General features: G+C 38.9%; 1 protein-coding gene across 1 annotated transcript; it reads left to right on the plus strand.

Annotated features, from left to right (window-relative positions):
• Window positions 1-24,941: 24,941 nt before the first annotated feature.
• Window positions 24,942-28,124, plus strand: LOC128652414 (uncharacterized). Its single transcript, XM_053705350.1, has 3 exons — window positions 24,942-25,432; window positions 26,497-26,672; window positions 26,823-28,124. The coding sequence occupies exons 1-3, from the start codon at window positions 25,030-25,032 to the stop codon at window positions 28,122-28,124; spliced, it is 1,881 nt and encodes a 626-aa protein (XP_053561325.1). The 5' UTR covers window positions 24,942-25,029.
• Window positions 28,125-72,089: the final 43,965 nt, after the last annotated feature.

Genomic DNA, 72,089 nt, shown 5'->3' on the forward strand with positions numbered 1-72,089 from the left:
TCAGCGATGTGGATGGTGGCGCTGGTTTTAGATAATTTTGTTTCGTCAATTGCCGGCATATTAGCTATGTTAAGTTAAATCGTTTTTTCGGATCCATTCTTTATTCATATGCATTATTCTATTCTAAACATTATTCTATTCTTGCATACTTAAAAAAGTATGCAAGAAGCATACAATAGGGTGCGCTAGAATTATTATAATCAACTAATAAAAAATGATGAATGAAAACAGATGTATGAGAAACAAACTAATCTAGTTAATATTTAGGTGCTGAGAAAGTGTATGTGCAATAATTGAAAAAAGAATATAGTGCTTGATCAAAAATGACGAGAAATATACAAAAAAGATAGAACTAGGAAGTACAAATGGTACTGTACAAGTGCACTAATATCAATTGTGCTATATAAATACAAAATAAAACATATATCCAATGAATATAAAATGTTGTGACAACGGAGTGTTGGCTAAGGCTGTATCTAAATAGAATAATGCATATGAATAAAGAATGGATCCGAAAAAACGAACAGATCCGAAAAAACTATTTTTTTTTTAAACTTAACTAAACTAATTTGCCAAAACGAAATTATTTATTTAACTAATGAAAACAAAACAAAACAAATTTTAGCATTGCACATGATTCAAGGAATCCGGTAAAATCTTGGTGCGTAAAGGGCAAGGCCAAAAACCACTTCTGAATGTGCGTGATCTTCGATCCCTCAGATGTCACTGTCTCAAAAACCGTCATGAATCTGTAATGGCTATCCTGACATGGACTCTGGAATACTTTGGTAAACCTTTGTCAGTCAACACCATTCGCCGCTGCATCCACAGGTGCAAGTTAAAGCTTTACTATGCAAAGCAGAAGCCATACATCAACACTGTCCTTAAGTGCCGCCGACTTCTCTGGGCTCAGTCTCATCTGAGATGGACAGTAGCACAGTGAAATCGTATTTTATGGTCCGAGGAGTCAACATTTCAAATAGTTTTTCTCTGGGCCAAAGAGGAAAAGGACCATCCAAGCTGTTATCAGCGCCAGGTCCAAAAGCCAGTGTCTGTCATAGTATGGGGCTTTATCAGTGCCCATGGCATGGGTAACTTGCACATCTGTGAGGGCACCATTAATACAGAAAGATATGTATACATTTTGGAGAAACATATGCTGCCATCCAGATGTCGTCTTTTACAGGGACGTCCCTGCATTTTCCAGCAGAACAACGCCAAACAACATTTTGCACGGATTACAAGTGCATGGCTGCGTAAGCAGAGAGTGCGGGTGCTAGCATGGCCTGCATGCCGTCCTGACCTGTTTCTGATTGAATATGTGTGGCGCATTATGAAGCACAAAACAAAGGCAACAAAGGCACTTTACAGTTGCGCAGCTGAAGACATGCATAATGGTTGAAAGGGGAAAATTCCACTTGCTAAACTTAACCAACTGGTGTCTTCAGTGCCCAAATGCTTAATAAGTGTTATTAAAAGAAAAGGTGATGTTACACAGTGGTAAACAGTCGACAGTCCCAAATTTTTTGGAATGTGTTGCAGTTATCAGATTTGAAATGAGTGTATATTTTCCAAAATACATTAAATTCACACAAAAAACCATCAAGAAATAACGTGTTAATAATGTGTTTTCAATATAGTACAGGGTGAATTGAATTTTCAAATGACTCTTTTTGTTGTTGTTTTTTTTTGCATTTTCCATTCTGTCCCAACTTTTTCGGAATTTGAGTTGTAGATTAATCGTGAGATTTCAACTCTAGCTAGTCATTTATAATGGAAAGGGTAAGGATAAGGCTTTTAAACTTAGGGATTGCCTTTACATTTTAAATAAAATACTTACTTTTCCCCATATTTCCGAATTTTGATTAGAATAAAGTTGTTACTTGTACCCATGGGCAGCGCTGCAGAATCTGTTGGCGCTTTATAAATAAAGAATAATAATAATAAAATTACAAAAACAGTAATTTCAGCCAGGCATTTAGAGATGGAGCAGTCACGCTATTATGTCAGAGAAACTAACGAGACATAAAAAGCTCCTGTTATGCTGCAACACAAGGAACCATACACAATCTGTATAACAAGTGGAAGGTTAAAGGGACACTGTACCCAAAATTTTTCTTTCGTGATTCAGATTGAGCATGAAATTTTAAGCAACTTTCTAATTTACTCCTATTATCAAATTTTCTTCATTCTCTTGGTATCTTTATTTGAAATGCAAGAATGTAAGTTTAGATGCCGGCCCATTTTTGGTGAACAACCTGGGTTGTCCTTGCTGATTGGTGGATAAATTCATCCACCAATAAGAAAGTGCTGTACAGAGTACTGAAACCAAAAAAAAAGCTTAGATGCCTTCTTTTTCAAATAATGATAGCAAGAGAACAAAGAAAAATTGATAATAGGAGTAAATTAGAAAGTTGCTTAAAATTGCATGCTCTTTCTGAATTGCAAAAGAAAAAATTTGGGTTCAGTGTCCCTTTAAATAGTTTAACCAAAGCAACTTAACACAGCCAAATAATTTTTGAGCATGCTCTATGCTTATGAGGCTTAAATTACAGGGAGTGATTTAAATGTTTTGCTCAAACCCAATTCAAAATTAAATTTAGCGCTTTTTAAGATCTGAAGCAAACCATTATTATTATTAATAGTATAGCGCATACCGACATGAAGAACTCCACTAGTTGCACGCCATCAGCGTAGCGCACCCTTTACTTAGCAATCGGGGAAATATCCAACACAAATTTTATTACAAGAACAGAGACTTTTATTTTGCTACAACCTTTCGTTTACTGTTATGACAGCCTTTAAAACCATAACACATAAAACATGAAGGGCTAGATTACAAGTGGAGCGGTATTTTGCGTTCTTCATATAGTGAAAACTCCGCTAGGATTTAATTTTTTGCGCTAGTTGGATTGCGCTGATATTACAAGTTCAATATAAACAGTTTTTTCTCTATTGGTAACTTGACTAGCGCAAAAATCTGAAGTTAGAATATCGTGTGCACGTATTCCCCCATAGAAGTCAATAGAGAAAAAAATTATGAGAAAAAATACTAACACGCCACTATTGCACAAGCATATTCGCATTCCCTATAGAAGTCAATAGAGAAGAAAATGTTGAAAAAAAACTCACTGCTAAAAAATATTAATAGTCATAGGAATTATTTATAAGAGTAAAGGTTATATGGTATATGGCCATGTATTTGACTGCAAAGGAATATAATATATATATATATATATATAATATATATATATATATATATATATATATATATATATATATATATATATATATATATATATATATATATTACAAATAAAATAATATAAAATTTATATATACGAAATTAAAAGAATCTTAAAAAAACAACACAGAGACTGTGCTATTTCTGCATGCCCCACTAGTGAGGCAATACAGAAATAGCACAATGGAGGCCTCCCCAGGCTAGCGATCACAGGAACAGGGTGCCTGCTTGAGATCTTGATAAAGGGTGCCTCCAAAAATACACGTTGTGATCAGCGTTAAGGATTGGCGAATGTTTTGCAACATTCGAAAAATGAAACGAATTTTAACACATTCGTTTGTTTTGAATTTTGAATGTTTGCACAACATTCTAACATTTGTTTAATGTAATATTATTTCTAATGCTTTCTTTAAATGTAATATTCTATTCGTATTTTTCTAATAATTCATTTCGAATTATGCAATATTCTAATTCAACATTTTTTAATCTTTATATTTGTAATAGTATTTCTAGTACTTTCTTTAAATGTAATATTCGAATGATGAAATATTCCAAATAGAAATATTCAAACTGATATATTTGTATTTATTATGTATCAATTTACTAAATTCCCAACCACATGAACTATTGAACTTTTGAATAGTATTTGTTAACTCGATTGTTACATTCAAAATTTTGAATGTGGATATTCGATTTCATTATGAACATCCAAAAAAGAAAGTAACATTCGATTACCGAATTTAAATGGATTTTCAATCTTATCAACATTCAATTGTCCAAAACAAATGTCCACAGGAAGAATTACATGTAAAAAAGCCAATTTGCCCATCCCTAATCAGCGTGTATCTCATGCTGTTACTGAATTTCCTCAATGTGAGGCTATCCGGTAACAGCTTGGTATCACCCATGTATGACTATAACAGTCACTATAATAATCTTTAGACATGTATATGTATGTATGTCTATGCTAAAGCCCTTTGCCTGCCTTTTTTTTCTAACACCTTAGATATCTTTAAACCCTTATAACTTTTTTGTGCAATATTTTTTTTTAAATAATTTTTATTAGATATTGTTATTATCAGTGTAATTGTACTTTTATATGTACTTTTGATGTGTTTTCACAAAACAGTTAACCAGAGCTCTGAGATCGCACTATCCCAACATGTGTTAACTTCAATTGCACTCAAGCAATCAGGTTTACGTTCAACTTGTAATTTGAGCGCTACATCTGACACACGCAAACAGCTGCAATAAACGCAACATCGCTTGTGTGTAACTGTTAGCATGACACTTCTAATCTAGCCCTTAGTGTTTTTAGGTTTCTTGATAGACAGACAGCCAATTTAAAGCCTTCCTACAGAGAAGAAGACACAGAAAATCAAGAAGGAAATTTCCTTTCTTCTCAACAAATTTTTTTTTCTTTACTCATCAAGTCGGGCCATTTTTCCTGCACCACACCCCCACAAAGCCTTTCAAAGAGAGATAACTTTTTTACTTTCAACTAATACGAGCGCAATTAGTGCTCTAGCGGAAGCGCTAAATAGCGCTCCACTCGTAATCTTGCCCTAAATTGGCTAGTTTACTATGTCTTTTTTATTGTAAAAGAGTGTCTGATGTTAAAGCTATAGATTAAGATTCCAAAATGTTTTAGCCTCAGGGTGTAATTTTTACTCTCTTTCTCGTAGAACTAAATTCTGATTATTCTAATTTCCTGAGTCTTTATTAAAGAGACAGAGATAAGTATTTTTCCACCTGTGTCTGTGTCCAACCTTATCAGTTAACACTTTCTAAATGTATAACAAATGTATTAACTTAATTATAATATAGTGTATATTTTTTATATTTTCAGTCTATGTGTTAAAAATGCAACCCCCCAAGCTACAAAAATAAAAAGTAAAAATACAGAAAAAAATAAACAAAGCTATCAAATATAATAAAATTAAACCTAACCTAATACCCCTATAAAATAAAAAAATCCCCCCAAAATAAAAACACCCCCTAATCTAATACTAAACTACCAATAGCCCTTAAAAGATCTTTTGGGCATGGCCCTAAAGAAATCAGCTCTTTTACAGTAAAAATAAGCAAATTCCCCCCTAACAGTATTCAGGTCTTTTGCAAATTGCCCAATAAATCCTAATCTAAAAAAAAACAAAAAAACCCCAAAAATTTTAAGTCCGGTGGAGAAGGTCTTCTTCCAGATGGGTCCATCATCTTCATCCACAGTAAAGGCAGTGCGGAGTGGGGGTCTGGAGCGGTCATCCCAGATGTGGCGATCCTTGGCAGTGGTCAGGTCATGTGTGGTGGCGTTGGTGGTCCTTGGCAGCGGCTGTGGTCCTCGTGGCATGGAGGCTCCTCTTCATCTGATGTCCGTTGTAAACTGAATATTAATGGCAAGGTGCCGCAATCAATTTGGGGTACCTTGCATTCCTATTGGCTGAATTTTTCAAAACAGCCAATAGGATTAGAGCTACTGAAATCCTATTGGCTGTTCAAATCAGCCAATAAGATTTCAGTAGCTCTCATCCTATTGGCTGATTTTAAACATTTCAGCCAATAGGAATGCAAGGTACCCCAATAAATATGGGGTACCTTGAATTCAATCTTCGCATGAAGAGGAACCTCCATGCCTTTGCCGAGGATCGCCACATCTGGGAAGACCGCTCCAGACCTCTGCTCCGCGCTCCGCCTTCGCTGTGGATGAAGATGATGGACCCGTCTGGAAGAAGACCTCCGCCGGACTTCTGAAACCACGAGTAACTATTTGGGGCTTTAGTGTTTGTTTTTTTTATTTGTTTTTTTTTTAGATTAGGGTTTATTGGGCAATTTGCAAAAGAGCTGAATGCCCTTTTAAGAGCAGTGAAAAAGAGTTGAATGCCCTTTTAAGAGCAATGCCCATACAAATGCCCCTTTAGGGGCAATAGGTAGTTTAGGTTAATTAGTGTTAGGTTTTTTATTTTGGGGGGATTGGTGGGTGGGATGGTTTTACTGTTAGGGGGACTTTGTTTATTTTAAATGTAAAAGAGCTTATTTCTTTAGGGCAATGCCCTACAAAAAGCCCTTTTAAGGGTTATTGGTAGTTTATTCTTAGATTAGGGGGTGTTTTTATTTTGGGGGCTTTTTTATTTTCATAGGGATTAGGTTTAATTTTTTTTATTTTGGATAGTGTTGTTTATTATTTTTTGTAATGTTAGCCTTTTTTATTTTCTGTAATTTTAAATTAATGTAATGTATTTTTTTAATTTTTTTATTTTAATTGTAATGTAGTATTTTTGTAATGTAATTAAGGGGTTAATTTAGGGGGTGTTAGGTTAGGGGGCTCAGTCATTAAATTATTTTTTTGCATTGTGGGGGTTGGCGATTTAGGAGTTAATAGGTAAATTAGGTTTAATTCATTGTGGGGGGTTGGCGGATTAGGGGTTAATAGATGTATTAGGTAGTTTGCAATGTTGTGGTTGGCAGATTTAGGGGTTAATAATTTTATTGTTTTGTTTTTTTTCTTAATACTTCGTGCGGGTGGTTAGTTTATTTTTTTCTTAATAGTTCGTAAGGGTGGTTCGTTTTTTTTTTTAATACTTATTGCGGGCGGTTCGTTTTTTTTTTTATTACTTATTGCAGATGGTTAGGTTTGTTTCATTTAATACTTATTGCGGGCGTTTTTTTGCAATGTTCCGTTTGCCTTCGCTGCATCCCAGTGAATCCCGGAAATGGCAGGGTGGTGAAAGAATCCACCTTTCTTTCACCACCCTGCCATTTTTGGAATCCACCGGGTTTCACCACCCTGCCATTTTCAGAATCATTTTCTTCTGGCTGCCCGCGTAGCCAACAATCTGTTGGCTGCCTCGCGCTGCCAACATTCCTTTGAGCATTAGTGCGCAAGTGCCGACAGCGACGGACGGGTTACAAACACGATTATAGTATAGATAGTTTTTATTGAGTTTGCAAAAATAGACACTCATCGTATAGAAGTGATAAAAAATAGCTTTGGACTTTAAGCACAAAATAATAAGTGCTATTGATTGTGGTCACACTAAGTTAACGCACAACAACGCTAATATGTATGTGCTCCATTTGTAATCTAGGCCTTACTTGTTTATTTGGACTTCTGGGAGATAATGTTCTTATGATGAAGCTTGGAATATTAATAGACAGATTAGCTTAAATTTGACCAACGCTTGAATTAAAAAGGGGTGGCTTTTGTTTATCTAAAAACTAGGAATGTTGCTTGACTTTTCTTTTACCAACCTGCTAAAGGATTCTATATAAACAAATGTTATTCTGGTGTTGGAAGTTGGAACCCGCAAGCTTATTCAAGTAACTTAATACTCTGTGCTTTACATACTCACAAATTTCTGAATTAAATGACTTTGTTGGGGGGAGTAATACTATATGAGCACTGAAATCTCAGATTGTGTTAGTGATAATATCTAATTCTTTGACAGCTATATTAATGACATACTGCAGACATACCTCTGCAGACTGCGGTTTGTGTTTCATAAACATAGCGACCTATGAAAGCCAGTGATACCGGTCTGGTGAGATTTTTGTAATACACATTGTATTAAGGATGCACGTAGCCCTTCATCCATCACCCCCCTCATTTACCTAACATTATAATGTCTTTTAGAAAGGCTTCCCTTAAAGGGACAGTATACACCAATTTTCATATAACTGCATGTAATAGACACTACTATAAAGAAGAATATGCAAAGAGATCCAGTATAAAACCTTTTAAAAACTTGCTTAGAGTCTCCCAGTTTACCACTGTTAATGAGGTTATGCTGGGACACCCATTGAATGGTGGTTGAGAAAGCAGAAAGAGCAGACCCTCCCTGCATATGAAAAGATCCATTACACAAATAGAAGCAAACAGGAGCCTGTAGACTTGAGTCTACATCTGATACTTTGGGGCTTGGATAGGAATCTGGAAATCAGCACAATGTTATTAAAAAAATAACCAAAACTATACATTGTTACAAAAACAATCTCAGATGGGCTATATAAATGGAGCATCTACCAAACATGTATGCAAATAAAAACTTAGGCCTAGATTTAGAGTTCGGCGGTAGCCGTCAAAACCAGCGTTAGAGGCTCCTAACGCTGGTTTTGGCCGCCCGCTGGTATTTGGAGTCAGTGATTAAAGGGTCTAACGCTCACTTTTCAGCCGCGACTTTTCCATACCGCAGATCCCCCTACGCCATTTGCGTAGCCTATCTTTTCAATGGGATCTTTCTAACGCCGGTATTTAGAGTCGTTTCTGCAGTGAGCGTTAGAGCTCTAACGACAAGATTCCAGCCGCCTGAAAATAGCAGGAGTTAAGAGCTTTCTGGCTAACGCCGGTTTATAAAGCTCTTAACTACTGTACCCTAAAGTACACTAACACCCATAAACTACCTATGTACCCCTAAACCGAGGTCCCCCCACACCGCCGCCACTCGATTAAAATTTTTAACCCCTAATCTGCCGACCGCCACCTACGTTATATTTATGTACCCCTAATCTGCTGCCCCTAACCCCGCCGACCCCTGTATTATATTTATTCACCCCTAACCTGCCCCCCACAATGTCGCCGCCAGCTACTTACAATAATTAACCCCTAATCTTCCGACCGCAAATCGCCGCCACCTACGTTATCCCTATGTACCCCTAATCTGCTGCCCCTAACACCGCCGACCCCTATATTATATTTATTAACCCCTAATCTGCCCCCCTCAACGTCGCCGACACCTGCCTACACTTATTAACCCCTAATCTGCCGAGCGGACCTGAGCGCTACTATAATAAAGTTATTAACCCCTAATCCGCCTCACTAACCCTATCATAAATAGTATTAACCCCTAATCTGCCCTCCCTAACATCGCCGACACCTACCTTCAATTATTAACCCCTAAACTTCCGATCGGAGCTCACCGCTATTCTAATAAATGGATTAACCCCTAAAGCTAAGTCTAACCCTAACACTAACACCCCCCTAACTTAAATATAATTTTTATCTAACAAAATAAATTAACTCTTATTAAATAACTTATTCCTATTTAAAGCTAAATACTTACCTGTAAAATAAATCCTAATATAGCTACAATATAAATTATAATTATATTATAGCTATTTTAGGATTAATATTTATTTTACAGGCAACTTTGTAATTATTTTAACCAGGTACAATAGCTATTAAATAGTTAAGAACTATTTAATAGTTACCTAGTTAAAATAATAACAAATTTACCTGTAAAATAAATCCTAACCTAAGTTATAATTAAACCTAACACTACCCTATCAATAAAATAATTAAATAAACTACCTACAATTACCTACAATTAACCTAACACTACACTATCAATAAAATAATTAAATAAACTACCTACAATTACCTACAATTAACCTAACACTACACTATCAATAAATAAATTAAACACAATTGCTACAAATAAATACAATTAAATAAACTAGCTAAAGTACAAAAAATAAAAAAGAACTAAGTTACAGAAAATAAAAAAATATTTACAAACATAAGAAAAATATTACAACAATTTTAAACTAATTACACCTACTCTAAGCCCCCTAATAAAATAACAAAGCCCCCCAAAATAAAAAATTCCCTACCCTATTCTAAATTTAAAAAGTTACAAGCTCTTTTACCTTACCAGCCCTGAACAGGGCCCTTTGCGGGGCATGCCCCAAGAATTTCAGCTCTTTTGCCTGTAAAAGAATAAATACAATACCCCCCCCCCCAACATTACAACCCACCACCCACATACCCCTAATCTAACCCAAACCCCCCCTTAAATAAACCTAACACTAAGCCCCTGAAGATCTTCCTACCTTGTCTTCACCATCCAGGTATCACCGATCCGTCCTGGCTCCAAGATCTTCATCCAACCCAAGCGGGGGTTGGCGATCCATAATCCGGTGCTCCAAAGTCTTCCTCCTATCCGGCAAGAAGAGGACATCCGGACCGGCAAACATCTTCTCCAAGCGGCATCTTCGATCTTCTTCCATCCGGTGCGGAGAGGGTCCATCTTGAAGCAGGCGACGCGGATCCATCCTCTTCTTCCGATGTCTCCCGACTAATGACGGTTCCTTTAAGGGACGTCATCCAAGATGGCGTCCCTCGAATTCCGATTGGCTGATAGGATTCTATCAGCCAATCGGAATTAAGGTAGGAATTTTCTGATTGGCTGATGGAATCAGCCAATCAGAATCAAGTTCAATCCGATTGGCTGATCCAATCAGCCAATCAGATTGAGCTCGCATTCTATTGGCTGTTCCGATCAGCCAATAGAATGCGAGCTCAATCTGATTGGCTGATGGGATCGGCCAATCGGATTGAACTTGATTCTGATTGGCTGATTCCATCAGCCAATCAGAAAATTCCTACCTTAATTCCGATTGGCTGATAGAATCCTATCAGCCAATCGGAATTCGAGGGACGCCATCTTGGATGACGTCCCTTAAAGGAACCGTCATTAGTCGGGAGACATCGGAAGAAGAGGATGGATCCGCGTCGCCTGCTTCAAGATGGACCCTCTCCGCACCGGATGGAAGAAGATCGAAGATGCCGCTTGGAGAAGATGTTTGCCGGTCCGGATGTCCTCTTCTTGCCGGATAGGAGGAAGACTTTGGAGCACCGGATTATGGATCGCCAACCCCCGCTTGGGTTGGATGAAGATCTTGGAGCCAGTACGGATCGGTGATACCTGGATGGTGAAGACAAGGTAGGAAGATCTTCAGGGGCTTAGTGTTAGGTTTATTTAAGGGGGGTTTGGGTTAGATTAGGGGTATGTGGGTGGTGGGTTGTAATGTTGGGGGGGGGGGTATTGTATTTATTCTTTTACAGGCAAAAGAGCTGAAATTCTTGGGGCATGCCCCGCAAAGGGCCCTGTTCAGGGCTGGTAAGGTAAAAGAGCTTGTAACTTTTTTAATTTAGAATAGGGTAGGGAATTTTTTATTTTGGGGGGCTTTGTTATTTTATTAGGGGGCTTAGAGTAGGTGTAATTAGTTTAAAATTGTTGTAATATTTTTCTTATTTTTGTAAATATTTTTTTATTTTCTGTAACTTAGTTCTTTTTTATTTTTTGTACTTTAGCTAGTTTATTTAATTGTATTTATTTGTAGCAATTGTGTTTAATTTATTTATTGATAGTGTAGTGTTAGGTTAATTGTAGGTAATTGTAGGTAGTTTATTTAATTATTTTATTGATAGTGTAGTGTTAGGTTAATTGTAGGTAATTGTAGGTAGTTTATTTAATTATTTTATTGATAGGGTAGTGTTAGGTTTAATTATAACTTAGGTTAGGATTTATTTTACAGGTAAATTTGTTATTATTTTAACTAGGTAACTATTAAATAGTTCTTAACTATTTAATAGCTATTGTACCTGGTTAAAATAATTACAAAGTTGCCTGTAAAATAAATATTAATCCTAAAATAGCTATAATATAATTATAATTTATATTGTAGCTATATTAGGATTTATTTTACAGGTAAGTATTTAGCTTTAAATAGGAATAAGTTATTTAATAAGAGTTAATTTATTTCGTTAGATAAAAATTATATTTAAGTTAGGGGGGTGTTAGTGTTAGGGTTAGACTTAGCTTTAGGGGTTAATCCATTTATTAGAATAGCGGTGAGCTCCGATCGGAAGTTTAGGGGTTAATAATTGAAGGTAGGTGTCGGCGATGTTAGGGAGGGCAGATTAGGGGTTAATACTATTTATGATAGGGTTAGTGAGGCGGATTAGGGGTTAATAACTTTATTATAGTAGCGCTCAGGTCCGCTCGGCAGATTAGGGGTTAATAAGTGTAGGTAGGTGTCGGCGACGTTGTGGGGGGCAGATTAGGGGTTAATAAATATAACATAGGGGTCGGCGATGTTAGGGCAGCAGATTAGGGGTACATAGGGATAACGTAGGTGGCGGCGTTTTACGGAGCGGCAGATTAGGGGTTAAAAGTGTAATGCAGGGGTCAGCGATAGCGTGGGCGGCAGATTAGGGGTTAATAAGTGTAAGGCTAGGGGTGTTTAGACTCGGGGTACATGTTAGAGTGTTAGGTGCAGACGTAGGAAGTGTTTCCCCATAGGAAACAATGGGGCTGCGTTAGGAGCTGAACGCTGCTTTTTTGCAGGTGTTAGGTTTTTTTTCAGCTCAAACAGCCCCATTGTTTCCTATGGGAGAATCGTGCACGAGCACGTTTTTGATGCCGGCCGCGTCCGTAAGCAGCTCTGGTATCGAGAGTTGCATTTGCGGTAAAAATGCTCTACGCTCCTTTTTTGGAGCCTAACGCAGCATTTGTTTGAACTCTCGATACCAGAGTTAAATTTATGGTGCGGCCAGAAAAAAACCCGCGGAGCGTTAACAGCCCTTTTACCGCCGAACTCTAAATCTAGGCCTTAGTGTACAATGTTCTTTAATACTAAGCTCATAATATACACAACTCTAATTCTACAGTACACACTAATTATTTTTATTTTCCACCTTCACTAACACTGCATCATACAGTAACACTAAACATTAAAAGTAAATCACTGACACTACATATTATTAACAAAAATCACATCAATTATCATCAAAATACCACATAACGTTTGGACACTAATTGTAGTGTCAAAACGTGTAGTGTCAAAAATTCAGACCTCGCTGAATACGGCGAGCAATACGCTCGCCGTATTCAGCATTGCACCAGCAGCTCACAAGAGCTGCTGGTGCAACGCCGCCCCCTGCAGACTCGCGGCCGCCAGCAGGGAGGGTGTCAATCAACAACTGTACATCATTCAACCTCCAATATCCAACTCATCACCTACCAATCAATGTAAAGTGCTATTGCAATTACAAGCTGCAGCCAAATCTGGCTTAGATTTCAATACTGTATATATACACCTTTGAGAACTTTGCAGTCCAACACCTTGTCATATACCATCTCACTTTAAAATACTTTTAATACATTTATTTCAAAAATAAATATCCAGTCACGCTAAAAAAATTTTACCACTGCTGTGTGTTGCGCTTACAACTCACAACTTGTAATATGAGCGATATTTAGTAAATTCAAAAACAAAAAGAAAGGGCCTCATGGTGTGGTATTTCCAAACAATGTGAAGCAATGGAAGAAAGCAGGTGAACAATTACTCACAAGTGTGATGGCTCCCTTAGCGGAAAAGGTGCAAATAGGCAGGCTGACCTTTATACAGCAGTCAGCACGCTGAAGCCATGATATCCTTATTACGGCTGATAGACTGATCAAACCTCCACAGCAATCAAAAAACTTTTGGGTCAAAAGGAGGTATGTTATCTCCGATGTAATGCCTGGTCTGATTATCGCTGTCTTGTGGGAGACTTGTGTTACGATGGCAACAGGTGAAATGCTATAATGGCGTCTGGCGTCCCTGTTAATGTTGCTAAATGTAACAGGATGATGTTTTGAAGAAAACCAAAGTACATCCGTGTATGAAAAAGATAAAACAATTTTAATAGGCTTAGCAACGCATTTCTCGGCCATAATGCTCTTGCCGTTTCCTCAGGCTGAATGCAATGTAATTAAAAACATGCCTCCTGAGAGGCTTTAAAAAGCAATAACGGATGTTATTGGATAATTGGCTGACCAATAGTGAAAGAATATATCTATGCAAAACAAATAATATGTAACAACAGAAAAAGCAAAAACTGGTAACATTATAACGACACTATGTGAAAATGTACAGAATAGTTTGTGTATGCATAAATACATTTACACCTAGTTAACACAAAGCATTTTGCCGGAACTGAAAAAAATTTAATAAAAAATATATATTGATAAAAAATAATCCAATGGAAAACCATTTTAGCTTAAAATATAAACACAAAAAAGGATATTATACTGCATTATGGTAGAAAAACTTGATGATATATAACAGATGGAAGTATATGGTTGATATCACTAATAAAAGGTAAAAAACGCCCGACCTGACCATAAAAGATACAGGTATGAAAAATGATGGTTCTTAGAGGGCGCACACATAAAAATGTCAAGTTTGAAAAAGGGGGATGTGCGGTGCTAGCTAAGTGGAATGGGGAACCTAAAAGAAAAGCTGTCTAGACCAAGCTTGATGGGACCGTGAATATGATCTAGAGCAGATGGGGAAAAATGAATAAAAGGGGGGAAAAGGTTGTTTTTTTTTAGACAAAAGATATGATAAAAAATACAGGAAATCGAGGATATAAAGGGGAAATGTGTACATATGGGTATTAATAGAAGAAAGTATGTATATCTCACTGTAAATTCTCTAGTATTTGTAAATAAAAAAAAGAAAGAAAAATAATTTTAATTAAAAGCTGCTAAATCAACATTAGAATTAAGACCCAAAGGAAACAGAGTTTTTAATTTGTGTATACAGAAGGTCTCACGTTATCTGAGTTTAATCGGACGATTGTAATCTGTGGAAGGAGTAACATAATCTATGGGATAAAATTAAAAAATCAAATGGTTGCCATCATGTTTGGTGCGGCTTTGCTGATCAAAAGTTTCTATATGTGTTGAGTTACGTCTTATTCTCTCAAATTGACTGTATGGTTTATTATGTTTCCAACCCATATAATGATTGCTGGTGTAAGTTAAATAGCTGTTACTGTCCACCTTTTTGAAATATGTTTGGGAGATGATTCGGCCCTCTTTGTCCCAACTTAAAGTGAGATCTAAATAGTCAATAGATTTGTTATTTATATTCGCTGTAAAGGATAGGCCCATGTCATTATTAGCCAAGGAAGCAACAAAATCTGCTGCCAATGGAGCATCACCTCTCCAAATGAAAATAAGGTCATCAATGTAGCGGCCATAGTACACCAGATTCGTTCTAGATGGTGAGGAGTAGATGTATTTCTCCTCAAAAATACCCATGTATAAGTTAGCAAAACTGGGAGCGAATCTGGTGCCCATGGCCATACCCTTGATCTGTAAGTAAAACATTTCTTGGTACATAAAATAATTGTGTTGTAAAATGTACTCAATACTGTCTAAAATGTATTGTTTTTGTGCTACTGGCATATATGTGTCTTGATTCAAAAAAGGGATATAGCATTAATCCCCAAATGGTGTGGTATGTTAGAGTATAATGATCCAACATCACATGTTATCCATGTGAGATCTCCTGGGTTATTGAAATCTCGAAGTTGGTGCAATAAGTGTGTACTGTCTCTGATATAAGAGAGTAATCCCAAAACATATTTTTGTAGCAGGAGGTCTATGTAATTTGATAGGTTATATGTAAGGTTGCCAATAGCGGCAATTATGGGATGACCAGGGGGATTTTGTAAATCTTCTCCGAGATAATCGTTAATGTTTTGTATAACGATCCCTCCATCTTTGTCAGCATCGTGTATAATAATGTTAGGGTTATTTGTTAAAGACATAATGGCATTTTGGTCACTTAAATTACTGTAGATTTTTTTTTTCTAATGTTTTTGGATATCTTATCAAGGTCATCAAGGACCAACTTTTAGTAAATTTCAATGTATTGATTGGCTCCCCCCTTTTTTCCCCCTTTTATTAATTTTCCCCATCTGCTCTAGATCATATTCATGCTTGGTCTAGACAGCTTTTCATTTAGGTTCCCCATTCCACTTAGCTAGCACCACACATCCCCCTTTTTCGAACTTGACATTTTTATGTGTGCGCCCTCTAAGAACCATCATTTTTTATACGTGTATCTTTTATAGCCAGGTCGGCGTTTTTTACCTTTTATTATTGATATCAACCATATACTTCCATCTGTTATATATCATCAAGTTATCATCAAGTTTTTCTACCATACTGCAGTATTATATCCTTTTTTTGTGTTTATATTTTAAGCATTTGGTTTTCTATTGTTTAATTTATTATCACTATATATCTTTTATTACATTTTTTCAGTTCCGGCAAAATGCTTTGTGTGAACTAGGTGTAAATGTATTTATGCATATACAAACTATTCTGTACATTTTCACATAGTGTCGTTATAATGTTACCAGTTTTTGCTATTTCTGTTGTTACATATTATTTGTTTTTCATAGATATATTCTTTCACTATTGGTCAGCCAATTATCCAATAACATCCGTTGTATGCATTTTAAAGCCTCTCAGGAGGCATGTTTTTTATTACATTGTATTCAGCCTGAGGAAACGGCCACAGCATTACGGCCAAGAAACGCGTTGCTAAGCTTATTAAAATTGTTTTATCTTTTTCATACACGGATGTACTTTGGTTTTCTTCAAAACATCGTTCTGTTACATTTGGCTACATTAACAGGGACGCCAGATGCTATTATAGCATTTCACCTGTTGCCATCTTAACACAAGACTCCCATTAGACCAAGCATTTCATCGTAGGGTAATGTACCTCCTTTCGGCCCAAAAGGTTTTTGATTGCTGTGGAGGTTTGATCAGTCTATCAGCCATAATAAGGATATTGTGGCTTCAGAGTGCTGACTGCTGTATAAAGGTCAGCCTGCCTGTTTGCACCTTTTTCGCTAAGGGAGCCATCACACTTGTGAGTACCTGTTCACCTGCTTTCTTGCATTGCTTTACATTGTTTGGAAATACCACACTATGAGGCCCTTTCTTTTAGTTTTTTAATTTTAGATGCACTGAATCACCATCGGTTCCAAGAAGAGCTGCCTATTTACTGACTTTGATCACTACTAAGGACTATTTTAGTAATTACTATTTGTTACAGATCACATTTTTACATTTGTTTTTTATATATATCAATTTGTTTTATTCTTTGTTTGATTTACATTTTAGATTTTTAGCCAAATTATTATGTGATACTTCTACAGGAAACATTTCCTTTTTGTCACCTTTACACTTTTTTGTTCACATATTGATTATCATCACTTATTATTATTAGTATATATATTCTTTTATTCATATGCCTCTGAGAACTAAGCGCCCCCTATTTTTTATGTTTATTTTCACAAATTTGAGAATCACATAATTTCGGATATTTAGTAAAGCTGCGCCATTGACTGAAAGTATACTGCATGCTAAAGAGATATCGGATGCACTAAACATTCTCTGTTAATTCTTTTTAACCATTCACTTGTAATATCAGATTGTGTGCTGTTCATGGACTGGACCACAATATTGATAGTGCACCTTGTGCTTTAATTAGTGATCCACTTGCAATCTGGGCCAAAACTTTTAAATTACCTGGTGTATGCTTAGGAGATACTTGAAACTCACGAGGAGGTGATGGCCTCACATTAAAGCCCTTCAGTGAGTAGTGCCCTGCATTTAATTCCACTTATTTTGAATATGTGTTAAATTTCTCACAAACATATTCTGGATATTAGTGGGTAACTGAATATTACTGCATTGGAAATTTTCATCTAGTGGTTCTCAATTATGTATATGTCCTGTTTAAGCTTATAAATATCCTTGAGAAATATCAGTTCCAGTTTCTGGATTCTGTATAGACCAGATTGTAGTGAACAATGTAGACCAAGGGAGGCTTTGGCCTACTCTCACAAGTAGGATTGAGGTGTAGCTCCACTTCAGGTAGATAGCAGGATAAGGGCTTGAGCCTTGGTTGATCCTTATGTGTGGACCATGAAGGACGAACCCAGTTGTCACTTGCTTGTTATTAGGAGTATGGTTTTAATTATTCTTGCCTTCACCCATTTCAGCTGTTCTGGTACACAAAGAGTGCTTTGATTCTGCAGATAAGGGGTTGCTTCCTCTGAATTATATTTACAGTGATGTAATGTTCATGCTCTTGTGTCTGCTAAGGAGCATTCTGGAACTATCTCCTTTCGGAAAGAGTTGAAAAGATTGTTGGTAAGATGGTGTTACTCTCAGGGGAGATAATAGATAGAGATATACATTCTGAGCAGCATTTAATGAAGATAATGAGTTAGTTTTAACCCTGTGGCCTGATTGACCAGTTGTCTTACAACTTATACTAGCCCTCACATAAAATGGATTTTACCAACTTAAGAGCCATTGATTGCCCACAAACACAAACAACTTTATCAGCACAAACAGTGAAGTTAATAATACAATATAGCAATATAATTACAAACATTCTTTAGTAGATAAATTATGTGGGTTAGTCTATAAACAACAACAAACCTTTTGGCACAGCAATGTCCACATTATATATTTTAACTTCATATACAATTGTCATTCTCTCTAAATTGGGTGCTGCTCCTCACAATGAAGACTTCCACAAATTTCAAACAAAATTTTAAAACAAAAAGGAGAAGCACAACTCGGATTCCTACTGCTTCTCCTACTAAAAAGAACAGACACAGAATATAAAACACACATGTACTAGGGATGGGTGAATGTATTGAAAGTACAATTCGCTTGGTAGAACAAATAGTACTGTGGTCATTGGTTTTGGATTAACCAATGTCGATAAGGACAAAAAAACCTTAAAATTAGTTAAACTAATTTGTTTGCCACATTTCGAATGTCACTTCCATTTTCGAATATTCATAATTAGAATGAATATCAACATTTGAAATTTTGAATGTTACATTGATTTAACAAATACTATTTGTAAAGTGACATATAATAGATGCAAATATATTGATTCAAATTTTTGTGTTTCAAATATTGCATAGCTCTAATATTACATTTAAAGAGAGCAATAGAAATCCTATTACATTAAACATATGTTGGAATGTTGTACAAGCATTCTAAATTTGGACAAACGATCAAATGTGTTAAAATCCATTTCGTTTTTTGAATGTTGCAAAACATTACCCATCCCTAACACGTACACATAACCACATAAATCTGAAGTCCAAGCACAAACCATTCTATCATCTATGATGATTCTTCGCTACAAAGAATATTCAGAGGCGCGGGTCCAGTGCTTATTAAGCCCCAGAGATGATGTGAGCAACCAGAGCCTAGGCCTATTTTGTTATCAGATGATGGTTTATTTGCCTGGTGGACCGTTGTAGGATAAAGCTTTCTATTTTCAATCCATCAAAATAATTTATGTATATTTTCCCTGCCGTTCACTCCTTGTAATACCTATTTTGCTTTCAAAAATGTTTTTTTTTTTTTTTTAAATTCTTGAAAAACTGGTGCTACTTATTTTATTAGTAGATTAGCCATCACTTTTCTCCATTGGTAATTAATGAATACAGCAATTAGCTTCACATATATCTGACAACTAGACCAGAGTTGTTTGGTTTGCTGTGACATATGTACTCACAGTTAATGATGGCCAGGTCTCTCCTGTTTTACTGGATTTTGTTTAGCTGTCATGGTCTTTAAATTGATATTGTTACTCTCTTGTTTATTTGAGATGTGTACTTAGTACTTGTACAATAAATTAATGCTGCCTTAATTCATCTGCTCCTGCATTCTCTGTAATATGGACTTTATATAAACTATAATATTACTGTATTATTTTACAAAGTCTCTATCAGGTGTAAAGATCTTAGAATTAAATGTTTTGATAACATTAAAGGCCTAGCTAATATGGATATCTATTCTGTAAATAGCATTTGCCATACAGATCATGTGTCCCTATTTGTTTATATTATGAAGGAGGTATCAGTAAACAGACTTTTCTTAAATTGCCTATGCAATATATTTTTCTACTGTTAGATTACAGTCTATACAATAAGTAAAAATTGAGTTTTTATTGTAATCAATTTTAAGGATATATATATGTGTGTGTGTGTGAACATATATAACATTGCATATAACGTATTCTCCTATGTGAAGAACATTGGAACATTGCATAAATATGATTTACCATCCACATACTAACCGGTCTTTCAAGATTAGACACTCCATAACATGCACTACGACGCACGTAGTGTATCTTCTGTTTTGCCCATGCTCGAGGTTCTATGTTGGCAAGACGTCAGGAACATTACGTGAAAGTATGGCTAATCATCGACATGCCATAAGGACGGCCATCAAGGAAGGAACTTCTGAGCAGCCAGTGGCGCGACATTGCGCGAATGAGGGACATTCGGTCTCCTCGATACGTTATATATTGATAGATCATATACCTCCGCTGGAACGAGGTGGAGACCGCAACAAACAGCTTCTGAAATGTGAAGCACAGTGGATGTTCCGCCTAGGGACTATCATACCTGGTGGCCTGAATACTATGCCAGACTTTAAAAATCTATTGTAGTGTGCTACCGACTTGGGGTACAACCGGGGTGGCATGGTGGCTCTGAGTTGCACTTCGCGGTGTCCCCTCTTTTTGTAGGGGGTTCCCCGCATTGTTCTCTCAGCACTGTGGGTTGGGATCATTTTTGATTCCAATACTTAATGTGGAAGCCTGGCCTACCTGTGTTAATTACTCACATCGGCACCTAAATCTTAATAGTCTAGGCAATATGGAACTTTGTGTGAAATATATGACAATAATTGTTGCATGTAGTCTTTATCTTAAATTCACAATTCTTCGTCATGTTTGAAAAATATTTATCAATCGATAGCAAGTATTAAGTGCGATTAACACTATCTACCATAGATCTGCGATCCTGATGTGGGTTAGACATATATCCTCAAATGAACCCCACAATTTATATCTGTATGGTAGCTACCTAACACCTATTAGATATATTGGATAGGTAACATATCTATCTTCGATCTAACTAATATATCTATTGACTGACATCTGTCCAGTTTCTTAGGTAGCCTATCTGTCGTTAAGTTTATAAATACATTTATTCATTGATACTGTATATATGTATCATCCATCTTACAAAGTATTTATCCTTAGATACAATATTGATATAATGGATGGACGGCGATATCACATTTGGTCTCAAGGTAGACAGAGGTGTGTACTGCACACATAGGTTTAGATCAGTCACATCAGCCCTCCCATTTATCTCAGTGTTTGTAGTTGGTTCAGCCCTATCCCAGCTCATATTCACCACTTGTAATTCTACAACGAAGTTTAGAGTTATTCATTAACACTTTATAAATATTGGGGATGGGCTATTAATGGCACAACAGTGTAATCCAATTTGATTTTGATTTTAATTTCCTTTGATATGTTCCACTTTAGGGATTAGGTATTTATCATATCCCGTCTTAAATTTTTAAATATATATAGTCTGTGTTATTCACTTTAAATGTATGTATGCATTTGAGCAGCTGTCTATTGTTGTCTCCATGGCAACGGTTGTCATAACAATGTACACATACACCACACAGTTTGACACGAGAAATCGAATGTAGTAATAATGTTGATTATTTAAGCACTCATCACTCCACACCAACACAGGGTGTATATAACCTGGAAGCTAATCAGGTTTTTTTGAGATTTGTTGTTTAAATGCATAAAATTTGTAATTTGCACTAACCGGAAGTGACGTTTCAAACTTCCGGTATTAGCCAAGACGGTGGAACGCATTATGCGTTCCACTGCCGATAATCTTGCCGCGAAAGCTGGGGGAGATGTGAGGTTTGTGATTGGTACACTTTGTTTGTAAAACACTATAAAATGTTTGATTATTGTCACTGTTGTATGCTGATGATGGGGTTATAATACCCCGAAAACGTTCCACATTAAAAGTTTGAAAAAAGACCTGTGAGTGCAAACGTCTGTTCCTGTATATATATATATATATATAAGTGCATTGGAACCCTTTGCAGTCAAGTAGCTGAAAACATGAAAAATCATATTTATGCAATGTTCCAATGTTCTTCACATAGGGGAATACGTTATATGCAATGTTAAATAGATATTCCTATATGTATCTGTATATATCTATACCAATATATAATCATACCTATATATAACCTATTCTGCTATGTCCAGAACATGTCAATTATGTCATGTACTGTAAGCTTCTGTATTTGTGCTTTCAGCTTCTTAGGTGTTTGTTTGTTTTTAATCATGGCTCCATTAAAGTCTTTAGGGGAACACAATAATGTGTTTGCAAACTTGTGTAGTCTATCTTTTATTGCGAATATGCGTGTTGTCAAGTGCAAACTTTTTACTTTCAACTCGTAATACGAGCTCAAACCACAGAGTGCAAAAAACGTACTTCTAGCGGTTTTAACGCTTGAACGCAAGCGCAAGATTGTGCTCCACTCTTAAAAGACCAGTCAACACAGTAGATTTGCATAATCAACAAACGCAAGATAACAAGACAATGCAATATCACTTAGTCTGAACTTCAAATGAGTAGTAGATTTTTTTTTCTGACAATTTTAAAAGTTATGTCTTTTTCCACTCCCCCTGTACCATGTGACAGCCATCAGCCAATCACAAATGCATACACTTTCCATGTCACAGCCATCAGCCATTCACAAATGCATACACACTTATTCTTGCACATGCTCAGTAGGAGCTGGTGACTGAAAAAGTTTAAATATAAAAAGACTGTGCACATTTAGTTAATGGAAGTAAATAGGAAAATTGTTTAAAATGGCATGCTCTATCTGAATAATGAAAGTTTAATTTTGATTAAGTGTCCCTTTAATCTAGCCCCATGTGAGAAATTGGCTCACCTTGTTAAATTTTTCTTTTTGTTTGTTATACTATCTTCATAGTAGATGTCTGATTTTATACACCAGTGTAGCCTCCACTCAAATATACAACCACTTTTTATGTGTCCAGATACTGCCATAATTTTCCAACCGAGAAGCGTGTTATGACATAAGTGAAATATAAAAAGAAATGTACTTGTGCTATTTTGTATACATGTCTCACTACATGCTGGAACAATATTCCCATGAGAATGTGTCGTTCATTGTCACGTGAGCAAAAAATAACACCTTCGATAATGCAGACAGTTTAAATCCACTTATCTGCGGCTAGTCTAGCTTCTAATTGACCAATTTTCACACAAATTGACGAAAACACATCCAGCTTTAATTTTGATAAATTGGACATTTTCACATATGCTCACTTCTACTTTTAGAAACTTTGATAAATGGACTGTTACGGTACCATCAGGATACCAAGGGTTAGAATCAGCACTTCACAACCTCGATCAGTTTCCCTGCAAACATGAGACCAAGCTCCACATTTCAGGTTTAAAAAAGAATATATTTATTAAAGGCTGAATGCCTAGTATTTATACAGGTTTTGACCCCAGATGGGGGGGTTGAATATAACCCTGGCTTCAGGTTACAGAGGGCATTGGTTAAACAGTAAAGCAAACATATGAACAATGCATCAAACCTCTAAGAATTGTCTATTCACAGGTAAAACAGATTAACATATTAAGTACTCAGACAATCTGATGTTGGGCAGTCTAGTTAACATAATCACACAAAACCCAATCAGTTTACCTAGACAGACTCCTGAGACACAATCAGATCTTAAACATACATAGAATACATCTTATTACAGAATATAGGAACAGTTCTTATTAGCTATAAAGTCTTTTATGCCCACTTGGCTTATAGAGTCACAATTGCTCCCACAAGGGGCACTCACACCCTGTACCCATCCTGTATTTATGGATACAGGGTGACATAGACATAAGACAGAGTTATGAAAGTACATGGGGTGTCCAGCATATACAATTCCATATTTCCATGCAGTCTCTGGGTATCCTTAAGCCCATGTACCTCCAGCCCAAAGAATGTTCCATAACAGGCCCTCCAATGTACAGTGGCGAGATTGGTTTTGTCACATGGACCCCTTAAGATCTATTAAAATTTCTAAAGTGTGTTCCCCTGATGGTTTATATATATATATATATAATATAATGCTGTTATATAAACCTGCATTGTTTCTACTTATATAGGGCCAGATTACCAATGGGGCGCAAATGTTTGTGCTCTGGTTTTCACTATAGTTTGCACACCGGTTAAATTGCGCTAGTATTACTAGTTGAAAGTAAATTGCGATCGTGTGAGCGCAATCTCGATTTACGTGTCCTCAGGGCTGTGGTAAACTGTTTCGTGGAACAAAAAAGTTTTACAAAACACATCAAAAATACATTACAAAGTACACTTACACTCATAATAACACTATCTAATAAATATTATTAAAAAAAAACATTATAAGAGTTCAAAGATATCAGGTTTTAGGTGTTAGGAATAGAAAAATAGTGAAAAGGAATGGGGAGTATCTTTATGACCTATCAATGTAACATCTGTGTAGGTCCAAACATCCAATACAAAATTTATCAATTCTTAGCATCACCACATCACGAGCCACTGTTGGGCACACTATCAATAATATAATAATAGTAACAATCAGTCCCTCTTGGTATCAAGCTTGCACTGACCCGTAGTATCAATAAACAGCAAATGTTTTCTCACCTAATAACCAGTCCAGGCTGGCCCCCAAATCATCACCCAGCGCGGCTGCTTCAGGTGTATCCGCCGGCCTCAGGGACAGTCACAGCTCTCCAAACTTGTAACCGCTCCCAACGCTTGCACAGCGTAGCCGCTTAGCTGGATAACTCACCACTTCAATCAAGCCGCGCTTTCATCCGACGTAGGCAAATAGCGGGTCAGTATGCAAACATCCAATAGGAACCGGCAAAAGAAAGGTGTGTAGCCCAGCTCCAGATAGGATTGGATGAGAATCCACAGTCTCTCCAAAGTGCTCGTCAAAGTGCAGGGTAAAGCGAAGTCAATACACCTACTCTGTCTATACCTGCTCGTTCCTGCATTTTAAACGCTAATTGCACAATAAAGAAAAGGCCCCGGATGACAGAATGGATGAAGGGCACCTGTGACCCCACTTCACCCCCAGGAGTGGATTATTCCAGAGGGGTGGGGTTGGGGAACTGTTATAAGTCCCAGCACTGGAAGTGAGGTCACAGGTGCCTTTCTGGAGCAGCACGGTAGGAGGTGTGTTGGACACTTACTTACCTGAAGATGGAGGCCTTGTTGCAGGAGTTGCTGTCGGCGGCAAGGAGAAATGGCGAAGGTTGGATCCGGCAGCAGTTGTCCACGGCTGGGGAGGCAGCCACAACAGGTCCGGTGGTGGAGGCGGCAGTCGGGAGCGGAAGACGGCCGGCCAGGAGGTCGAGGCCACCGGAACGCTTGAGCCCGGAGGTCGGCAGGAGGAGATCCGGTCGGGAGAGGAGCCAGCCAGCAGGCCCACAGGAACAGGCGAGGTCGGAGACCGGCAGAGGCCAACGGACTGGAGCGGGAGCTGAGGCCCGGCCGAGGGCGGCGCCGGGGTCTGACGTCATCACGGCACGTCAGCGGGCGGAAACAGGGACATCGAGAGGTCGCGGCAGAGCAGGACGGACCGGGAGAAGCGCTCGGGAGTCAGGTAAGCAGCTGAGTTATCGAAGATTGGGGGCCTGAAGGCTGAGCTATCGAAGAGGTGTTTTAGGGGGTGGCGGGACGGCAAAGGGCAAGGCCAGGAGGACGGCCGGGGGGGGGGGGGGAATTATGTCGGGCAGCAAGTATAAGCCCATAACGCCGGGATAAAGTGGTATTTAGATAAAGTAAAACATGGGACAATTGGCTGGATAGTAGGCCCGGCCGGGAATGGGCTCCCGGGGGGGGGGGGTAACAGCTAACGGGGGCCTATAGGGTTGGCACGGCCAGGCATGAGGCCGGGGGGGGGGGGGGGCCGTTGCTAAGGGAAGGTATATAAAAAAAAAAAAAAAAAAAATAGAGGGCCCGAGATGGCCAGGGATAAGGCCGGGGGGGGGGGGGGGCTAGGTTTTGGCGGCAAAGAGATGGGAAGCCCTAAGTAGGGACAGACACGGGTTAGCAGCCGGGAATAAGGCCTGGTATTGATGCGGGACAGCCGCGGGTGACGGCTGGGAGCAAGGCCGGGGGGGGGGGGGATTTTTTGCTATGTCCTAAATTCCGTAGTGTAGTAGTCAGTCTAGTCTGGGGGGCGGTCCGGAGTGAGACAGGACTCCCTCCTTTGCAGCGTGGGAGAGCTGGTTTTAATGCACTTCCTTTCGAGTCATTACGGATTTTCCCCCATGTTTCTATTGTAATGTTGTTTCTCTCCCCCTCCCCTTTCTCCCCCCCCCTCCCCTCCCTTTCTTTCCTCCCTTTTGCCCCCCCCCTCTCTCCCCTCCCCCCCCTTTCCCCCCTCTCCCCCCTTTCCCCCCCCTTTTTGGTCGGGTCCTTTAGAGGGGAGGGTGGGGTAGTGATGGGACGGGGATACAGGGGCCAGGTACCCAGTTTGGTGGATAGGGACAGGGGGTAACAAGGGCGCGTTAGTATGGGGTTTTCAAAAAAAAAAAAAAAAAAAAAAAAAAAAAGGAGAAGGGGTAAACAGTGACGAATAAAGCAAGGGGTTATATGGTGGATTGTGGAGGGGATGGTGGGGTTTTGTTGGAGGGGCAGGTTTAATGATATGTTGTGTTGCAGGGGTGACCAGGGGAGAGCTGAGAGTGGAGGCTCAGGACGCCTCTGGAAGAGGCACTCCAACGCAGCAGGACCGGTTTACGGAGCCACCGCTTGAGCTCAACGCCAGTGGTGACTTTCCAGATGAAGAGGAGGATCCCTTGGAAGGCACTTCAGCAGGACCGGTAACGGCGAGTCAGGTAGGAGATCTGTCCGCCTTGGCGCAGATTTTACAGTTATTGTCTCCTCAACGGAGTGGAGGGGGGCAGGGAACAGGGCTCCAAGGGGAAGGGACGGGGGGTAGGGGGGTTTCAGAAGGGAGAGAGGTTACGGCTATATCTACATTGCAGGAGCCAGTAGCAGGAGGTAGGACCGGGAGAAGAGACACGCGGCCGGACAGGACGGCGACCTCGGGAGTACGCAGGAGGTCTAGGTCGCCGCGGAGGAGGACAAGAGGAGGAGGATCACCAGCATCACCCACCTGGGCTCGGGTGGACAGGAGCCGCGACCGGAGCAGGTACGGCAGGGGGAGGTCACCTGCCCGAAGGGAAGCGGTACGGAGGAGGCTGGACGTGAGCCGAGGAAGGGAAGAAGTAGACAGGGACAGAGGCCGCGGGGAGGAAGCAAGGCCAGTACGCGAGGAGGGCGCAGGAACGGTGCAGCAGCCAGCAGGTGAGGTGGCTGGTGGGGCACCATGTGTGAATGTGGCTGTGCCTGGTGAGAGGGAAGCTATGGTTTCAGGTTTGAGAGCTTTACTTGCGTCGTTGGAAAACCCGGGTAGGGGGACTTCGGTGGCGGCAGCGTGGACCACGCCAGGGCTTACCCCGGCTGTGGGGGGGCCGCAAGTAGCGGCGGCAAGCTTGGAAACCCCTGCGAGCAATGGGGGAGAGGTGGTTAGGGTGCCAGAAAGCGCATTACGGAGACCATGTCTCTGTTCAGTTGGCCCTTTAGGGATTCACTTAACCGGTGAATTGAGAGAAAAGATTGGAAAACGGGAATTTATAGAGATTTTCTCCCTGTTACCCCTGGAGCATGTTCTAGAGGTTAAGGAGGATGAGAAAGAAAAAGGGAAAAAGGAGGAGGAGGAGCGTAAGAAGCGTTGGCGTAAACTGCCAAAGACATTTATTAATTGGTCGCGTGCCTTCCGCATCTTGGCGAGTGTCATATGCGAGAAGACCCCAGATCAGGGGGCTTCCTTGTTTTGTTATTATGACGAAATCTCCAGTGCATACGGGACCTACGGGGGAATGGCGTGGTGGCGGTACGACGAGGGCTTTAGGCAGCGGTTGGCGGTTCGGCCGGAGATGCGGTGGGACGACAGAGATATGAGCATTTGGCTCGAGATGATGACCCCCTTGAGGGGTGGACATTCCTTTCGGGGCCCTGGGCAAACGCCCGGGGGCGGGGTCCCTGGGGGGTCTGGACCTGCCCTTAGAAAAGGAGTATGTTTCCAGTTCAACGACGGGCAATGTAAGTTTGGGGCCTCGTGCAAATACAAGCACGAGTGTTCCGGTTGCGGGGGTGTGCACCCTTTCGCAAAATGCTTCAAGAAGGGTAAGCAAGGGTCCCGGTCGGGGGATGTGGGTTCATCGGGCGCGGACGCCGGTGAGGGTCGAAAAGATGGCCCCATGGTTAGAGGCTTACGCCAATAAGCGCGGTCGCGCGGTAGATTCGGAGCTACTACTTACGGGTTTTAGCTCGGGCTTTATGATTCCATTTAGAGGGGAGCGGACGGAAGGGGTCCCGAACAATTTAAAGTCTGCTAGGGTACACCCGGGGGTACTAAGAGAGAAAATTGGGAAAGAAGTCCGATTGGGCAGGATGGCGGGTCCATTTTTGGACCCCCCATTGCCGGACCTGAGGGTATCACCATTGGGGGTGGTTCCTAAAAAGGCCCCTGGGCAATTCCGCATGATCCACCACCTGTCGTACCCTAAGGGACTGTCGGTCAATGATGGCATTGATCCGGAATTGGTCGCGGTGAAATATGCGTCGTTCGACAAGGCCGTGGGGTTAGTGAGAGCGGCGGGAAAAGGGGCTTTAATGGCGAAAGCAGACGTTGAGTCTGCTTTTCGGCTGCTCCCGGTGCACCCTCGGTGTCATCATCTGTTGGGATGCATGATGGACGGAGCCTTTTACGTGGATCTTTGCCTCCCGATGGGATGCTCAATTTCATGTTCCTATTTCGAGAGGTTCAGCTCCTTTGTAGAGTGGGTAGTGAAGCAAGCATCGGGGATTTCATCTATGGTGCATTACCTTGATGACTTCCTGTTCGTCGGTCCGGCCGGTTCGGCGGACTGTGATCATTTGGTTCAGGTTTTTGGGCAGGTGGCGGGGGATTTTGGTATCCCTGTGGCCGCAGATAAGTCAGAAGGGCCTACGACGTCATTGAGTTTTTTGGGAATCCAAATGGATTCCATTAAGATGGAGTGCAGGTTACCGGAGGACAAGGTATCTGACCTCAAAATGGTGATCGGCGGGATGCTGGCAAGAACGAAAGCTACCCTAAGGGATATTCAATCTTTATTGGGAAAGTTGAATTTTGCCTGCAGGATAATTCCCATTGGCCGAATATTTTGCAGACGTTTGTCATTGCTGACGGTTGGAGTTTCTGACCCAAGACACCATGTCAGGTTGACGAGAGAGGTCAAAGAGGACTTGAAGGTGTGGCGAACTTTCCTGGAGGAGTTCAATGGGCAGGTGATCATGCAGGAAACAGGCTGGTCGGACGACCAGCTGTGTTTATTTACAGATGCAGCAGGAGCTCACGGTTTTGGGGCCTATTTGAACGGCCAGTGGTGTGCGGGCAGATGGCCCGAGGTATGGGCCGAATGGGGCCTGACCAGGAACTTAACCTTTTTGGAATTATTCCCGCTGGTCGTGGCCCTAAAAATTTGGCCGGAGCAGCTGGGCAACAAAAGGGTTTGTTTCCATTCGGACAACCAGGGAGTGGTGTGGGCAATCAACCGGTTAACGGCGAACTCGCCGGCGGTGATACGGCTCCTGAGGGTGTTTGTTTTGGAGTGCCTGAGATGCAACATATCTTTCAGGGCGGTGCATGTCCCGGGACGGTTTAACGTTATTGCTGACGCTTTGTCACGATTTCAGTGGGACAGGTTCCGAGAAGTGGCCCCAGAAGCGGAGCGGGACGGAATTGCATGTCCAGAGGACTTGTGGTACCTGGGTTGCCAGGAATGGTGAGGTTAATCAGAGGGGCATTGGCTCCTAACACATGGAGGGCTTACGCCCGAGTGTGGAAGCGGTGGGAGCGGGTGCTACTGGATGAGCAGTGCCAAGGATACAGGAGGAGTGATTTCCTGTTATGGATGAGCTGGGTAGGTTCCTGGGAGAGGGAAGGGCTATCGCCCTCTGAAGTTCGGAAGAGGATGGCAGCAATGGCTTTCCTTTTTCGATTGCTGGGTATTGAGGATCTTACAAAAGATTTTGTGACCAGAATGGCAGTCAGGGGGATGTGTAGGAGGGGATTCCGGACGGATGGTCGGAGGCCAATTACTTTTGCAATTTTGCAGGGGTTGGTATCGGAGCTGGATAGGGTGTGTTCCTCAAGGTATGAGGTTCTGTTATTCAAAACTGCGTTTGTACTGGCTTTCTTTGGAGCGTTCAGGGTGTCAGAGCTGGTGGGAAAGAACCGTTGGGATGTGAGCGGAATGGGTAGGCAGGATGTAGCGGTGGCGGAAGGGGCAGTAGAGTTATGGGTCAGGAGGTCCAAGACGGACCAGGAGGGTAGAGGGACAGTAGTGGTTTTGCAGGCAATTGGCGGGGATTGTTGCCCAGTACGGGCGGTGCGAGAATACCTAGAGGTGGCCGGCTCTGGGGCAGGCCCGTTGCTGGTACATGCGGACGGGACGTCACTGTCGCGTTTCCAGTTTGTGGCAATAATGCGAAGGGTCTTGGGTTTGATGGGAATTGGGGGCCCGGAGTTTGGTTCGCATTCATTCAGAATAGGTGCGGCGACGGAGGCGGCTAATTTGGGGTTGGACGCTTCAGTGATTAGGAGGATTGGGAGATGGAGATCAGAGCGTTTTCGGGGGTATGTGAGACCGGGTTTGGTGTCCCAAAGGGGGGGGTACTGATAACTTTTAATTTGTTTGGCAGAGCCGGGGAAGTGTTGGATCGTAGGACATTCCTATGTGTACTGGGCGAGGAAGGCAGCGGCAGTGAAGCCAGATGGGACTCAGTTGGGCTTTGGCAGGGACCATGTTATCATCAGATGGTTCGGGATTCGGGGCATGAAATGGTCCCAAGTGGTGGGCACGGTGGTTGAGCACGCCAGGCTTTTCTCCCCCCCGAAAGTATTAGTGGTGCATTCAGGCGGAAATGACTTGGGATGTATGCCACAAAAAGAACTAATTGAGGACATCAAAAGAAGTTTCGATAGATTGTGTCAGCTGTTTCCAGGTATGGTCCTGGTTTGGTCGGAGATTGAGAGTAGGGTAGTTTGGAGAACGGCGTGGGATGCAAAAAAGCTGGAGGCTTCCAGGCGAAAGGTCAATAGGACTATATCTGGGTACGTAAAGGGGCTGGGGGGCGTTGGCTTACGCCACGTAGAGTTCGAAGGGGAGTCGGGTAAATGTTTTTACCTAAAGGATGGAGTGCACCTCAATGAAGTAGGGCTACATTTATTTAATTTTACTCTTCGGGAGGGAATAGAAAAGGCCTTAGCTTTGGTTGGCGGTACTCGCTAGGGAGCGAGTTGTGGCGGAAGTGCTTGCTAATTTCTGTTGAGGCTTACGCCTAATGGAATATGGTGGCAGTTATGGAGGTGTAAGCTAAGGAATGTGAGGAACGCCCAGCCCTGGAAGGGGTGGGGGCTTATAGGAAAATAAGAGCAAGCACTGAGGTGGATTGTAAATATTGTTGAAAGTTAAGTGAAATGTTAATTTATTGGTTTGTTTAATAAATAAGCTGCGGCCTTTTCTCTCCCAATCAGGTGTTGTGTGTTTATTGAGCAAGTAACGAGTAGTGGGAAAATGTGGGGTCAAGAAAAGGCCCCGGATGACAGAATGGAAGAAGGGCACCTGTGACCCCACTTCACCCCCAGGAGTGGATTATTCCAGAGGGGTGGGGTTGGGGAACTGTTATAAGTCCCAGCACTGGAAGTGAGGTCACAGGTGCCTTTCTGGAGCAGCACGGTAGGAGGTGTGTCCCGCCCTCCCTCCCTGGATGGTGAATTAAGTGATGTCGCAGCGCAGGCGGAAGTGCTTGCTAATTTCTGTTGAGGCTTACGCCTAATGGAATATGGTGGCAGTTATGGAGGTGTAAGCTAAGGAATGTGAGGAACGCCCAGCCCTGGAAGGGGTGGGGGCTTATAGGAAAATAAGAGCAAGCACTGAGGTGGATTGTAAATATTGTTGAAAGTTAAGTGAAATGTTAATTTATTGGTTTGTTTAATAAATAAGCTGCGGCCTTTTCTCTCCCAATCAGGTGTTGTGTGTTTATTGAGCAAGTAACGAGTAGTGGGAAAATGTGGGGTCAAGCTTTTGTTTTTACATACGGACTGTCCGCTCCTCTTGCTTCATTTTAGGAATAGAAAAAACAGACAAAGGGCACACACACACACACACACACACATATATATATATATATATATATATATATATATGAATACAAATATATGTATATGTGTAACAAGTTGTTGTGGGATTAGCACTCTCAGTTCCTCAGAAATAGCCAAGTTGTCAGGAACAGAAGTATCAATAGTGAAGAAATAGATCCGCACTCACTGGACTTTCAAACATCAAACGTGGTTTATTGTGACGTTTCAGGGATCAAACTGTCCCCTTCATCAGACCAAACATAAGTAAGCAATAGTGTGGGCCTATATAGGCCAATAACCCCTCCCCCAGAAGTGACATTATAAGGTATTTATATGAGTATATATGTATTTACAGACATACAGTATTGTGCAAGTCTTAGGTCACCATTTGATTTGTTTTTTTAGCAATGGTATAATGACCATATATAATTATTTCTCAGTCTCTTTATTAGAATACAACCAGAAAATACAGGATATGTGTATGTATTATTAAAAAAAATTGAGCGAAAAATCAGAAAAAACAGCTTCTATAGGCTAAAGTGGCAAGTGTTTAGTGTGACCTCCCCTTACACTTGAGCAATAGCAAGAATTTGGCTCTTGTAAACCTAAATGGAATGGAACCCTAATTAATGTCATAGCTAACACCTTTATTTGTCCTACTATTTCATGTCAAAATGACTGCTGTGAAAAAGGTCTATTACCCCGGATTTGTGAAAGACATGCTTGAGCATTACATAAACATGTGGTATGAGTTTAATTCATTGGAAGCTTGCAAATAAGACACATTTTCAATCACAAAATTCCATTCAAAATGCCAAAGATCACAGAATTTGACAGACATAAAATCATATTTTTGCATCAGTAAGGCCACTCTCAAAGGGAAATCAGCAAACAAACTGGACACTCAAGATGTGGTATTTAAAGGGACACTGAACCCACATTTTGTATTTCATGATTCAGATAGAGCATGCAATTTTAAGCAACTTTCTAATTTACTCCTATTATCAAATTTTCTTCATTCTCTTGCTATCTTTATTTGAAAAGCAAGAATGTAAATTTATAAGCCGGCCCATTTATTGTCCACAACCTGGGTTGTCCTTGCTGATTGGACAGCACCAATAAACAAGTGCTGTCCAGGGTACTGAACAAAAAATGGCTGGCTCCTTTGCTTAGATTGCCTTCTTTTTCAAATAAAGATAGCAAAAGAACAAAGAAGAATTGATAATATGAGTAAATTAGAAAGTTGCTTAAAATTGCATGCTCTATCTGAATCATGAAATAAAAAAATTTGGGTTTAGTATCCCTTTAAGCTGTTATAAAGAAATTTGAAGAATCAGGAGAGTTCTAGGACAAAAAAGGAATTGATGGTTAAGAAAACTTTCAAAATCTGATGAGAAGTTTCTCAAAGTTTCTTCTTTGACAGCCCAGAAGAAGTCAAGCAAGGACCTGGCTCAGCATCTGGCAGCTTCATCGAGATGCCAAGTTGACCCTTCTACAGTCCAAAGAAGCTTGATCAGGAATGGTCTTTGTGGAAGGGTAGCAGCCAAGAAACCACTTTTTTGGAAGGGGGACAGGGTGAAAAAGGCTAAGATATGCTAAAGCTCACACAGATTAGAATGAAGATCAGTGGAAAAGAGTCTTATGGAGTGACAAATCAAAGTGTGACATTTTTGGGTTCAATCGTCGACAATATGTGAGAAGAAGAGTTGTCCTGGTTTGGGGTTGCATTTCTGCCAATGGTGTTGGCGATATTGTCCAAATTGATTAGATCATGAATGCTGAAAAGTACAGATGTTTTAATTCATTATGCCATTTCTTCTGGAACCGCCTGATTGGGACTGGTTTTATTTCTCAGCATGATAACTATCCCAAGCACACTGCTAATGCAGTAAAATCATATTTGGAGAGAAAAACAGCTGATAAAACACTGACAGTTATGGATTGGCCTTCACAGAGTCCAGACCTGAATATTATAGAGGCAAATTGGGATCACCTGGACAGAGAAATAAATAAAAAGTGACCTTAATCTAAAAAATCTTAATCTGGGAATTGCTGAAAGAAGCCTGGTATAATATACCAGAAGATTACTTCAGAACACTTCAGTTCAATATGTGCTTAGTGCCAAGGGAGGTCACACTAAATATTACTTTTGCCTGAAGAAGCCATTTTGATCTGTAAAATTTAGTTTTTTTATGTTTTGTGTACATATTTCCTTATTTTCTGTTTGTATCTTAATAAAGAGACCGAAAAATAAATATGGATGGTCATTAAAACTTTGCTAAAATCTAATGGTGGCCTAAGACTTTTGCACATTACTATATATACACAAATAAACACATAAATACATATGTACACATTGGAGCGTATTGCAGTTAAGTAGATAAATACATGTAAAACATATTTATGCAATATTCATATTTAATAGAGGTTTTAACTATGTATTTACTGTAAATGTTTCATATTCCAATGTTCTGCACATAGCAGAATATGTTCTATGTATTTCTAAATAGATATTCCTATATTTTATATACAACAACATTTAAAAATGCGAAAAATGAGTTTAAAATCCTCCACTAAGCACAAAATATAGAGAAAATAACTCATTGTGTAGTTCATTAACAAATTTAGACAAGTCAGAAGGTTTGTTTTTCCCACAGAAAACCTCTGAATTACATTGTTCCTAATGCAGCAACGGATTCTGGATAAGATATGCAAATTAGGTTCACAATGACTCACTTTTTAACTTCAATCTGCCTTTATGCAGACTCCCTTTACGCCAAAGCATCGGTGTTTATACAGCTTATAAGATAAGCTAGGGTTGATACAGTGATTCAGAACCATCCCAGGGCAGTCTGTTTTGTGGTGTTTGCCACTCACCAGCTGGGAGTAGGTTTGAATCACTGCTGGGTGAAGTTGATTTTGGTTTTCTGTGGGAAAAACAAGCCTTCTGGCTTGTCTAGATTTGTTAATGTACTACACAATAAGGTATTTTCTCTATATTTTGTGCTTAGTGGAGGATTTTAAACTCACTTTTCACCTCCCCATAATTTTAAATGTTGTTGCATTTTGCCCAGAAATCAACTTCATCCTGCAGTGATTCAAACCTACTCCCAGCTGATGAGTGGCAAACACCACGAAACAGGCTGTCCTGGGATGGTTCTGAATCACTGTACTAACTCTAGCTAAACTTATAAGCTGTGTGAACAGGGATGCTTTGGCATAAAGGGAGTCTGCGTAAAAGCAGATTGAAGTAAAAAAGTGAGTCATTTGCATATCTTACCCAGAATCCTTTGCTGCATTGGAAACAATGTAACTCAGAGCTTTTCTGTGGGAAAAAACAAGCCTTCTGGCGTGTCTAGATTTGTTAATGTACTACACAATGAGTTATTTTCTCTATATTATATATATATATATATATATATATATATATATATATATATATAATCATCTATATATATAGGTATAGCTATATATTGTACCAAAACAAATACAATAAAACTGGTATACAATGTTTTCACATTGTATACTCTATTCAGTGCCAGGTTGTACCAACAGGATGCTGGAAAATTTCCCGATGGGCTGCCAGTGTTGCAGGGCCACATCCTGAGCAGAGGGAGCTGTATTGGCTGGGGCAGGGGCCGGGCCATCTTCAGACTTCCCAGTCCGGCCCTGCCTCTATTAAATGTAGCACAATCAGCCTATTCTGTTTTATTGTTGTCAGATGCTCTGGGCTTATTATTGAGAATGTACATAAGGAGATGAATTGGAGGATGGGTTCATAGAAGCTCTTTGCACCAGTCTTTTCAAGTGACTGCTGTCTGTTGGAAAGTAATAAACTCAAATGCATTTTTTTTTTGTTTATTAGAAGAGATTCTCACACTGATTTGAATGTTGAGATGAAATGTTGACGTTTTCAAATTCTGAGCCATTGCAATCCTTCAGCTTTTTAGGACTAAACAAAAGCTACTTCTGGGTGGTGACAGGCCACAGGGATATTATGGACCAGATTATAAAAAAAAACTTGCCAGCATGGAGATAAATTACGTCAAAACAGTAAGGTTCCTCTCACTTTAATTTGTGACAACACATCACTATTAGTTTTGACTATGTATTCGGCTTCAGCATACTTGTAATTCTTTAAAGTAGCAAGGCATAAACTCAAACATTTAGAGTATTTTTAGATTGCTAGAGGGACATGAACCTTATGCAGTTACTGACACATTATTAATTTATGCAGTTACTGACTCCCAACTGTCCCTATTTCAGAGGGACAGTCCCTGATTCTGAACTCCATCCCACTGTCCCTCTGAGACAGCCATATGTTAGCCCCTCCAACTGAGCACCCAGTCACGACCACCAACTGCTCAGACACACCCACGGCCACCCAGACCCACCCATAATACCACCCACTAACCACCAACATCCCAACCCCTCCCAACACAACTTCTCCTACAAAATGGTGACCAGTCCCATGTACATTACAATTTTGAGTTTTATGTCCCTTTGAACACAGCTTTCCACCATCATATATGGAGACCTGCTCTTCACATGACCTGTGCTATTGTGTTTACTTTCAGTAGTTTAATTTTAAAATGTATCATCCTGTAGAGATAAACATTTGGCTAAGCTCTGTTAATGTAATTTTTTTTTAGTGTAATCTCACTAATTGCAATAGCACAATTAATAAACAAAATGGATCTAATATTAAAACAATAGTAATAATGTACAAATGTTATCGGCACCTGTATTCACCAAAGTCTACATGCACATGTGTAGATATAAAGCCACTTTGATAAAGAATATCCAGTATTTGCGAACCGATCTAAGTCCGCTGCTTCACCACTCACCTCAACACCAATAGACAGGTTCCGGATGCAATGCGCCTGAGAAGAGCGACCAGTCGTCCCAAAGGCCACAGAGCTCCTTTACACTATGGGTCAAAACTCCACTGGTACTCTCCAAGGAATTGACCGCAAGCGACTTCATCCGCTCTGTCTTCTCACCAAGTCTCAATCTTTCTCTGCGTCTGACGTCACCAGACCGCACCTCCTGTCATCCCGTCTTCCGGATACCGTGTGAGGTGAGTGGGCTTATGCGTGCAGGAATATCCACAAATATCTCCATGCAAAACCTCAGTTTCAACAAGTAGAAATACACAAATCTTAGGATGCACTGGTAGCCGGTGGAGAAGTCAGAAAACTTTATTTGAATAAAACTTTAAAAAGCACATCATTATGACAATGACATAGCGTATTCCCTAGACAAGGACTGCTTGCTGATGCGTTTCGGCTCCAAAGGCCGTAGTCATAGCTACGACTACGACCTGTGGAGCCTTGCTGGAAAGTAGACATGTGCGTTTCATTTCAGGCAAATTTGGATTTCTGAAGAATTTTGGACAATTCAGAGATTTGGATGCATTCGAATTTCCGAATCGGCACATCCCGAAAATTTTCTAAAATGAATAAAAAAAAAATCGAATTTTCGGATCCATTATTCATATTCAGAATTTTTCATTGCTCTATGTAGTAAACCGTAGTTCCCTGACACTAACTCTAAGTCTCTAAATCATTAAATAAAGCTATTAACCCCTAAATCGCTGTTCCACATCATCTACCGATACTAACTAAACCTATTAACCCCTAAACCGCCGTTACAAAACATCGGCAACACAAACTAAACTTATTAACCGCTAATCCGCCATTCCCAAACATCGCCAACACAAACTAAACCTATTAACCCCTAAACCGCACCCCCCACATCGCCAACACTACCTAACCTATTAACCCCTATACCTCACCCCCACATCGCCAACACTAACTAAACCTATTATCCCCTAATCCGCAGTTCCCCGACATCGCCGACACAACCTAAATCATTAAATAAGCTATTTATCCCTAATCCGCCGTTCCCAAACATCGCCAACACTAACTAAACCTATTAACCCCCAAACCGCCATTCTGAAACATCGCCAACACAAACTAAACCTATTAACCCCTAAACTGCCGTTCCCAAACATCCCCAAAATGAACTAAACCTAATAACCCCTAAACCTTCATTCCCAAACATCGTTAACACTAACTAAACCTATTAACTCCTAAACCGCCAGCCCCCACATTTCAACAACCTAAATTAAACTATATTAACCCCTAAACCTAACACCCCCTAACTTTAACATAATTAAAATACACCTAAATTAAAGTTACAAATTATTAACTAACCACCTATTTAAAAATAAATACAAACTTACCTGTGAAATAAAACTAATAGTTATATTGTAGCTAGCTAAGGTTTTATTTTTATTTCACGGGTAAGTTTGTATTTATTTTAACTAGGTGGACTAGCTAGTAAATAGTTATTAAATATTATTTACTAACTATCTAGTTAAAATAAATACAAACTTACCTGTGAAATAAAAATAAAACATAAGCTGCCTAACATTACAAAACTAAAAAACCTAACCTTACAAAAATAATAAACAGTACACTATCTACAATTACACAAAGTAAAAAAAAACAACCATTACAAAAACAAAACAATGAAAAACACCCCAAAAAAGCCTTAAAAAACCTAACACTAACCCCTCTTTAAGTACTCACAGTTGCTGAAGTCCAGCTTGAATGATCTTCATCCCAGTGGCTCCATCTTCAGCCAGGCGGCTCCATCTTCATTCATCACGGGACCGGCATCTTCTTCATCCCTGCTGAGGCGGAGCGGTCGATGCGTGGAGGTGGAGGTCCAGGCAGAGGTCCATCGATCCGACGTAGAGGTCCCCTGCATGTGATCGTCCGCTGCACACTGAGGATTTAAATGCAAGGTACCCCTTTTATACTGGGTTTATACTGATTTGAACAGCCAATAGGATTTAAACAGCTCTCATTCCTATTGGCTGATTCATGTTTTTCAGCCTATAGCAATGCAATGGTACTCCAGTATAAAAGGGGTAGCTTGCATTTGAATCCTCAGTGTGCGGCGGACGATCACATGAAGAGGACCTCCACGTTTGATCAATGGACCTCTGCCTGGAACTCTGCGCATCGACTGCTCTGCCTCCGCAGGGATGAAGAAGATGCCAGTTCCGCGATGGATGAAGATGGAGCTGCCTGGATGAAGATGGAGCCACTGGGATGAAGATTGTTCAAGCCGGACTTCAGCAATTGTGAGTACCTAAAGAGGGGTTAGTGTTTGATTAGGGCTAATGGGCAATCGCAAAAGAGCTGAATGCCCATACAAGGGCAATGCCCATACAAATGCCCTTTTCAGGGCAATGGGTAGATTAGGTTTTTTATTTTGTGGGTTTGGGGGGTGGGGGTTTGTAATATTAGGGGGGGGTTTGTTTTTATTTTGTAGCAAAAGAGCTGATTTCTTTAGGGCATTGCCCTACAAAAGGCCCTTTTAAGGGCTATTGATAGTTTATTATAGATTAGGGATTTTTTTATTTTGGGGTGGGATTTTTAAAAAAAAGGGGTATTAGAATAGGAATAATTTTTATTGTTTTGGATAATTTTGTTTGTTATTTTTTTGTAATGGTAGTATTTTTATTTTTTGTAATTTTAGTGTTTATTGTTTTTTGTAATGTTAGGTTTTAGAGTAAGGCAGCTTAGGTTTTACTTTTATTTCACAGGTAAGTTTGTATTTATTTTAACTAGGTAGTTAGTAAATAGTTAATAACTATTTACTAACTAGTCTACCTAGTTAAAATAAATACAAACTTATCTGTAAAATATAACTAATAGTTATATTGTAGCTAGCTTAGGTTTTATTTTTATTTCACAGGTAAGTTTTTATTTAGTTTTGAATAGGTATTATTTAGTTAATAATTGTAACTTTAATTTAGGGCTATTTTAATTATGTTAAAGTTAGGGGGTGTTAGGTTTAGGATTAGGTTTAGGGTTAGGGTTAGGTTTAGGGGTTAATATAGTTTTATTTAGGTTGTTGCGATGTTGGGACCAGCGGTTTAGGGGCTAATAGCTTTAGTTAGTGTCGGGGATGTTGTAGAACTGCGGTTTAGGGGTTAATAGGTTTAGTTAGTGTTGGCGATGTGGGGATGTGTGCAGTTTAGGGGTTAATAGGTTTAGGTAGTGTTGCAATGTGGGGCGAGGTGCGGTTTAGGGGTTAATAGGTTTAGTTAGTGTCGGCGATGTCGGGGAACGGCGGTTTAAGGGTTAATAACTTTATTTATTCATTTAGTTAGTGTCGGCGATGTGGGAGGGTGGCGGTTTAGGGGTTAATAGGATTAGGTAGTGTTAGTGATGTGGGGGGTAAGGTGGTTTAGGGGTTAATAGCTTTATTTAGCGGCATTCTGAGTGGCGGCGTCGGTTTTACATAATTTTGTTTTGGCAATTGCCGGCACATTAGTTACGTAAAATGTTTCCTTTTTTTCTGACCCATTCTTTATTCATATGCATTATTCTATAACTTCAGAATAGAATAATGCATTTGAAATAAGAATGGATAAAAAAAAAAACGGATCCAAAAAACAAACGGATCCGAAACCAATTTAACGTAACGTAACAAATTTTCCGAAACATTTTTTTTTTAACTTATTGAAAACGAACCAAAGCGAACCAAATTTTTTAGCGGCGCACAAGTCTACAGGAAAGATGATTAAAAAGGGGGGACACTTTATGATGGTATGCTACATTATTTTTAGGAGGTATGGATTTATTATAGGAATTATATTTATGGTTTTTTTTAAACATAGAGGGAAAGAAAATGTGTCACATATTATATGTTCAAATTGATGTGCTACTTACCACGTGCAAAAAATAAATACATTTCAAAGCTAAAAATAAATAAATAAGTAAAATAAATAAACAAATAAATACATAAATAAAGTAGCACATACTATGGTCTAGATTACACCTGGAGCGCTAATTTATCACGCACCTGTCAACGGGCAATTCGCTCATTTACAAACTCGCGATAAATAACTAGCCAATACAAGTGGCTGGTTATTGCTACTGCGAGCTCACAGTAGCAATTAGCGCTCTAAAAATTAACCTGAGATCAGACCTCTAGTTAATTTTCAAAATATCCCCCAATTGCCCCCATTTGCCCCCAAAATAAAGTATATTAATTAAAGTATAGTCATTTTTAATTGAAAAATAAAGTAGCATTTTTTTTAAATAAAGTTGGCGGGTGTGGGGTGTAAGAAAAAATACGGCACTGAAAAGTGCCTTTACATTTGCGGTCTATGGGGGCTGTGTGTGCTGGAATAACTGAGTGGGGCACAAATATTATGCTCACGTAATCGATATTTTGTGCTTCACTCGTAATCTGTTTTTTACTGAGAATTATTTAGATTTTAGTAAATTAATAGTTTTGCCATGTCCTTAGGCAATATATGAATTCATAAAGACATGGATCAGGTTCCACCCTGAATTGAAAGAGTCAAACAGGCTTATGAATTTGTATTCCCAAATCCTTATTTCCCTTTGGGATCTGAAGTTCCCTTTCAGTATTGTTACTCTCAAATCCTGGAGTTTGTGATGTGGTCCCAGGTCTGTTGAAATCTTTCACTACTGGTGTATCTGTTATTTTTTTGGTGATTGTGAAGTGATGGAGATTCTTTTCCTGAGTTGTTGTCCTGTTTCTCCTATATAGAGTCCCCCATTTTTGCATTTGTTACAGATAATGAGGTACACCACATTTGATGAACAGCAAGTAAAACAGCCCTGGATTTTGTTCTTGTTCATCGCCGGGAGGTGAGATTGTCTCTGTTGTTGTATGAACAGGTTTTGCATCATTTTGAGTTGCTGGTAAATGTGCATTTTTTCTGGGGGTTCCTGGTTGGCTTTTGATTAACATTTTTTTTAAGGTTTGGGGGTGCCTGTATGAGAGGAGGGGTGGGTCTGGGAATAATCCCTATCTATTCAAAATGCTATTAACCCTAAGCATCATGGAACCCTCTAGAGCTATTATAACCAAGCCATACGTTGCAACCACTAAAAGCCAAACCATAATAACCATGACCACCCCAACAGCTAAGAATATTTTTACATAATTTTAACTACTTACCCTAGTAGGAGCCATCTCATATAGGGCCAGATTATGAGTGGAGCACAAGATAACGCTTACGCAAGTTTGATATTTGTACCCCACTCAGTAATACCAGCGCACACAGCAATGTAAAGTCACTTTTCAGAGCCTTTTTTTGTTGCTTGTCGGGCTTATTGATCATATTAAGAGTTGAAAGTAAACGCAATTGCTTGAGCGCAATCACGATTTATGCTAGAATGATTACCCCGACTTCAAAGCTCTGGTTAACTGTTTTACGAAAATAAAAAAGTACAGTTACACTCATAATAACACAATATAATAATAATTGCACACAAAAGTTATAAGGGCTTAACCCGTTCAACCGATATCGTACTGCAAAGTGTATATATACGTCTTCGCTTCAGGAAGCTCCATCACTCTGAGCTGTTAAGTTACAGCCAAGATCTGGAGTTCCTGAAGCTTCAGGTATCGGCAGCATATGGAGTCAGAGCGCGATCGGTGCTTTGGCTCCATATGAGGGCAGATGCCTGATCGTTACAGACGGTGACACTGTGTGTGTCACCGTCTTTAATGATCGTTGTTGGTGCTGGCGGGAGGTGAGGGCGGGAGGCGGTTGATAGGTGGGCGGCCCAGCAGGGGAGGCGGGAGGAAGAGGGAGGGAGTGGGAGGGCCCTACACTAAAAATAAATAAAAATAAAGGGACAGGGAGGGATGGGGAAGCTACACTACAGAAAAAGGGGATGGGGATTATGTGGGGGGCCTTAACTAAGGATCAAGGGACGGAGGGAGCGGGGGCACTAGGCTACAGAAAAAAAAGCTTTAACAGGTACTGCCAATACCAAAGATGGCAGATAATAGGTAGAGGAGGGAGGCTTTTTTGGGGGGATCAGGGATGTTGGGGAGTAAGGGGGATCCTACACTGCAGAAAATATAAAAATAAAAAAACATATATTTTATTTTAAAAAAAAAGCCTTATATTTTCATACTGGCAGTCTGTCTGCCAGTACCTAAGATGGGGGTGACCAGTGGGGGGGGGGGGAGGGAAGAGAGCTGTTTGGGAGGGATCAGGTAGGAGGGATCAGTGGGTGGGAAGTGTCAGGTGGGAGGCTAATCCCTACACTAAAACTAAAATTAACCTTTTAAACTACCTAATTAACCCCATTCACTGCTGGAAATAATATAAATGTGGTGCGCAGCTGCAATTAGCGGCCTTCTAATTACTAAAAAACAGTAGCAAAGCCATATATGTCTTCTATTTCTGAACAAAGGGGATCCCAGAGAAACTTTTACAAACATTTGTGCCATGATTGCACAAGCAGTATTCAAATAATTTCTGTGAGAAAACTAAAGTTTGTGAAAAAGGTAAAAAAAATTTATTTGATTGCATTTGGCGGTGAAAGGGTGGCATAAAAATATGAAATATACCAAAATGGGCCTAGATCAATACCTTGGGTTGTCTATTTAAAATATATATGTATATAGTTTTGACAGGTAAATAAAAAAAAACTAGGCTCTATTTCTGTTAAATGGAGAGATAGCAAAAATGCTAAAAAAATCTCTGGTATTTTGGGCAAGTTTTTGTCTGAAAGTCCAGGTAGTGAAGGGGTTAAAGATATGAGATCAATCTCAGGTGTTAGACAATATACACATCTAACGATATATATATACTGTGTGTATATATATATATATATATATATATATATATATATATATATATATATATATATATATATATAAAGTATATATATATGTGTGTGTGTGTGTGTGTGTATACATATACAGGGCCCTCCACTAATAATGGCACCCTTGGTAAATATGGCAAAGAAGGCTGTAAAAAATTGTCTTTTTTTAAATAATAGTTTTTTTTATTGTTTTAGAATTACAACTTACATGTCCGATAACGAAAAAAATATATACACTTTAGAGAGGTTATGTTAGTTGAGGATACACTTAAAAATGTACTAAACATGGTATGATAGTAGTATAGAGTCTCACTTGTCATGGTAGCAGCAATAAATCCTTAGCAACATTGAACATGGAGTAAACAATTGTCTTTATTGTTTAACCTTTTGATCTTTTGCCACAAAAATACTCTGCTCTCATGGATATCAAACAATTGCAAACACAACACGTTTATCTAAAAAAAAAAAATCTTTGCTAAATATATGTGTGGTACAATTATTGGCATCCCTATGAATTCATATGAGAAAAATATATTTGCAGTATATTCCCTTTGATATTTGCCATTTTTTAGTACACCTGTGAAATTGTTCAACCATGACTTCCTGTTTCACAGGGGTATAAGTATGAGGTAACACATAGGCCAAATTCCCTTAGTCATTCATCACAATGAGTAAGACCAAGGAATATAGCTGTCATGTGTGGCAAAAGGTTGTTAAACTCCACAAAATGGGAAGTGGCTATAAGAAAATAGCAAAAGCATTGCAAATGCCAATTTCCACCATCAGGGCAATAATTAAGATGTTCCATTTAACTGGAAATGTTATGAATCAACCTGGAAGAGGACGTATGTCTATATTTTCTCAATGCACAGTGAAGAGGAAGTTTTGAGTGGCCAAAATATCTCCAAGGATCACAGCTGTAGAATTGCAGAAGTTAGTTGTGTCTTGGCGTCAGAAAGTCTCCAAAACGACAATCCGATGTCATCTACATCTCTACAAGTTGTTTGGAAGGGTTTAAAGAAAAAATCCTCTACTCTCATCCAAAACAAACTTAAAAGGACATGAAACCCAAAAAATTTCTTACATGATTCAGATAGAGAATACAATTTTAAACAACTTTCTAATTTACTTCTATTATCTAATCTGTTTCATTCTCTTTGTATCATTGAAGGAGCAGCAATGCACTAATGGTTTCTAACTGAACACATGGATAAGCCAATTACAATCAATAAATATATGCAGCCACCAATCAACAGCTAGAAACTAGGTTCTCTGCTGCTCCTGAGCTTGCCTAGATAAACCTTTCAGCAAAGGATAGCAAGAGAAGGAAGCAAATTAAATAATAGAAGTAAATTGGAAAGTTGTTTAAAATTGTATTCTCTATCTAAAGCATGAAAGAAAAATGTTTTGTTTCATGTCCCTTTAAGTGTCTTCAGTTTACCAGACACTACTGTAACTTGAAACCAAAATAGGGATTTTTGGCAATAAACACCAGAGGTTGATTTGGCACACACAGAGAAATAGCCATATGGAAAAGTACCTCCTGCCCATGGTTAAATATTGTGGTGGCTCTTATCTGCCACAGGACCTGGACATTTTATTAGGATACATGGCATCATGGACTCTATCAAATATCAACAGATATTAATTGAACACCTCAGTGCCTCTGCCAGAAAGATTAAAATGGGTCATGATTGGACATTCCAGCAAGACAATGATCCAAAATATGCATCATAATCAACACAAAAATGGTTATCTGACCACAAAATCAAGGTCCTGCCATGGCCTTCATAGTCAACTGACTTGAACCCCATAGAAAACCTGTGGGGTGAACTTAAGAGGAGAGTTCACCAGCGTCAACCCTTAAAGTATCAGGATAGCTTCAGTATAGAAGAATGATCTTAGATCTATTGCAATATATTCTCTAACCTCATGAGGCATTAATGAAAAAGATGGCTTCAGGACATAGACGGTTTCGGACGAAATCAGGAGGGTGAGTGTCTGGTTTAAGTCCCGGTTGCCAGGAGAGGCAAATAAAACACATACACAGGTTACCTCTTCCTCATTTGTTTGCATTTAACTTTGGGTACTGACTGGTGATACCCGGTAACCTGCATGTGTTTAGTTATTATACTGGCAGCAGTTAATCAACTATTTAAGTTGTTTTCAAGCTAACTAAAGGAACTATCATACGAGAAGTATAATAAAGCACTTATTGTTCACGTTTGTCATACAAGATATACAATATGGAGGGGACAGTGCAATTATAATATTTTTCTCTTATGCCGGCTACTGCAAGAGTTAACTCAAGTACTGACTGTGAAAAGATTTTTTCTGATGACCAAGGAACTTTATCACTTAGTACACTTTTTGACACTATGGAAAATCTCCTGTTTAGAGAGATAAAAGCATAATGGGACATTTGGACATTTCACTCTAACATCAAAGCCAAGATGATCCCTAGGGGACTGCGAATTTTTTAATTTCCTACTTTTGAAGTAGATGTACATGATAAAATCTTTCTAAATGCTTGGAATGATGTATTATCCGAATGCTCTCTACAACTTATGCTTTTATTAATTCAACATAGAACCAAACATCTTAATGAGATTAAAGCAGAAATAGATACACTACAACTAGAATTGAATAGACGTAGTCAAGATAAAGATTTCTCTAAATTTGATTCCATTTTACAGGCCTCTTTGGTCAAAGGTAAATCAATAATCATGGAAAATAAACATATCAAATTTTTTAGAGACAAAACAGACTACCAGAAAGAGTCAGTCTATATATGGTACAAAAAACCACGCAGTGAATAGAGACGGAATACATCTAAGTCTAATAAATGCAGGGGGAATCGTAGGATTCGCAATAAACAATCCAAATCAGTAACATTTTTTGACAGTGACACTGACAGATCAGACAGGTCCTCATATGAGAATCAATCAGCTAATGAGGAAGAGACAGGAACTCTTACACATACAAATACCATGACCAATCAACACATGAGTATATTAAAGACAATACCAACAACACAGATGACTATTGCTAAGAATACCTCACAGGGGGCTATCCCCAAAGATACACAATATACTGGGACACATACTTCTAAATATATCCCAACGGATACACCATCTAGTACATCAGGTTCATATATAAACCAACACACAAACATTTGTGAACAATCTACTCTAGATCAGGTTTTTCCCTTAGGTCATACACCTCAGGGTATAGGCGGCCAAACATCAGCCAATATAAGGAATCAAGAGAGATACCAACTAAGAGGGAAAAATACACAGACAAAATACAAATAGACACGGTTATAAATCTGTTTTCTTTACAGCTAAGTTCTGATCAACTTGAATTATTGAGGTTAGGCCTAGGCTTTGCTCCCACAGTCAAATTTGATATATTGCAGACTATGATTTACGTCAATCGCCTCATTAGAAATATCACTTTAAAAAGCATTTGCTTCTAATACTTTTGAACAAGTATCCCAAACAAATACTATAGTTTCAAGTGTAATTGAAACACAGACATTCTCAGAGGCCTGTGATGTTATTAGTCTTCAAAACTTATACTCAGAATCATTACACGATCCAGGTTCTATAAACACTGCTGCCACCTTTAAGGACAAATCTACTTTCTATTCTATTCACAATAGGGGTACAATTATAGAAACTTTTCACTCTAGAGTGGAAAAAGACCTCCAGGAGCTTAATGAAAATCCTGAAAGGTTTACCCAAAATTTGCCTAAAAGGTTAAGAGATGCCATGAAACAATTACAACAAGATACTAACATAGTCATTCATCCGGCCGATAAAGGTGGCAGCATTGTAGTTATGAACCGTTCAGATTATGTGGCGGAAGCCTTGCGGCAACTAAATAATCATCATGAATATTCAGCACTTACCACTAATCCCACTATTAAATTTAGGAAACAACTTATGGAGATTTTGGATGATGAAGTTGATCATGGGTTTCTAAACGAACAAACAGCAGCATTTCTAAATGTGCAACATCCTAAGATCCCCATGTTCCACCTGTTTCCAAAGGTACATAAGTCCCTTATAGACGTTAAAGGCTGCCCTATCGTTAGTGGGGTAGATCCTCTTTTGGAAAGACTTTCGCTATGGCTTGATGCCATTTTACAGCCATTAGTCAATACCTTACCTTCCTATACTAGAGATACCAAGCATATCATTAATTTGCTGGCAGATGTAAAATGGGGGGATCACTTAGTATGGGTTACAATTGATGCTGTTTCCCTATACTCCTCCATACCTCCCATTAAAGGCATCAAGGCTGTTAAACTTTTTCTCAGACAACATATCGAATATACAATTGAATTTCAGATATTTATTATTCGGGTGTTAGAGTTCCTTCTCACACACAATTTATTTTGCTTTGAAGATAACTACTATCTACAGAAATGCGGCACTGCCATGGGGGCAAAATTCGCCCCCTCCTATGCAAATCTATATCTTGGCAGTTGGGAAACAGAAAGCATTTATGGAGATAGTAATCCCTACAGGTCACATATATATTTTTACAAAACATATATAGATGACCTGCTGTGTATCTGGTCTGGTCCCCCTGGTGAAATCCCCAAATTTGTCTCCTGGTTAAACCAAAATGAACTAAACCTAATTTTCACGTTCATCTCAGAGGCCACCACCATTGATTATCTTGATCTGACATTAACTGGTAATTCAGACAGAACTATTTGTACTAAAGTCTACCGTAAACCTATCTCGGCCAACACACTCCTCCATGCCTCTAGCTGTCATCCTAAGAACACCTCCTATGCCGTAGCCAAGGGCCAATTTATGAGGTTAAAAAGAAACTGCAGCAAACAAGGGGATTACATACAGGAGGCGAAGTTGCTCGAGAACAGGTTAAAACAAAGACAGTATACCAAAAGCCATATAGAACAAGCTAAGCACAAGTAGGTTGTATTCCTAGGGAAAAATTAATACAAGATAAGGATAAAATACACACAAAGAATTTAAAGGCATCCATTTTGTGACCAACTATAGTGCCCAATATTCAGATATTTGTAATATCGTGAAAAAACATTTCCCATTACTAGCGGCTGACGATAAACTTACAGATACAGTTAGGGAAGGTATCAGATGCTCTTACAAAAAATGTGCCACCTTAGCTTCCATCTTGTCCCCTACACAATTAAAACAGAGTACACAACACTCGAGTTCTTGGCTCAGACATTTGGCCATGTACAGATGTGGCCACAAGAAATGTAAGCCCTGCGACTACGCACAAATTAACACAAATTTTAGATCTACAGAAACGGTCCAGGTCTACCCCATTCAATCATGCCTCAATTGTACAAGTACTAATGTTATTTATCTCATTACCAGTACACTTTGTAATATCCAATATGTAGGACTTAAATCTAGGGATATCAACTCTAGGGTAAGAGAACACATATCTACATTTACTAGAGGCATAGCCACTACTCCATTAGTTAAACACTTTGCGACTAAACACAACAGCTGCCTAAACTCCTTCAGATGGACTGCCAATTGAAGACCAGACTCCCACAAGGTCTAAACTCCAAATTCGACCTTATAAACTATTGGGAGTAATCTAATTCTAATCCCGATACTCTTTGACACCTTAAAACATTCTAATAGTTCCGTGACTAGATTGTACTATATCCCTCCTGAATACATCCTAAATATATTGAGTATTGAGTTTCAAGTTGATCAGATATATTTCTACATCTTTATATTATAATTACAAATGTACACACACATAAGTACGTATACTCCTTTATTGAGATTTTCTATGCCAGAAAATTATACCTTTGCTGTACATTCAATGTTTAACTATAGATCATATCAGTTCATATTATAATATAAATGCTTTGTATGTATCAATGAAATCTTTATACCCCAAAACTCGGTACCATTTTATCTGTGCACAGCTCTGTCAAAGCTAGTAGCCATGTTCTAATTACATACAACTTTTCACACTTTGCATTATGCATACAATTAGTATTGACTTTACTCAGACAGTTTAGAAAATATACACTAACATTATTTGAAAACTATAGCAATATATTATAATATAGTATGTCAATGCATATAAGCAATAATAAGATCTAATTATTGTGTGTGAATTTTGTATTACAAATAACTCCTGATATTACAGTTCTGTCACCCTCTGTACTCCTATTTTGTTGTTTTTCACGTTGTTTTTTCATGTTTCTCATGTTGCTATTTGTAGCCATAGCAGTTAAAGGGACACTGTACCCAAATTTTTTCTTTCATGATTCAGATAGAGCATGCAATTTTAAGCATCTTTCTAATTTACTCCTATTGTCAAATTTTGTTTATTCTCTTGGTATCTATATTTGAAAAACAAGAATTTAAGTTTAGATGCCGGCCCATTTTTGGTGAACAACCTGGGTTGTCCTTGCTGATTCGACAGCACCAATAAACAAGTGCTGTCCATGGTTCTGAACCACAAATTGGCTGGCTCCTTAGCTTAGATGTCTTCTTTTTCAAATAAAGAAAGCAAGAGAACGAAGAAAAATTGATAATAGGAGTAAATTAGAAAGTTGCTTAAAATTGCTTGCTCTATATGAATCACAAAAGAAAAAATTTAGGTTCAGTGTCCCTTTAAGTGTTAATACAATGTATTTCAATATAAGCTAAAGTGGGCGTATAAATTTTGTAACTGAATAGGCTTTAAGTTGCACACCTGTGTGTAGCACCATAGGCTATGATTACGGCTCTCAGCCGAAACATGTAAGCCATTGGTGCTACGCTCACAAGCTCTCTCTACCCTTTTTATTGCACTGTTCACCCCGAGCATGTCACGCTCGATATTTTTAATGGATTGAATAAATAGATTTTTTAATTTCTACAAGTACTCCTGGGACTCTTTTCTACTTTTTCAATTAATGAAAAAGGTTTAGAGCTGTTATCTTGGCAAAACCAGGTAGCACAAAGTATTGACTAAAAGGGTGCCAATAATTGTGTGCACACATATAATACACATGTATGTATTACATAGAAACATAGATATTGACGGCAGATTAGAGCCATAGGCCCAGCAAGTCTGCCGATATTACCTAAAAGTATAAACTTATCTAGTACTAGTTCTTAGGATAGCCTTATGCTTGTCCCAGGCATTTTTAAAGTATTGATGTATTTATATATGTATATATGTATTTACAGACATATATACACAAATAAACACATATGTACACATATATAGAAATATATTTAAGTGCATTGGAGCCCTTGCAGTTAATTAGAGAGAAAGATGAAAAAGCATATTGTATGCAATATTAATTTTTAATAAAGGTTTTAACTATGTATTTATTGTAAATATTTCACATTCCAAAGTTCTGCACATAGGGGAATATGTTCCAAGTATTTATAACAAGATATTCATATATATATATATAATTAGAAATGTGTGTGCACTCTCACCATCCGTGTTAACCGCCAGGGTGCTGTAGCGTAATGTATAAAAGTTCAATTGGAATAAGCACTCACTGGTCTTCAGTCAACAGTGAAAATTCTTTATTACCAAAACTTGTAACAAGTTTTGGTAATAAAGAATTGTCACTGTTGACTGAAGACCAGTGAGTGCTTATTCCAATTGAACTTTTATATATATATATATATATATATATATATATATATATATATATATATATATATATATATATATATATATATATATATATATATATATATACAGTATCTCACAAACATGAGTACACCCCTCACATTTTTGTAAATATTTTATTATATCTTTTCACGTGACAACACTGAAGAAATGACACTTTGCTATAATGTAAAGTAGTAAGTGTACAACCTGTATAACAGTGTAAATTTGCTGTCCCCTCAAAATAACTCAACACACAGTCATTAATGTCTAAACCGTTGGCAACAAAAGTGAGTACACCCCTAAGTGGAAATGTCCAAATTGGGCCCAATTAGCCATTTTCCCTCCTTGGTGTCATGTGACTCATTAGTGTTACAAGATCTCAGGTGTGAATGGGAAGCAGGTGTGTTAAATTTAATGTTATCTCTCTCACACTCTCTCCTACTGATCACTGGAAGTTCAACATGGCACCACATGGCAAAGAACTCTCTGAGAATCTGAAAAAAGAATTGTTGCTCTTCATAAAGATGGGTTAGGCTATAAGAAGATTGCCAAGACCCTGAAACTAAACTGCAGTTTGGTGGGCAAGTCCATACAGCGGTTTCACAGGACAGGTTCCACTCAGAACAGGCCACGCCATGGTCAAAGAAAGAAGTTGAGTGCACGTGCTCAGCGTCACATCCAGAGGTTGTCTTTGGGAAATAGATTTATGAGTCCCGCCAACATTTCTGCAGAGGTTGAAGGGATAGGGGGTCAGACTGTCAGTGCTCAGACCATACACCGCTCACTGCATCAAATTGGTCTTCATGGCTGTCGTCCTAGAAGGAAGCCTCTTCTAAAGATGATGCACAAGAAAGCCTGTAAACAGTTTGCTGAAGACAAGCAGACTAAGGACATGTATAACTGGAACCATGTCTTGTGGTCCAATGAGACCAAGATAAACTTATTTGGTTCAGATGGTGTCAAGCGTGTGTGGCCACAACCAGGTGAGGAGTACAAAGACAAGTATGTCTTGCCTACTGTCAAGCATGGTGGTGGGAGTGTCATGGTCCTTGCCTGCATAAGTGCTGCCGGCACTGGGCAGCTACAGTTCATTGAGGGAACCATGAATGCCAACATGTACTGTGACATACTGAAGCGGAGACTGAGCCACAGGGCAGTTTTCCAACATGATATCGACCCCAAACAAACCTCCAAGACGGCCACTACCTTGCTAAAGAAGCTGAGGGTAAAGGTGATGGACTGGCCAAGCATGTCTCCAGACCTAAAACCTATTGAGCATCTGTGGGGCATCCTCAAACGGAAGGTGGGGGAGCGCAAGGTCTCTAACATCCACCAGCTCTGTGATGTCGTGATGGAGGAGTGGAAGAGGACTCCAGTGGAAACCTGTGAAGCTCTGGTGAACTCCATGCCCAAGAGGGTTAAGGCAGTGCTGGAAAATAATGGTGGCCACACAAAATATTGACACTTTGGGCCCAATTTGGACATTTTCACTTAGGGGTGTACTCACTTTTGTTGCCAACAGTTTACACATTAATGGCTGTGTGTTGAGTTATTTTAAGGGGGCAGAAAATTTACACTGTTATACAGGCTGAACACTCACTACTTTATATTGTAGCAAAGTATCATTTCTTCAGTGTTGTCACATGAAAAGATATAATAAAATATTTACAAAAATGTGAGATACTGTATATATATATATATGTATATATCTATACCTATATCTAAGCATGTATATATAAATAGGTATGCACTGTATATATTGTCTCAAAAACAATCAGATATACGTTTATATAAGTTTTATGGGTTTCACTGGTTCCCTCTTTTGTAAAAATGCTCCATATCTTCCTGTTTATTTTTGCTACCTCTTGTCACAGACATTCACACTTGCACACCCAAGTAGCACAATCATATAGGTTACACATAGAATGCATTAGCGAATTATTGTTGTTTTAACCTAGACTGGGTGAAATCAGAACAATATAATCTCTTATAATATGATGGAAATGACAAAACAAAATTAACTAGGGAATTTAAATCCCTGACTTTAATTATCTGTTGCAAGCAATGGGCTAAAGCGGCAGCATACATTTTATACACTGTATACGGAGTGATCAGCAACATGTCTAGGAGGAAAAAACCTACTGTACACTGTTCCTTTATAGGGACAGTATACTGTAAAACTGGATTCCCCTTAATGGGTTTCTAGGGACTTGTTATACCAGCTGAAGAGTATAAAATCAATGTGAAACTGTTCCTTTAGGTTTATTTTGACTATGAACTAGCTGGTTTTGCTCTTTGGAATCAAAGAGCTTGCAGGTATATCAATGCTAATTACATTATCATTTTTATACACACACACAAAGCCTCCTAATGTTATCTATCGGCTAGATTACGAGTTGTGCGTTAGGCTGAAAAAGCAGCGTTAACAGGTCCTAACACTGCTTTTTCACTACCGCTGCTATTACGAGTCTTGCAGCCTTAGGGGCAGCGCACACTTCTTTGGCCTTACCGCAAAACGACTTACGTAAACTTCCTAAACAATTTTTTCTATGGGACTTCCATAGCGCTGGTATTACGAGTATGTCCTGGGAGGCCAAAAAGTGAGCGGTACACTCTCTACCTCCAAGATCCGTAACGCATTTTAAAGTCAGTAGTTAAGAGTTTTATGGTACATTGGCTGATTGGAACAGCCAATAGAATGCAAGCTCAATCCTATTGGCTGATTGCTTCAGCCAACAGGATTTTTTTTACCTTCATTCCGATCAGCCAATCGGAATCTAAGGGACGCTATTTTGGATGACGTCACTTAAAGGTACCTTCATTTAGTAAGAAGACTCCGGATGAAGAGGATGCTCTGCGTCGGATGTCTTGAAGATGAAGCCGCTCCGCGTCGGATGGATGAAAATAGAAGATGCCGTCTGGATGAAGACTTCTGCCCATCTGGAGGACCACTTCGCCCGGCTTGGATGAAGACTTCTCCCGGCTTCGTTGAGGACTTCGGCCCAGTTGGATGAAGACTTCTACCGCTTCCTTGAGGATGGATGTCTGGTCTTCAGAACAGTAAGTAGATCTTCAGGGGGTTAGGGTTAGGTTTTTTAAGGGTGCATTGGGTGGGTTTTATTTTTAGGTTAGGGCTTTGGGCCGCAAAAGAGCTAACTGCCCTTTTAAGGGTAATGCCCATCCAAATGCCCTTTTCAGGGCAATGGGAAGCTTAGGTTTTTTTAGTTAGGTTTTTATTTGGGGGGTTTGTTGTGTGGGTGGTGGGTTTTACTGTTGGAAGGTGTTTGTATTTATATTTTACAGGTTAAAGAGCTGATTATTTTGGGGCAATGCCTCGCAAAAGGCCCTTTTAAGGGCTATTGATAGTTTAGTTTAGGCTAGGGTTTTTTTTTATTTTGGGGGGCTTTTTTTATTTTGATAGGGCTATAAGATTAGGTGTAATTAGTTTAAATATCTTGTAATTTGTTTATTATTTTCTGTAATTTAGTGGGTTTTTTTGTACTTTAGCTAACTGTATTTAATTTATTTAATTGTATTTAATTTAGGTCACTTACGGCTAGATTTAGAGTTTTGTCGGTAAGGACCCGCGTAGCTAACGTTGGCTTTTTTCTGGCCACACCATAAAAATAACTCTGGTATTGAGAGTCCACAGAATGTCAGCGTTAGGCTCCAAAAAAGGAGCGTAGAGCATATTTAACGCAACTGCAACTCTCGATACCAGAGTTGCTTACGGACGCGGCCAGCCTCAAAAACGTGCTCGTGCACAATTCCCCCATAGAAAACAATGGGGCTGTTTGAGCTGAAAAAAAACCTAACACCTGCAAAAAAGCCGCGTTCAGCTCCTAACGCAGCCCCATTGTTTGCTATGGGGAAACACTTCCTACGTCTGCACCTAACACCCTAACATGTACCCTGAGTCTAAACACCCCTAACCTTACACTTATTAACCCCTAATCTGCCGCCCCCGCTATCGCTAACCCCTGCATTTTATTATTAACCCCTAATCTGCCGCTCCGTACACCGCCGCTACTTACATTATCCCTATGTACCCCTAATCTGCTGCCGTAACATCGCTGACCCCTATATTATATTTATTAACCCCTAATCTGCCCCCCACAATGTCGCCTCCACCTGCCTACACTTATTAACCCCTAATCTGCCGACCGGACCGCACCGCTATTATTATAAAGTTATTAACCCCTAATCCGCCTCACTAACCCTATAATAAATAGTATTAACCCCTAATCTGCCCTCCCTAATATCGCCGACACCTAACTTCAATTATTAACCCCTAATCTGCCGACTGGAGCTCACCGCTATTCTAATAAATGTATTAACCCCTAAAGCTAAGTCTAACCCTAACACTAACACCCCCCTAAGTTAAATATAATTTTAATCTAACGAAATTAATTAACTCTTATTAAATAAATTATTCCTATTTAAAGATAAATACTTACCTGTAAAATAAATCCTAATATAGCTACAATATAAATTATAATTATATTATAGCTATTTTAGGATTAATATTTATTTTACAGGTAACTTTGTATTTATTTTAACCAGGTACAATAGCTATTAAATAGTTAAGAACTATTTAATAGCTAAAATAGTTAAAATAATTACAAAATTACCTGTAAAATAAATCCTAACCTAAGTTACAATTAAACCTAACACTACACTATCAATAAATAAATTAAATACAATACCTACAAATAACTACAATGAAATAAACTATCTAAAGTACAAAAAATAAAAAAGAACTAAGTTACAAAAAATAAAAAAATATTTACAAACATAAGAAAAATATTACAACAATTTTAAACTAATTAACCTACTCTAAGCCCCCTAATAAAATAACAAAGCCCGCCAAAATAAAAAAATGCCCTACCCTATTCTAAATTACTAAAGTTCAAAGCTCTTTTACCTTACCAGCCCTGAACAGGGCCCTTTGCGGGGCATGCCCCAAGAAGTTCAGCTCTTTTGCCTGTAAAAAAAAATATACAATACCCCCCCCCCAACATTACAACCCACCACCCACATACCCCTAATCTAACCCAAACCCCCCTTAAATAAACCTAACACTAAGCCCCTGAAGATCTTCCTACCTTATCTTCACCATACCAGGTTCACCGATCGATCCAGAAGAGCTCCTCCGATGTACTGATCCAATCCCAAGCGTGGGGCTGAAGAGGTCCATGATCCGGCTGAAGTCATCATCCAAGCGGGAGCTGAAGAAGGCCATGATCCGGCTGAAGTCTTCATCCAAGCGGGAGCTGAAGAGGTCCATGATCCGGATGAAGTCTTCTATCAACGGCATCTTCAATCTTCTTTCTTCGGGAGCCATCATCTTCCATCCGACGCGGAACATCCTCTTCTCCCGACGCCTACTAGCCAAATGACGGTTCCTTTAAATGACGTCATCCAAGATGGCGTCCCTCGAATTCCGATTGGCTGATAGGATTCTATCAGCCAATCGTAATTAAGGTAGGAATATTCTGATTGGCTGATGGAATCAGCCAATCAGAATCAAGTTCAATCCGATTGGCTGATCCAATCAGCCAATCGGATTGAACTTGATTCTGATTGGCTGATTCCATCAGCCAATCAGAATATTCCTACCTTAATTCCGATTGGCTGATAGAATCCCATCAGCCAATCGGAATTTGACGGACGCCATCTTGGATGACGTCATTTAAAGGAACCGTCATTCGTCGTTCAGTCGTCGGCCAGGATGGATGTTCCGCGTCGGAGGTCTTCAGGATCCTGCCGCTCCGCTCCGGATGGATGACGATAGAAGATCCCGCTTGGATGAAGACTTCAATCGGATGGAAGACCTCTTCTGCCCCGCTTGGATGAAGACTTCTACCGGATGGAGGACCTCTTTTTGCTCCGCTTGGATGAAGAATTTGGCTCGGCTGGGTGAAGACGACTCAAGATAGGGAGATCTTCAGGGGCTTAGTGTTAGGTTTATTTAAGGGGGGTTTGGGTTAGATTAGGGGTATGTGGGTGGTGGGTTGTAATGTTGGGGGGGGTATTGTATGTTTTTTTTTACAGGCAAAAGAGCTGAACTTCTTGGGGCATGCCCCGCAAAGGGCCCTGTTCAGGGCTGGTAAGGTAAAAGAGCTTTGAACTTTAGTAATCTAGAATAGGGTAGGGAATTTTTTTATTTTGGGGGGCTTTGTTATTTTATTAGGGGGCTTAGAGTAGGTGTAATTAGTTTAAAATTGTTGTAATATTTTTCTTATGTTTGTAAATATTTTTTTATTTTTTGTAACTTAGTTCTTTTTTATTTTTTGTACTTTAGTTAGTTTATTTCATTGTAGTTATTTGTAGGTATTGTATTTAATTAATGTATTGATAGTGTAGTGTTAGGTTTAATTGTAGGTAATTGTAAGTATTTTATTTAATTAATTTATTGATAGTGTAGTGTTAGGTTTAATTGTAACTTAGGTTAGGATTTATTTTACAAGTAATTTTGTAATTATTTTAACTAATTTATTTAATAAGAGTTAATTTATTTTGTTAGATTTAAATTATATTTAACTTAGGGGGGTGTTAGTGTTAGGGTTAGACTTAGCTTTAGGGGTTAATACATTTATTAGAATAGCGGTGAGCTCCAGTCGGCAGATTAGGGGTTAATAATTGAAGTTAGGTGTCGGCGATGTTAGGGAGGGCAGATTAGGGGTTAATACTATTTATTATAGGGTTATTGAGGCGGGAGTGAGGCGGATTAGGGGTTAATACATTTATTATAGTATCGCTCAGGTCCGGTCGGTAGATTAGCGGTTAATAAGTGTAGCTAGGTGGAGGCGACGTTGGGGGCGGAAGATTAGGGGTTAATAAATATAATATAGGGGTCGGCGGTGTTAGGGGCAGCAGATTAGGGGTACATAGGGATAATGTAAGTAGCGGCGGTGTATGGAGCGGCAGATTAGGGGTTAAAAAAATTATGCAGCGGTCAGCGATAGCGGGGGCGGCAGATTAGGGGTTAATAAGTGTAAGGTTAGGGGTGTTTAGACTCTGGGTACATGTTAGAGTGTTAGGTGCAGACGTAGGAAGTGTTTCCCCATAGCAAACAATGGGGCTGCGTTAGGAGCTGAACGCGGCTTTTTTGCAGGTGTTAGGTTTTTTTTCAGCTCAAACAGCCCCATTGTTTCTATGGGGGAATCGTGCACGAGCACGTTTTTGAAGCTGGCCGCGTCCGTAAGCAACTCTGGTATCGAGAGTTGAAGTTGCGTTAAATATGCTCTACGCTCCTTTTTTTGGAGCCTAACGCAGCCATTCTGTGAACTCTCAATACCAGAGTAATTTAAAAGGTGCGGCCAGAAAAAAGCCAGCGTTAGCTACGCGGGTCGTTACCGACAAAACTCTAAATCTAGCCGTAAGTCTCTTTTAAAAGTGTGTGTAGAAAGAAAAATACCAAATATAGAAAAATGGTAATAGCGTGCGCCTGAGGTATGTGTCAAAAAACAAAACACCAAAAAATGGCGTGAAAATAAAAGACAGAATCAAATTACAAACTCAAATTAATTGGTCTTCAAATAGTGTAGTGCAGTGCTGTTTCTAAAAATAGTAAACAGTGTCACTTAGTGAAATAACTGAAGTGAAACAGTGTCGATTGTTTGTATATAAAACAACCCTATTTTATAACAATGTATATGTGTGTATATACCTTGGTGCAAAGTGACCAAATAAAACAATTAGAAAACGACGATGGTGAATAAACAACTGTGGATAAAACAAATTTAGCATATATAATCTCTATAGTATAAACTCTAAAACATGTAAAAAAGAGAGAGGCTTATCGTGAATAAGTCCCAGAAGTGGTGATATAAGTTGAACACTGGAGACTGGAAACGGAGATGTTTCTAAAGTCAAATACTGAAGGTCTTTATCGTCTCAGTAGAAGTATTCAGAGGAAAGGAATATTTGAAGAGCAAACGGCAGCTGGTCTTGGCGGTGTCTGATCAGGACCCAAAATCTAGAAGTAGTAAGAAAGAAGACAGCGCCTCATTGTGCAAGTAGGTCTTGAATATAAAATTCACAGTGGAAGTGGGGAAAAAAGGAAGTATACTCACAAGAGTATTGGCACCCTTGTTGAAAGTGGTGCGAATAGGCGGGCTGACGTTTTTACAGCAGTCAGTACGCTATACCGGATGGCATCCGAGATCTTTAGTGGACGGCTGTGGGCTCTCCTCAGTAATTCGAATCCAAATCCTGTGTAGCTGTGCTGCCGGAAAAGTCAGCGTGCAGCCGCTCCCTGCATGCAATCAATGCTGCAAACTGGAAAATGAGCAAATGATCCTATGCAGAGCTGATTTCGATAAAAAACTCTGCTAGTAATAAAATTGGCTTGGCAGGCAACCATAAAAAAGCCACAAAATACAAGGCTTCATATAAAAGAATAAGAAACACTTTATTGTGATGAGCTTTAACGCGTTTCTCGGCCACAAGCTCCTGGCCGTTTCATCAGAAAAGGTATATGACACAAATAGTACAACACATTTAAAAAGCCAGCCAAGCAGAATGATTGGTCAACGTCAGACCAATCACAAACAATGATCGGATACACCAACACAATTTTTAAACTGTAATGGTACAAGCAGTGTATAAAATGCAGTCTGTATCTAAAAACTATGTAATAGTTACAAATTATGTCCGGCCCTAAGTAATTGTTACAAGTTGTATCCGGCACTAAGTAACAAAATCTCGATCCTAAAAGGTATATTATAAAACACTTCCAAGAGCATGTACGGTGTTTGATAAAAGTAGAATATAGAATATATCATATCTTTTTTTTTTTTTTTTTTTTTTAAAAAGAAAATGTTAGTAAAATCAAATTATGTAAGTGTTTGATAAACACCTGCAAGGTAGTTAAAAACCAAGCTATACAAATGTTTAGTCAGAGTGGACTATAAGATATATCTAGTCTTCTCTTTATACTGGTAGGTTCCAGTTGTATCTTTATGTACTTTCTGTTACGTGTATGTTAGAGGCAACTATATAAGCCTTCAAATAATCGACTATATATGCACGTATATGTCTCATAAAAATGTTGTTCTGATCTATCTATTATAACCTGGGTTAGTATGGGATGGGACATTTTTTCTTTTCAAAGATATGGGAGGGGACATTTTTTACTCTTTTCAAAGATGCATCAGGGGAACAGGTGAGCATTAATTCATAAGTGCCGTATTAGAAATCCCAGTATATCAGGGATTGTATAGTATGTTCCGAGTGCAATCTGTTCTAGCTATATTGCTATATGTATGTATAAAGGAAATTGTATATATTAGCCTTAGATGAAAATGATGAATTTAGATTTTGTTAATGTAAATAATTCATGTTTCTAATGTAACATGATATAAAAATCACTCTCATAATTGTAAATCCCGAATAGTAATGTGCGTGGTTGTAAGTGTGAAAAAATGATAATAATGGGGAAGACAGCCTAAATGAAGACAGCTAAATTTAGGTTTGAGACAATCTAACTGAAAGCAGCTAAATCTAGGTTTGAGTTCAGACCTAATGGGTGTAAAGTTTTCAGTTTGTGGATCCAAAAAGTTTCCCGGATCCTTAGCTGGATAATTCTATTATAGTCTGTAGAGGGTAAAATATGATCAATAGGATAGAATTTAAAAATATCAGGATTTCCCTTGTGTTTATTTAAACAATGTTCCGGAATACTATGTTTGATCTTTTTTTTGGGGCAATTTTTACAGTTGCGCCAATGTTCACCCCAGCGCACCTTGGCCTTCCTAGAGGTACGGCCAACATACTGTATCCCACAGCAACACTCCAAAACATATACTACATAGGTAGAGTTGCAGTTCATAAATCTATTGATGTTAAAAACTTCCCCACTTACATAGCACTGGAAGGTCTTTCGCCCAGAAGTTATAAATTTGCATGCATTGCACTTCTTTTGTCCACACTTGTAAATTCCTACTCTTTTAAAAAGAGGAGAAAAAAAAGATGATAGGGGAGAAATTTTTTGTTGTTTGTTCGTGGATTGTGGGTTGGATAAAATGTGTTTGACCTTTTTACTAGGTGCCAACTTACTCCTAAGTGTTGGTGCTCTAGTGTATACAATTTTTGGGTATTCACCCAAAAGGGTCTTCAAAACAGGGTCCCTCCTAATAATATGCCAGTGTTTATTAATAGTCTTCTGAATCTGCATGTGGTTTGAATTATATTGTGTTATAAACAGTGGTTCTGAGGAATAATTATCTTCTTTGTTTTTATTTGGTTTGTCCTTGTTCAATAATTTCTCCCTATCTGAATCTCTAACTTTGCTCAAACAATTATCTAAAAGGTCTGAAGGATAGCCTTTTTCAATAAATCTCTCATATATTATATGGCTTTGTTCTTCAAAAGAATTGGAATCTGAACAGTTACGTTTAATCCTTTCAAACTGACTATATGGTATATTAGATAACCATTTTTTATGATGGTTGCTCGTGTAATCTAAATAACTATTACTATCAACTTTCTTGAAGCAGAGATTGCCGTCTATGTCCCAACTTAGAGTCAGGTCTAAAAAATCTATCGTTTCTGAATTGATATTTGCTGTAAAAGTTAGGCCCATATTATTGTTGTTCATGGATTCTGTGAATATATGTGCTGATGTCTGGTCACCCTTCCAAATAAAAATCAAATCATCTATGTAACGGCCATAGTGCACCAGATTCGCCCCTGCTGAGGAGTTATAGATGTAAAGTTCCTCATAAATGCCCATAAAAAGATTGGCAAAGCTAGGGGCGAATCTGGTGCCCATGGCCGTCCCTTTTATCTGTAAATAATATACGTCTTGATAAATAAAATAGTTATGTTTAAGAATAAACTCAATACACTCCAAAACAAACTCTTTCTGTATTTTTGGCATATATAAATCACGATTCAAAAAGGTAGCTGATGCTTGAAGACCTAGTTGATGTGTTATGTTTGAATATAATGCACTGACGTCACAAGTGATCCATATGAGGTCACCTGTGTTTTTAATGTTCTTGATTTTATTTAGTAGGTCTGTGCCATCCTTAATGTATGAAGGAATGCCTAAGACATACTTCTGCAAAATAATATCAACATAATAGGATAAATTATAAGTAAGATTATCAATACCAGCAATGATAGGGCGACCGGGTGGGTTAATTAAACTTTTATGAATTTTTGGTAAGTGATAGTAGTGGGCTACACTTGGGTTACTGACTTTCAAAAAACTGAATTCATTTTTGTTGAGAATGTTATTTGCAGCTCCTTTGTTAATTAGAGATTGATAGAGTATAAGAAATTGTGCAGTAGGATTGTATGATAGAATTTTGTAATATTCAGTGTCTTTTAAAATTCTGTCTGCTTCTTTCAGATATTCTGTCAGATCCTGAATAATGATCCCTCCCCCCTTGTCAGCGTCGCGGATTATAATGTTGGGATTGTTTGCGAGGGACTGTATTGCTAGGTTGTCACTCTGTCTTTTATAGAAGCTCTTTTTGGAGTTCTTCTTTTTGATTTTTTCAAAGTCCTCCAGAACTAAGTTCTGGAACACTTCTATATAATGATTATGCCCGGGAGGGGAGAAAGAAGATTTTGTCTTTACATTAGTATGTATTATACCCTCATATAAATGTGTTGTAAAATTGTCAACAGTGCTATATATGGTGGGAGTTCTGTTTCCATAATCCATAGTGTCAGTGAGAATACACACTGTGTTTTCTTCTTCTGGATTATGTTTTTTTATGTTCTTTTGTGCAAAGTATTTTTGAAGTGCTAGTTTTCTAGTGAAGCGATTAAGATCAACAAATAGGTTAAAATTATTATGTGGGTTGGGTGGGCAAAAGGAGAGACTCTGTTTTAGCACCCTTTTTTCATGACTTGTGAGGTTGTGGGATGATAGGTTGAATATACCCTTTTCTAGTTGTGATTCTTTTTTCTTGGTGGTAAGGCCTCGGCCTCTTGACCCTCTTGGTCTGTGTGAAATGGTCTTTTTCTGTTGTTGTAATTTTGTTCGTCTGGGGGATTTTTTCCAAATTTTGGAGCATTCCCTAAAAAAGGAGATGTGACTGCCAGATTGGAATCGTTTCTGGTATGTCTCTCTGTAAACACATTATCATCAGATGTGGAGGCTAATGGGGCAAACCTGTTACTATATTGAAAATTGTTATAGGAGGCCTTTTAGTGTTCCTGTTCCCCAATTCTATTTTTGGATGGACTGTTTGTTCTAAGATCAGGATGATGTGGTCTGTGTTCCCGTCCCCTATGATTATTCGAGTCTCTTTCCCCCTTATTGTATCTATGGAATCTTGGTGTTTCGTAATTCCTATTATAGCTGTCTCGTCTGGAATATTGGTCATACTGAGTAAAATTGTCTCGTCTGTAATGTTGGTCATACTGAGTAAGATTGTCTCGTCTGTGATGTTGATCATATTGATTGAAATGGTCAGACCTGTGTTGTCTGAAATTATCTCCCCTGTACTGCTGTTCATGTTGATTAAAATTATCTGATCTATGTTGTCTGTTCCAGGAGTCATTTCGGTTAGATCTATATCCATTGTAATGGAATTGTCTATTCCCTGATCCTTGTCTGGTGTGAGAGTGTTGTTGATGATAATATGATTGGTGATGTAATCTATTTTGTGAGTGTGGATGGGTGTATTCTTGTCGTCTAGATTGTCTAGAATTAGAATAATATGTCGGTCTGTATTTGTTGTTTGAAAGATTATTATTGTTTTGTTGTGTAACTTTATTGTGAGATAATTGTATCTCTCTGTCCCCTGATGCATTTTCTAATGTCTCTGAGTTTACTTCTGGAATTGCCTGTGTTTGTCTGTTATAAGTGTAAACTTGATTTTTTAAGTAATCATTGTTATCCCTATCCAGCTTCTTCTTTTTAGATTGAACTAAATCCTCTTGGAATTTATCAGTGCGTTCATACATTCTCTTTAGGAGTCGTTCGTAATCAGGGTTCTCTAAATATTTTGTTAAATCTGCTTGAATTTCTTCAATATTTTCACTACATTTGTCTGATAGAAAGCGTCTATGTTCAATCAAAATTTTCATCAGATCGAAAGCACAATCATCTAGGATCTTATACCATTTCTCTAAGAGTTCAGTGTCTTCCTTAAAAGAGCAGTGTTTTAGGACCCGTAAGCCTCTAGGGATCTGTTTCATTTCAAGATATTTTTCTAGGGTCGTGAGATCCCACCAGTGTCGGTGTTCTTTGAGAATTTCATCCTCCAACATATGGAAAAGATCCCTCATAGAAGTGGCCATATTGGGATCTGTTTCCATAGTATTGGAGCATGTTTGTCCTATTAAATTATAAGTGGATCTTTTTTTGTTTCTTTCCTCTTTGGATTGCATTCTATTGCTTGAATGGAATTTTATATATCAAACTTGGTAGGAATATGCCTGGGTGTGTGTAAAAATATATGTGTGGTGGTAAGAGAAGGCTGCACTGCTATAGATGATCTTAAAGTACACAGAAAAATACCAAATATAGAAAAATGGTAATAGCGTGCGCCTGAGGTATGTGTCAAAAAACAAAACACCAAAAAATGGCGTGAAAATAAAAGACAGAATCAAATTACAAACTCAAATTAATTGGTCTTCAAATAGTGTAGTGCAGTGCTGTTTCTAAAAATAGTAAACAGTGTCACTTAGTGAAATAACTGAAGTGAAACAGTGTCGATTGTTTGTATATAAAACAACCCTATTCTATAACAATGTATATGTGTGTATATACCTTGGTGCAAAGTGACCAAATAAAACAATTAGAAAACGACGATGGTGAATAAACAACTGTGGATAAAACAAATTTAGCATATATAATCTCTATAGTATAAACTCTAAAACATGTAAAAAAGAGAGAGGCTTATCGTGAATAAGTCCCAGAAGTGGTGATATAAGTTGAACACTGGAGACTGGAAACGGAGATGTTTCTAAAGTCAAATACTGAAGGTCTTTATCGTCTCAGTAGAAGTATTCAGAGGAAAGGAATATTTGAAGAGCAAACGGCAGCTGGTCTTGGCGGTGTCTGATCAGGACCCAAAATCTAGAAGTAGTAAGAAAGAAGACAGCGCCTCATTGTGCAAGTAGGTCTTGAATATAAAATTCACAGTGGAAGTGGGGAAAAAAGGAAGTATACTCACAAGAGTATTGGCACCCTTGTTGAAAGTGGTGCGAATAGGCGGGCTGACGTTTTTACAGCAGTCAGTACGCTATACCGGATGGCATCCGAGATCTTTAGTGGACGGCTGTGGGCTCTCCTCAGTAATTCGAATCCAAATCCTGTGTAGCTGTGCTGCCGGAAAAGTCAGCGTGCAGCCGCTCCCTGCATGCAATCAATGCTGCAAACTGGAAAATGAGCAAATGATCCTATGCAGAGCTGATTTAGATAAAAAACTCTGTTAATTGTAAAATTGGCTTGGCAGGCAACCATAAAAAAGCCACAAAATACAAGGCTTCATATAAAAGAATAAGAAACACTTTATTGTGATGAGCTTTAACGCGTTTCTCGGCCACAAGCTCCTGGCCGTTTCATCAGAAAAGGTATATGATTTATGAACATCAATAGATTTATGAACTGCAACTCTACGGGGGGTAGTTATCAAGCCGTCAACCTCAAATACGCTGGAATTCCGCAGCGTATTTGTGGCGAGGCTGATTCGCCTTAGTTATCAAAGGCTCGAGACCGGCAAAAGTAGAATTTTGTGACGTAAGCTTCGATCCGCCGGACTCAGTCCAACACAGATCGATTCTTACGTCACTCCAGATGTTCCGCACACAAGTGCGGCACATTCTCACTACTTTTGCTAGCTATCAAAAAACTAGCAGGTACGCTCGGCACTTTTACGGCCCAGCGTACCTGGTTTTCAATCCGCCACCCCTGGAGGCGGCGGATCCCATAGGAATCAATGGGAGTCTGACCATAGCGAAAGTACAAGTTCGCTGCTGACAGACATCCCATTGATTTCTATGGGAGCTGTCTACACCTAACACCCTAACATGTACCCCGAGTCTAAACACCACTAATCTGACCCCCCCTACACCGCCGCAACTAAATAAAGTTATTACCCCCTAAACCGCCGCTCCCGGAGCCCACCGCAAGCTACTCTATACATATTAACCCCTAAACCGCCGCTCCCGGAGCCCACCGCAACTATAATAAATGTATTAACCCCTAAACCGCCGCTCCCTGAACCCGCCGCAACCTATATTAAATGTATTAACCCCTAATCTGCCCCCCTTACACCGTCACCACCTATAATAAATTTATTAACCCCTATCCTGCCCCCCACTACGCCGCCGCCACTGTAATAAAATTATTAACCCCTAAACCTAAGTCTAACCCTAACCCTAACGCCCCCTAACTTAAATATTAATTAAATACATCTAAATAAATTAACTCTTATTAACTAAATGAATCCTATTTAAAACTAAATACTTACCTTTAAAATAAACCCTAATATAGCTACAATATAAATAATAATTATATTCTAGCTATCTTAGGATTTATTTTTATTTTACAGGTACCTTTCAATTTATTTTAACCATGTACAATAGCTATTAAATAGTTATTAACTATTTAATAGCTTACCTAGCTAAAATAAAGAGAAATGTACCTGTGAAATAAATCCTAACCTAAGTTACAATTACACCTAACACTACACTATACTTTAATAAATTATTCCTATTTAAAAATAAATACTTACCTGTAAAATAAACCCTAAGATAGCTACAATGTAATTAATACTTATATTATAGCTATCTTAGGATTTATATTTAGTTTACAGGTAACTTTGTATTTATTTTAGCTAGTTAGAATAGTTATTAAATAGTTATTAACTATTTAATAACTACCTAGCTAAAAGAAATACAAAATTACCTGTAAAATAAATCCTAACTTAAGTTACAATTAAACCTAATACTACACTATCATTAAATTAATTAAATAAACTACCTACAAATAACTACAATGAAATACAATTACATAAACTAACTAAAGTACAAAAAATAAAAAAGCTAAGTTACAAAAAATAAAAAATTAAGTTACAAACATGTTCAAAATATTACAACAATTTTAAGCTACTTACACCTAATCTAAGCCCCCTAATAAAATAACAAACCCCCCCAAAATAAAAAAAATCCCTACCCTATTCTAAATTACATAAATTTCAAAGCTCTTTTACCTTACCAGCCCTTAAAAGGGCCATTTGTGGGGGCATGCCCCAAAAAGTTCAGCTCTTTTGCCTGTAAAAGAAAAATACAACCCCCCCCCCCAACATTAAAACCCACCACTCACATACCCCTAATCTAACCCAAACCCCCTTACAAAAACCTAACACTAATCCCCTGAAGATCATCCTACCTTGAGTCGTCTTCACTCAGCCGAGCCACCGATGGAACTGAAGAGGACATCCAGAGCGGAAGAAGTTAATCCTCCAAGCGGCGCTGAAGAAATCTTCCATCCGATGAAGTCATCATCCAGGCGGCGCTGAAGAAGTCTTCGATCCGGCCGATGTCATCTTCAAAGAGGCGCTGAAGAGGTCTTCTATCCGGGCGAAGTCATCTTCCAAGCCGGGTCTTGAATCTTCCTTCCGCCGACGCGGAACCACCTTCTTCACCGACGGACTACGACGAATGACGGCTCCTTTAAGGGACGTCATCCAAGATGGCGTCCCCTCAATTCCGATTGGCTGATAGGATTCTATCAGCCAATCGGAATTAAGGTAGGAAAAATCTGATTGGCTGATGGAATCAGCCAATCAGATTGAGCTCGCATTCTATTGGCTGTTCCGATCAGCCAATAGAATGCGAGCTCAATCTGATTGGCTGATTGGATCAGCCAATCGGATTGAACTTGAATCTGATTGGCTGATTCCATCAGCCAATCAGATTTTCCTACCTTAATTCCGATTGGCTGATAGAATCCTATCAGCCAATCGGAATTGAGGGGACGCCATCTTGGATGACGTCCCTTAAAGGAGCCGTCATTCGTCGTAGTCCGTCGGTGAAGAAGGTGGTTCCGCGTCGGCGGAAGGAAGATTCAAGACCCGGCTTGGAAGATGACTTCGCCCGGATAGAAGACCTCTTCAGCGCCTCTTTGAAGATGACATCGGCCGGATCGAAGACTTCTTCAGCGCCGCCTGGATGATGACTTCATCGGATGGAAGATTTCTTCAGCGCCGCTTGGAGGATTAACTTCTTCCGCTCCGGATGTCCTCTTCAGTTCCATCGGTGGCTCGGCTGAGTGAAGACGACTCAAGGTAGGATGATCTTCAGGGGATTAGTGTTAGGTTTTTGTAAGGGGGGTTTGGGTTAGATTAGGGGTATGTGGGTGGTGGGTTTTAATGTTGGGGGGGGGGTTGTATTTTTCTTTTACAGGCAAAAGAGCTGAACTTTTTGGGGCATGCCCCCACAAATGGCCCTTTTAAGGGCTGGTAAGGTAAAAGAGCTTTGAAATGTATGTAATTTAGAATAGGGTAGGGATTTTTTTTCTTTTGGGGGGCTTTGTTATTTTATTAGGGGGCTTAGATTAGGTGTAAGTAGCTTAAAATTGTTGTAATATTTTGAACATGTTTGTAACTTAATTTTTTATTTTTTGTAACTTAGCTTTTTTTATTTTTTGTACTTTAGTTAGTTTATGTAATTGTATTTCATTGTAGTTATTTGTAGGTAGTTTATTTAGTTAATTTAATGATAGTGTAGTATTAGGTTTAATTGTAACTTAGGTTAGGATTTATTTTACAGGTAATTTTGTATTTCTTTTAGCTAGGTAGTTATTAAATAGTTAATAACTATTTAATAACTATTCTAACTAGCTAAAATAAATACAAAGTTACCTGTAAAATAAATATAAATCCTAAGATAGCTATAATATAATTATTAATTATATTGTAGCTATCTTAGGGTTTATTTTACAGGTAAGTATTTAGTTTTAAATAGGAATAATTTATTAAAGTATAGTGTAGTGTTAGGTGTAATTGTAACTTAGGTTAGTTTTTATTTTACAGGTTAATTTCAGTTTATTTTAGCTAGGTAAGCTATTAAATAGTTAATAACTATTTAATAGTTATTGTACATGGTTAAAATAAATTGAAAGGTACCTGTAAAATAAATATAAATCCTAAGATAGCTAGAATATAATTATTATTTATATTGTAGCTATATTAGGGTTTATTTTATAAGTAAGTATTTAGTTTTAAATAGGATTCATTTAGTTAATAAGAGTTAATTTATTTAGATGTATTTAATTAATATTTAAGTTAGGGGGGCGTTAGGGTTAGGGTTAGACTTAGGTTTAGGGGTTAATCATTTTATTACAGTGGCGGCGGCGTAGTGGGGGGCAGGATAGGGGTTAATAAATTTATTATAGGTTGCTGCGGGTTCATGGAGCGGCGGTTTAGGGGTTAAACTATTTATTTAGTTGCGGAGAGGTGCGGGATCAGCAGGATAGGGGTTAATAATTTTATAATAGAGGGCGACGGTATAGGGGGGGCAGGATAGGGGTTACTAGGTATAATGTAGGTGGCAGCGGTGTCCGGGAGCGGCGGTTTAGGGGTTAATACATTTATAAGACTTGCGGCGGGGTCTAGGAGCGGCGGTTTAGGGGTTAATACATTTATAAGACTTGCGGCGGGGTCTAGGAGCGGCGGTTTAGGGGTTAGTAACTTTATTTAGTTGCGGGGGCCTCCGGGGGCGCCGGTATAGGGGGTAGAACAGTGTAGTTTAGTGTGAGTGCTTAGTGACAGGCTAGCAATAAAGCTGGGAAAAAGCCGAAGGGCAGCGAGATCGGATGAGTGATAACTCTCACAGTCCGCTGCTCATCGCCCCGCGGCTTTTTGACAGCTTTATTTGATAACTTAGGCGAACGTATTCAAGGTCCGCGGCGGCGAAGGTAGGCGAGCTTAGGCGGACGTATTGGGCCGGCGAAGCCAGAAAAGTAGACGGCTTGATAACTACCCCCCTATCTATGTAGTATATGTTTTGGAGTGTTGCTGTGGGATACAGTATGTTGGCCGTACCTCTAGGAAGGCCAAGGTGCGCTGGGGTGAACATTGGCGCAACTGTAAAAATTGCCCCCAAAAAAAGATCAAACATAGTATTGCGGAACATTGTTTAAATAAACACAAGGGAAATCCTGATATTTTTAAATTCTATCCTATTGATCATATTTTACCCTCGACAGACTATAATAGAATTATCCAGCTAAGGATCCGGGAAACTTTTTGGATCCACAAACTGAAAACTTTACACCCATTAGGTCTGAACTCAAACCTAGATTTAGCTGCTTTCAGTTAGATTGTCTCAAACCTAAATTTAGCTGTCTTCATTTAGGCTGTCTTCCCCATTATTATCATTTTTTCACACTTACAACCACGCACATTACTATTCGGGATTTACAATTATGAGAGTGATTTTTATATCATGTTACATTAGAAACATGAATTATTTACATTAACAAAATCTAAATTCACCATTTTCATCTAAGGCTAATATATACAATTTCCTTTATACATACATATAGCAATATAGCTAGAACAGATTGCACTCGGAACATACTATACAATCCCTGATATACTGGGATTTCTAATACAGCACTTATGAATTAATGCTCACCTGTTCCCCTGATGCATCTTTGAAAAGAGTAAAAAATGTCCTCTCCCATATCTTTGAAAAGAAAAAATGTCCCATCCCATACTAACCCAGGTTATAATAGATAGATCAGAACAACATTTTTATGAGACATATACGTGCATATATAGTCGATTATTTGAAGGCTTATATAGTTGCCTCTAACATACACGTAACAGAAAGTACATAAAGATACAACTGGATCCTACCAGTATAAAGAGAAGACTAGATATATCTTATAGTCCACTCTGACTAAACATTTGTATAGCTTGGTTTTTAACTACCTTGCAGGTGTTTATCAAACACTTACATAATTTGATTTTACTAACATTTTCTTTTTAAAAAAAAAAAAAAAAAAAAAAAAAGATATGATATATTCTATATTCTACTTTTATCAAACATCGTACATGCTCTTGGAAGTGTTTTATAATATACCTTTTAGGATCGAGATTTTGTTACTTAGTGCCGGATACAACTTGTAACAATTACTTAGGGCCGGACATAATTTGTAACTATTACATAGTTTTTAGATACAGACTGCATTTTATACACTGCTTGTACCATTACAGTTTAAAAATTGTGTTGGTGTATCCGATCATTGTTTGTGATTGGTCTGACGTTGACCAATCATTCTGCTTGGCTGGCTTTTTAAATGTGTTGTACTATTTGTGTCATATACCTTTTCTGATGAAACGGCCAGGAGCTTGTGGCCGAGAAACGCGTTAAAGCTCATCACAATAAAGTGTTTCTTATTCTTTTATATGAAGCCTTGTATTTTGTGGCTTTTTTATGGTTGCCTGCCAAGCCAATTTTACTATTAGCAGAGTTTTTTATCGAAATCAGCTCTGCATAGGATCATTTGCTCATTTTCCAGTTTGCAGCATTGATTGCATGCAGGGAGCGGCTGCACGCTGACTTTTCCGGCAGCACAGCTACACAGGATTTGGATTCGAATTACTGAGGAGAGCCCACAGCCGTCCACTAAAGATCTCGGATGCCATCCGGTATAGCGTACTGACTGCTGTAAAAACGTCAGCCCGCCTATTCGCACCACTTTCAACAAGGGTGCCAATACTCTTGTGAGTATACTTCCTTTTTTC

The sequence above is a fragment of the Bombina bombina genome, chromosome 3 (genome assembly GCF_027579735.1).
Source record: "Bombina bombina isolate aBomBom1 chromosome 3, aBomBom1.pri, whole genome shotgun sequence".
NCBI classification, from domain to species: Eukaryota; Metazoa; Chordata; class Amphibia; order Anura; family Bombinatoridae; genus Bombina; species Bombina bombina.

Bases quoted from the DNA above. Each gene is read 5' to 3' on its own strand.
- LOC128652414 (XM_053705350.1), top strand. From the start codon at position 25,030: ATGGAGGCCTTGTTGCAGGAGTTGCTGTCGGCGGCAAGGAGAAATGGC. The intron at 25,433-26,496 runs GTAAGCAGCTGA...GTTGTGTTGCAG, and splicing joins GAGAAGCGCTCGGGAGTCAG to GGGTGACCAGGGGAGAGCTG. The intron at 26,673-26,822 runs GTAGGAGATCTG...TCTACATTGCAG, and splicing joins GACCGGTAACGGCGAGTCAG to GAGCCAGTAGCAGGAGGTAG.